At 40.1% G+C, this 57,731-nt stretch overlaps 2 protein-coding genes across 2 annotated transcripts in view; both read left to right on the top strand.

Moving 5' to 3' along the window:
* Positions 1 to 6,514: 6,514 nt before the first annotated feature.
* CHRND (cholinergic receptor nicotinic delta subunit) lies at positions 6,515 to 37,056 on the top strand. Its single transcript, XM_075200596.1, has 12 exons — positions 6,515 to 6,655; positions 7,987 to 8,132; positions 10,005 to 10,049; positions 20,843 to 20,952; positions 22,421 to 22,576; positions 25,261 to 25,376; positions 25,944 to 26,144; positions 27,517 to 27,628; positions 29,369 to 29,483; positions 30,346 to 30,556; positions 35,851 to 35,969; positions 36,791 to 37,056. The coding sequence occupies exons 1-12, from the start codon at positions 6,595 to 6,597 to the stop codon at positions 36,971 to 36,973; spliced, it is 1,575 nt and encodes a 524-aa protein (XP_075056697.1). The 5' UTR covers positions 6,515 to 6,594; the 3' UTR covers positions 36,974 to 37,056.
* Positions 37,057 to 50,556: 13,500 nt separating this feature from the next.
* The window catches only part of CHRNG (cholinergic receptor nicotinic gamma subunit), a 22,689-nt gene continuing 15,514 nt past the window's right edge, over positions 50,557 to 57,731 (top strand). The window contains exons 1-5 of the mRNA XM_075200595.1: positions 50,557 to 50,604; positions 52,910 to 53,049; positions 53,982 to 54,026; positions 54,143 to 54,252; positions 56,241 to 56,396. Of these exons, the coding sequence (XP_075056696.1) occupies positions 50,565 to 50,604; positions 52,910 to 53,049; positions 53,982 to 54,026; positions 54,143 to 54,252; positions 56,241 to 56,396 (491 nt within the window). The 5' untranslated portion in view covers positions 50,557 to 50,564. The remainder of the gene's footprint in view (positions 50,605 to 52,909; positions 53,050 to 53,981; positions 54,027 to 54,142; positions 54,253 to 56,240; positions 56,397 to 57,731) is intronic.

Raw genomic sequence — 57,731 nt, 5'->3', positions numbered from 1 at the left:
CCACCAAGGTTTTTTTGACAAGAGCTCTTATTTAGGAAGCCTTCGGTTCTCCCTAACCTTAATCTAACACAATTTACTTTTTTATCAGAGTTCACATTAAACCTCAATGTTCTCAATTATGTAGCGTCTTGACCAAACTGTCGCGTGAATTTGTAAGAACACAGAGACTAAAACTTATTAAGTGTAATTTAATATGGAAAATACATCCACAATGCTTAAGATAAAAATATAATGAAAGACATACAAATATAGTGCAATTGTTTCTTATAAAATAAAAAGGATAAAACACAGAATTGATACCTCACTTAGAATCAAGTTTCTGGTGCTGGGAGAAGCATAAAAAATGGAACCTCTTCAATCAAATGACTCCCTCAGAGAGAACCAAGACTTACAGTTCCACTGTAGTTTTAAAACCCAGCTACAGGACTTCCCCCCCAGCCCCCTTTCCTGTGACCCTATTCAGCTTGAATCTGTCATTAACATACAACCCAGTCTCTGCAGTCGGCATGTCTGGGGCCTCCCAAACATGTGTTAGATTTCATTGTCTTGCAAGAGATATCCTCAAAGGCTTTCACATCTGCATCCTGCCATAAATGGTATAAGGTGCTACCGTTATATACCAGCCCCCTCTGGGTAGCTTAACATACACAAAACCCATTGATCTAACAGCTTCGAAGAGAACCATGTCACACTAACTTATCAATGGATTCATTTGATACAACCTATTTACACTGCAGTTATGAATTATCCCTTATAAATAACTCCAAGCTCTCTATGTTCACGACACCTTCCCTTTTTAAGAGATGGCATGGGAATTGACTGACAGGTCATTGCCCAAGCCATCTCCCACAGATCCCACCTGGTTCAAATGGAATAGCTGATAGCTGGGTCTCAATAGGTTCTCTGGGGGGAGGGGTTAAGAAGGGCTTAACTATCTCAGACAGCTGGAACTTCTGGTCCTGCAATAGCTGTGGGCTAACCTCTGTATTCTTACCTACGCTCTCTGCATCTTTCACTGTGTGTGTCTTTGTGGGTGCTGCTTGAGAGAACGTCTCCCTCCCACAAAAACTCCTGTAAATGGGAACCCCTCAATCCTGGCACAGCGGAATACCTACGTCCACTCTGCCCTGCTTCCCAGTTACACAATTCCCCGTCTGTGGGATACACTATATGATTCTGATCTGAGGGTCTAAGGAACAGGACACTCCGCTCCCCCTTAGACTCATCTATCTGGGGGTGTAGTGTAACAGGGAGTTTGGGCCCCTCATCTATCTCCTCTAAGCCGTTAGATGGCTGGCTTAGTGAGTGTGGGCTAGCAACTGACTCCCCTGTCTCTATAGACAACTCAGAGAAATGGTCAGAACTCAGATGTAGATCTAAGTGGTGAACATTCGAACTACAGGTCCCAGCAGCAATGTAAGGATTGCTGTCCCTCGCTACTTCCCGTTGGTCAGGACTATGTGTCTCTCCTTCATGCTCAATCGCTCGGTGTGCAGCTGGTTCAGGCACAGAACACACATCTTCACTCTGCCCGCCCTCCCAGTTACCTGGTACAGCATCTTCTGAGCATATTACCTAGGTAGAAACATTGTCTTTCTCTAGCACAACAGAATTAATCACATGATCATCTGTCCCATTTCTAGTAAGCATAATATCTACACCAGTATTAATGCCAATATCTGCAACAACAATGTCCACTGTCCCTATCCCATGACAAGATGTCAGTGTGAAGACAGGTTTGGATTCTAACACAATACTGTTATTGGCATTATCCTCATTATTCGCATTAGGTACAATAATACATTCTCTTTCCTTGTCACCTCCTGGTGCCTGGGAAAAAACATGGTTACTCTCAGCAGGTTCTGGTACTGTAACATGGGCGGCATTAAAATCATTACACACTTCAGGTATAATATGGCATTTCCGTTCCCCCTGTCACATCCTGCTGCCTGGGAACAAACGTTGGTATTCTCAGCTGATTCTAACACAGTGACATTAGCATCATTACCTACATCAGATATAATAAGACATTCCCTGTCCCTGTCACATCCTGGTTTACACATTTCAGGTGAAATTGAACAGACCTTTTCCTTGTCACCTCCTGCTACCTGGGAACAAACTTTGGTACTTTCAGTTGATTCTGACACAGTAACAGGGGTGGCATTGACATCGTCATTACAGACATACTGAGACAACATTCCTCCTAAATCTGTCCCAAGTAACACATTTATAGGCATATGATCCGAGACCCCGGTATCCCTTATACCTCTTTCAGCACCCCAATCAAGGTAAAATTTGGCTACAGGTACAGTAAGGTGAATTCCACCCACCCCTTTCACAGAAATACATTTTCCTGGAATAAAGTCCTCTAACCCTACCAGTTCTGAATGTACTAACGTAACATCCGCACCAGTGTCTCTTTACCTTGTCACCCACAGTGACTGTTTGTAGGTTGTTCTTCCGGCCCCCTTCTGGTCCCGCAACACACAGGACAGCTGGTGAAGATTGCAGGTACCCCCCAGAGGAGGGTGAACTGGTCTTCTTCTCTGAACAAGCGGTACTAATGTGCCCCACCTGGTTGCACACAAAACACCTGCGGGTGTCTCCCACAACAGGCTTTGCCCCAACCCTCCCAAAAGATGAAGAAACAGTGGGTGATGGTGTTGAGGGGGGTTTCGTTGATCCTCCTGGCCGGCCCCCTTTCCAGGCCAACTGCCCTGGCACAAAAGTTCCTCTTTTAGCTGCAGGTGCCCGGGTGACAGTGTACTTGTCAGCCAGTCTAGCTGCTTCCGCAGATGATGTAGGGTCACGATCCACTACCCATTCCTTCACATCAGCTGGGCACAAAGTCAGAAACTGCTCCTGGATCATCAAATCTTGCAGAGCATCAAAGGTGGTGATCTGTAGCCCTCCAACCCATTGTTTGAAGGAAGCACACAGCTGGGCCACAAGTCCTGAATATGTGTCAGAGGCACTGCATTTTAAATCTCTGCATTTCTGCCTATGCGCCTCTGGGGTGATGTTAAAACGTTGCAACAGGGCACTTTTGATTGCCTCATAATTTTCGTCCATCTCAGGTGGAAGATCTGCAAAGGCTTCTAATGCTTTACCTCGCAAACCAGGGGTTAAGTTTTGTGCCCACTGATCTTTGGCCAATCCATACTGTCGGCAAGTCTTTTCAAATCCTCGCAAAAAAGCATCCAAATCCCCGTCTTTTTCCAATACAGGGAAATTCTCCGGACGGGGAATCACGTCTGTGTGGCTGGGAAATCCACATCATTTATCAGCCTGGTTGGCCTGGAGAACAGTTCTCTTTACCGTAGTATGCCAGGACTCATTGCACTCTCAATGGACACACTGAAAATGTAAAAAAATTGTCAACATGAACAAATAGCAAAAATAGAAGAGATCAGCAAGATCAATACAAATGTGGACGCAGGGTCAACAAAAAATTCCTTATTGCTGTGTTGTTCATTCAAGGAAGACCCAAAGGTCTATGCCTACGTCCTGCCACAATACAGTGGTAAATTGTGACCGGCGTAATATTAATAAATGCATCCGCTGTCTCAAAAGACAATGCCGGCAATGGGGCTGGCTATAGGGCTGTGCATTTAAATGAAATATAAGATATTTAATTTAATTATTATATCAAAAGTTACAAGACGGAAATTAGATCTAAAACATTATTTTCGTTTAAATCAGAAGATACCATTGTAATCGTCATCCCATTCCATGTTTTTATCTGTTGGTATCAAAATACACAGTAACTCTTTGTTATAATGTTTTCCATTTGAATCCTGTGTTTGTGAACCGTATACTTGCACAGATAATACAATGGGCTCTATGTAGCAAGGCAAATATTGAGAAACAGCAGCACATTCCCACTCCTTCCTCCATATTTGCCTTTGGGTGGTTTCTAACGTGACTGGAGGATTAGCCAGGGAAACGAGAGCGTGTATTGATATTAATTATTAGCATGCGGCTCCATACCCTTCTTCTTGCACCAAAATCCTTAGTCACCTCTGAGATTGAGGAAGTCAGCTCTGCTCTGTATTGGCCTTCACATCAGTGCAGATTTCAGGTGTTAGTGGTAACAGACACCAATGGAGAGCAAAAAATAGTCCAAAAAATAGAGCACTAGAGCTCTATGTATGTGAGAATATAGACCCAATGTGCCTAGATAAACAATGTGATGCAATTCAATAAAGATTTTTTATATTTATCTATAGCTGTCTATTTGTATCATTTTGCACCATAATGTGCCTCTTTCCTGACAGACCAATTGTAAATGGAATTTGCTGGCGCTATATAAATAAATGTTGTTGATGATGATGATGATTAGTGCATATGTGAAGTTATTGGTTGACCTGAAAGAGGAGGAGAGAGCAGCTGACCAGATGGAATGTAGTTGCCCAGCTTAGCACCTGAACGGCCAGATCTGCACAATTTCGCCATAGACATATGTGACCAAATTTAAAATCTAATTATCACTGTAAATGTGTAATATTATATTAGACTACACAGCAATAAAGCATACTTTTCTTTCATCTCATTAAGTCACTAAACAATCACTAATTGAGTGATTGTTTAGTGATTTATACACACACTAATTTGATTGGATAATCTGATATATTTTACTATTTGTTATTTAATATTTACTGTCCCACTAATGCCTTTAAACGTAATAGTTAGAGACAGAAAAAAAAATCACAAATGTAAGTGTAAAACCTACCATTGATCTATTCTACTATTCAACTACTCTACTACTATTCTACTCTGTACAACTTGGCCTCCGCCTTCGCTCCCTCCCTCTTCCCTCACACCCCATCCTCTCCCGAAAGTCAGCCCAGCTGGCACTTACGTAACTGCTTCCCAAAAGTTCTGGTTTCATTAATCGGTGGGTGTTGCAGCTGTTGTCTGTTGAGAGTGACGTGGTGAATGGAAAGTGTTGTCTCTTTAATATCATTCTTTCCTGATCTTTAACACTGAACAAATACTAAACCCTGTCAGTAGTCTATTTCAGCAATACCCTGCCTCTTTCAGCTCAGAATGCACAAACATACAGTACGACAATATATCGTTGTTAGTATTTTTCAAAGAAACGTGACTATAATAGAGGTATATAAATTCATTAAAAATTATATGAGTAAACATTTCCATGCCTTGCCAGAATTCAAAGATGTTTTCCACATTTGTTACACAAGCTCCTTCACCCAGGATAGATAATGTAATGGTGTAGTATAAAAATGTTGATGTAGATTATAATATCAAAGCCTAAAAAACTTTTTTAAGAACAAGACACTCCAATTCAACTCATGGCTATTCTCAACACCAATGCTAGTAGTATCCTAGCTACTAGAGAAGCAAATAACCTATGCCAAAGGCAGCCAGGTCCAGTAATATATAGGGATGACCTAGATAGGTTATCAATCGTTAATTATTGATCTTTAATCATCATCAGTTGTTATTTAAAAGGTTCAACAAAACATTTCAGTATTGGACAGTCAATAAAACAAGTCATTAAAAAATCATGAAAAAAGAACTTGACTGTTTAGTGGGGGAGCCACCTACTTGCTGTGGCCCAAGAAGTTACTGTACTGTGGCCCAATATGTCTTTCGGTAGCCCTCGGGTTATTCCTGAGCTTTTGGTATTATAATTTGTGTTTGGGAGCTTTCCATCTGGATCAGCTTGTTAGAGGACAATGGTCTGCCAGTAAGAAAGGCCAAGGCATGCCGGCCCTGTACAATTTGTGGTTATTCAGCCGTTGTGGTACTACATATAAAAATGAACAAAATGTACCTATCCTAGGTGACATCATTCTTAATTTGGTAGAATTAAACAATAATTTAACTGGATATAAGTAACTTTGGGTCTCTATATGGATAATAATTATGGGTGTTATTTGACAATTCTGTCTATATTACACAATGACAGGAGCTACAGTAGAAAGGACTCTGGTACACTGAGTGTGCTCACCTATCACAATTTGCCGTTGATGTATTGTTAGTATTGCGCAATATGTATCTATTGCTTCATTTTGTCCACTAGTAGCCAGTAAGCTGCCTACAACATGTCTGGGAATTTTGCTAGTTTCTATTGCATAACATAATATTATCACTAGCACATCATCATGACATATAATTTTGTCCACCCTATGAAACAAATGAAAATCATTGTACTGTTCCCTACTGTGCTGTCACATCTAACTTCACTATTGCAGATTATAGCAGCTGCTTTGTTTTCCTATAAACCCCCATCTGATCTTTCTATAAATCTATCCAGGACAACTGTCACCATTTATTCTACAGTGTTTCTAACTGTAGCCTATATATCTGAAGGGCTGCAGAAATGACCAAGTCTCCATTGTATAAAGAGTGACTTGTCCTTGTATCAGGCCTCTCTTCCCCTTTGATTCTTTTTTTCAATGTATTCCTGGCATGTTATTTATTTCCTAGTGTGCTGCACCTGCTTCTGTCTGTCCACATCGCTGGGTCACATTTCTGTTTCATAGTCTCTTCCTTAAAGTGAGCCCGGCGGTGGAGGGAGGGCAGCAACCAGTGAGAAGTTATACTGGCTGTGGAACAGCAGTGGGAATGGGAACTATAGCGTGGTTATGGGTCATTGTCACATTGAGCTTAGTTTTCTGCTGTTCAGGTAAGATCTTATTGTACATTACGTTGTCACCTGTCTACTCTCACTGCATGATCATTAGTCTTCTACCACAGTTCTGCCATCACTCAAACGTCATCTCTTATCATCACAAGTTCAGTGAATATAATGTATGTGTTAATAGTGATATAAAGATTCATTCTGAGCTTATTAGTGTTTGAAATATTTCTGTCATACCTCTTACAACCTTTCCTTCTTTGTATCTTTCATATATGGTTAACTCCTTATAAAATTCACCGATACTGAGTGATAAAGGGTTAATGGAAAGAACTCCATCTTGAAACTGTTGGTCAATGCAACCCTATAAAATAGATTGTTAACATTCATCCAGCTCATCTTAGAGGGATTAGTGAAATACACTGTAACTCTCAGAAGTGTTTGTTTGACTTATAAATTCAATATATGTGTGTTACCTGCCTGAGTTTTATATATTTGCTGTACTTGGGACATTGTATAGTATATGTGCTAATGTGAATTAGGTAGTCTGGTGCGATGTGGGCTCTGTAACAAAAATACAAAACACGAAGACGTACAGAGTTTTGCTATTTGTGGACATGGTTTTATTTTTATCTACATAGATCTGATAAAATGTTCACACAGAGAAACACTAGCAGAGAAAATAACCTTTTTGTTTAGTGCAAAATTATTGTATTCCCATTACCCAGAAACAAATGAGAATGCTGTAACTCAGCCTGATTCATTTAGACAAACACTACACATGAATTTACACTGTGTCTATTATTGGGTTCTCACAACACATCTTCTTTGAACACCAGAGTTACATACACTATACTACAGTAGTAGCTGTAGTAAAAAGAAACAAGGGAATCTAGCTTGTTTCCACTTCTCTAAGTTAAGGCTCTTTTATAGATCAAGCAAAAATGAAAACCTGGAGCACAAAGGCAGTTTTGTTATATGCTTCCTTTGGCACAAACAAACCCAGTTTCATGAGTAAGTGCATAGTTTTGTGGCCCAAGATGGTGTCGCATAGGTGGATAAGTCTGCACTATTTAGTGGATTAGGATGTTCCTTCAAATTAGGAGCAAAATTGTGCTTATTTTTGTACCTACCTTCAAAATAAATAAACCTACTTCTGTGGAAAAGTGCATTTCTAAACACACTTCAACTAATGTGCTAAAAAAACATGCAAAAGTTGCACATGTAAAAAGAGAATTTCAATGTACTACAATAAACTAGGTAGAGTCTTATTTTTACAGGCATGGTTCCAAGGATCGGGAAGTGCATGGTGAAATGCGCTTGACATACAAATAGGTGCTTTATGTAAACAAGCTTCAGTCTGTTTTTGCTTTTTCCAGGTTCTAATTCTGAGAGTGAAGAAGAACATCTATTAAGGTATCTGTTTGAGGAGAAAGACTACAGGAAGGATCTGCGCCCAGTTGAACATGCAGATGATACGCTAGATGTATATTTGTCACTGACCCTCTCCAATCTCATCTCACTTGTATGTCTATCTTTTATTATTATATCTTAGTCGAGAGACTTGTATAACATATTGGGAATTAGTATGACACGTCTGTTACAACATTTGGAAGGGTGTAAATGGTGTAGAGCAAAAACATTTTTAATCTCTATCTAATACATAATGTATGCATTATGCAGACACAGCTATATATTTGGCAATAATTAAAAATTCTGGTGACATTTCATGGAAATTGCATCTCTGTTGAATATAAGGGGTTAAAGTTTTAGCCCAACTTGATTTCCAGCTTGAAATCTACCACTTGTGTTCAGGCTCTCCGAGGTGTAAATTGTTCTGAAGTTGCTTTCAGAATTTATTACATATGACATTATGTCTGGTTAAACTTAGATTATTTAACCAACTTCGCATACAGTTTTAATAATGGCTGTCACTGCAACTTTGGTGCCCTCTAGTGGATAAGTGAAAATGTCCTCGATATTAAGAGAACGGCCAGGGTTTCCCAAACCCAGTCCTCAGGGCTACCTAATAGTGCAGGTTTTCCAGATCACATGTGACATAATTAGGACCACCCGTGGATCTGTTACAATGTGTCAGTCAGTAATGAATACACCTGTGCTCCAGCAAGGAGATATGGAAAACCTGCACTGTTAGGGAGCCCTGAGGATTGGGTTTGGGAAACCCTGCTTTAGGCAATGGAAATGGTAATCTATGTGTTATGTCTTCTTTCTGGTTTGGTGAAAACTAAAGTTTTTTAAGGTGCTAATAATAGACTTTGTGAATATAGTGATTATCATTAAAAAAATACATGCAAATAATTATGCAATTAACATTATGACCAGTTAAGAAACAATGAAGTTTCGTTATATATATCTCCCCACTGTCCTGCTTTAGACAGGACACTCCTGATTCTAGCAGACCACCTTGCCCGACTGCTGGAATGCTGTGAGCTGTGTCCTGCATGCTGCCACTCTGCACAGCAGAGCAGTGGTGAAGGTTTGGCCAAAAGTTCTCTGAATTGAGAGATGTCTAGCTCTTCAGAAGTGTTAGACACCTCCCACCCCGATGACATGTCCATGCCTCCATTGTTATTTAACCACCCCCCCTAATGGGACTTGACCCCTCCCCCTTATGAAGGGTGTGTGACTGTAAAAGAGCTATTAATAATGCTAACCTCTTCAGGAAAGAAGGTACTTGGCACCTGAATGACTGAAGCACATTTTCATATTTCCATACACTTACCATTTCTGCGTCTGTATTTTGAGTCGCACATATCTCAAGATACATGGAAATGTAATTCTTGTGTGTAGATGTGCCCGGAGAAAAAATGTGTCTGTCATCATCATTATCATCTTGCACACTTGCCTCATGTTGAAATTATTACCGCCCAATATTGGTCTTGGTCCACACTTGGACAAAATGTGTACGGTGCTGCGCACAACAAGGACATAGGAATGCTTTGTTGGGATCATGGCCGAGCCACATGGGTGCCACGTCCTCCAAGGTCTTGCCTAGTGCTTCTGAAGCACTAGACCATCCCCAAAGCAGACAGTATTTTCTCTGCATGCAAAAACAAAATAATAATAATAAAATAATAATAATATGCATTTGCACTCCCTCTATCTCAACATGGTTTGTCCAGGTCACATTTGCACCCATTAGCTGGATTTGCTCCTAACTTTAACTGAGGTCCTTAATGTTTAGGTAATCTTTATTTTTTGTACAGTTTGCATAGTTTAGTCAATAATCTCCTAATTTGGACAACTAGATAGTTTCCTGGAAACAGACAAATCACAATGAAATCCCTGATTTGTAATGTACAGTATATGTCATTCCATGTATTATACATTTTGCTGATGATAATTATTAACAATTTATTTTATACTATTATCACAGAAAGAAGCAGATGAAACTCTCACTACAAATGTCTGGGTTGAGCAAGTAAGTCACCAAGTTTATAAGGTTCATTTATGAAATTGCTCTCACTGTACCCTACATATGTTATGCATTTTTTGCCTTTTCTAGGGCTAAAGAGCAAATGGCTACTAAAAAACCCGAAAAATGCATGTAGGGTATAGTAAGGGGAACTGAGAGATTGAATCAGGGGGTGCATGTTAGCACCTAAAGACCAGCTGTACTGATTGTTTACTATAGAGAGTGAGCCAGATAGGATAATACAGTTAGAGCAAAGAGAACTAATCACTTGACAGTAAACTGACAATTAATGTAAACTGAGGGGGTGTAAGAGAAACAATCAATACAAGTTCACAGATTAAGCACAGTTAATTAATGAGACTTGAAATTAGTAGTGAACAAACAGCAGACAGTGAACTAATTAATTAGTGTGGATAGAGGGGTGTAAGAGTAATGACTTATATGAAAGTGTTAGAACATCCCAGTGTATCTATTTTCAGACTAACCAGTTGGGATTTATTGTAAGTTACAAATACAAGATATAGATGCATTCTAACAATTAGAGAAGTTTATGGTAAGAACGGGAGATTTGATTGAAGAGTGTAATAAATTTGTAATTGGGTAGAAGAGTAAATGTGAATGTGAGAATAAATATTAATAAATTGAATTTATATAATTACTAAACGAATTGTAACATACAACATATAAAGGAACAACTGATTAGCGTAAATACACAATAGGATTTGAGATTCAATAAATGCTATAATTAAAATTGAGTAATTATTTGAATTCACTGTGACGTGCCCCACAAGTATTTATCTGAAAGACCCATTGATTGCCGGGAATAAATAATAGGGCGATATGGGATTATGGGCAACATATGAGCAAACAAAGGAACACACTAAAAAAAAAAACCAGTCATGATTTGCTTAATGAGCTGCAACAAAATCTGACAGATGAAGCTGAAAATGTTTAATAGCAGAAATTAATTTTAACACATGATTATGTATATGGAGGAAGTACTGATTGATTAAAATATACACCAGCATCTGGTATTCTATACTGATAATGTTACAACTGTTTCATTATTAATTCACTGTGACACACCTTATAGTGCACATTGTTTGCTGGGAATATGTAATCCCCTTCGTACCAATTATATAGTGAGCTGCTAGAAATGTGGGTGATTTTCACACTGCAATAAGCATTTTCTTGTATGTGCGCTGTCAGTGGGTGTGTTCTCTGTGTCTGCTAAACTGGACAATTAAGCACACTGAATTGCGCACCTGCATTTTTTTGTTGTAAAGTACCTTTATTGTGTCTATTGCTAGGTTCAGAAATACTTATTTTGAAGATAATAATGAGCAAATATTTAAGTTGTTTAAGACGTATTACTACTGAGCTAGATAATTCAACTGACGTGTCAAATAAGTTTGAGAAGATAATAGTCTGAACTCTTATATCCCTTCCTATCCCCTCTAATCACTATAAGAAACTCAGAAATAAATTAGGAGAGCTTTCTATTAACTAAGGAAATGCTGATTTGATACTTTAATAGCTTCTTGATAGCATACTATCCTTCCATGCCCTAATTGGTTATTGTCCTCCATCTTGCTATTGTCTCCCTGCTTATTCTTACCTGTTATCCGCTGTCCTTATTATCTTACTGTTCTGCTATCATTCTTACCTGTCTTCATTGTCCTTATTATCTCACTGTACTGTTGTTCCATGCCCTCCACGCCCTAATTCGTTATTATCTTCCACCTTTTCATTGTCTTCCTGCCTTTGTTCTTACCTGTTTTTCACTGTCCCCACTATCTCACTGTTCTGTTACTCTCTCTCCCTACTATGCCTCACCGCTCTTACTCCATACCCATACTCTCCCCCCGCCCTACCTCTCCCGTTCCTCCCCGCCATCCCCCGCGCGCTGCTCATCTTGCTAACCTCATCCCCATTTCCCCCCTCTCCTCTCCCCCTTTCTTCTGTGCCCTCTGGAATGCCAGATCCGTCCGCAACAAGCTGACTGCTATCCACGACCTCTTTCTATCCAACTCCTTTAACCTTCTTGCCGTTACTGAAACCTGGCTCTCCGATTCTGATACTACTTCCCCCGCTGCCCTCTCCTATGGTGGCCTCTCCTTCACCCACTCCGCCAGGCCTGGTGCCCGCCCTGGCGGTGGAGTTGGCCTCCTCCTCTCCTCCACCTGTACTTTTCGTGTCATTCCCCCTGAACCCTCCCTCTCCTTCTCCTCTTTTGAAGCTCACTCCATCCGCCTCTTCTACCCCATCCATCTCCGCGTCACTGTCATCTACCGCCCCCCTGGCCCCACCTCCCTCTTCCTTGACAACTTTGCTAGCTGGCTTCCTCACTACCTCTCCTCCGATCTCCCCTCGATCATTCTCGGTGACTTTAATATCCCCATCGACAACCCCACCTACCCTGCTTCCAGCAAACTGCTCACCCTCTCTTCCTCCCTTGGTCTCACCCAATGGACCTCCTCCTCTACCCACTGCCTTGGTCACTCCCTTGATCTTGTCTTCTCCTACCTATGTAATCTCTCCGACTTCTCCATCTCTCCCTTTCCTCTATCCGACCACCATCTCCTCTCCTTCTCTCTCTCCTCTTCTCCTGCTCCCCTCCCCCTGTCCAAACCTACTCTGTCCATACGCAACCTCGATGCTCTTGACCCTGCCTCTCTGTCCTCCTCTCTCGATACCCTCCTTTCTCCCCTTTCCTCCCAGGCCTGCCCCAACCAGGCGGTCTCCCTCTACAATCACACCCTCACCTCCGCTCTGGACGCGGTTGCCCCTGCCCACTCCGTCCACCCCCGCTGCTCCAAACCCCAACCCTGGCACTCCAAATTTACCCGCTTCCTCCAAAAATGCTCCCGTTCTGCCGAACGTCACTGGAGAAAATCCCGCTCCCTGGCTGACTTCCTCCACTTTAAATTCATCCTTTCATCCTACAGCTCTGCCCTCTCACTCGCTAAACAATCTTTCTTTAAATCCCTCATCTCTTCCCAGTCCTCTAACCCCCGCCGCCTCTTTGCCACCTTTAGCACTCTCCTGGCCCCCTCCCCTCCCCCCACCCCCTCCTCCCTGACTGCCTCTGATTTCGCCTCCTTCTTCTCCTCTAAAATCGAGGCCATCCGACTTGAAATCTCCTCCTCCACTCTCTCTTCCACCCCTCCCACTCTTCTGTCCTCCCCCCCCAACCACCTTCCCCTCCACTCCTTCCGTCCCACCACCGGCGAGGAAGTCCACTCTCTCATTTTATCATCCCCCCCCACTACCTGCCCCCTGGATCCCATCCCCTCCCACCTTCTTCGCTCCCTTTCCCCCACCACCTGCTCCCACCTCGCTCACCTCTTTAATCTCTCCCTCTCCACTGGCATCTTCCCCTCCTCCTTCAAACATGCTCTCGTATCCCCCATTCTTAAGAAACCTAATCTCGACTCCACTTCTCTCTCGAACTATCGCCCCATATCTCTTCTCCCATTTGCCTCCAAAATTCTTGAGAGGCTCGTCTGCAGCCGTCTCACCTCCTACCTTTCTGAATACTCCCTCCTTGATCCTCTCCAGTCTGGTTTCCGCCCCCTCCACTCCACTGAAACTGCCCTGGCTAAAGTCACCAATGACCTCCTCTCTGCAAAAGCCAGGGGCCACTTCTCCCTTCTCATCCTCCTTGACCTCTCTGCAGCCTTTGACACCGTTGACCACCCCCTCCTCCTTCACACCCTCCAGTCTTTCGGCCTCTCCGGCCCAGTCCTGTCCTGGTTCACCTCTTACCTTACTCACCGTTCCTTCTCTGTCACCACCTCTGGGTCTCTCTCCCCCCCATCCACCCTTCCAGTCGGGGTCCCTCAGGGCTCTGTTCTGGGACCCTTACTCTTCTCTCTATACACCTCCTCCCTGGGTGAACTCATCAGCTCCTTCGGCTTCAGCTACCACCTTTACGCTGACGACACTCAACTATACCTCTCCTCTCCTGATCTCTCTCCCTCCCTCCTCTCTAGGGTGTCCGCCTGCCTCTCTGCCATCTTCTCCTGGATGTCCTCTCGATTCCTCAAACTTAACCTTGCCAAAACTGAGCTCATAGTTTTTCCTCCCTCTCATACCCCATCCCCTTCTGACCTCTCCATCACTGTCGACAACACCTCTATCTCCCCTGTCCCCCAACTTCGCTGCCTTGGTGTCATCCTCGACTCCTCTCTCTCCTTTGGCCCCCACATCCTCTCTCTTGCTAAATCCTGCCGCTTCCAGCTGCGCAACATCGCTCGCATCCGGCCCTTCCTCTCCCAAGATGCCACCAAATGCCTTATCCACTCTCTGATCATCTCCCGCCTGGACTACTGCAACCTCCTCCTCACTGGCCTCCCCCACTCTCATCTCGATCCCCTTCGATCCGTCCTTAACGCTGCAGCTAGGCTTATTTTCCTCTCTCGCCGCTCCTCTTTTGTCTCCCCCCTCTACCTAGCCCTTCACTGGCTCCCATTCCCCTTCAGAATCCTCTTTAAGCTCCTCACACTCACCTACAAGGCCCTCGCCAACTCCACTGCGCCCTACATCTCCACCCTCCTCTCTATTCATGCTCCATCCCGCCCTCTCCGTTCTGCCTCTGACCGTCGCCTCTCTTCCCCCCTTATAACCTCCTCCCACGCGCGTATCCAAGACTTCGCCCGCGCTGCCCCCCTCCACTGGAACAAGCTCCCTCCCTCCATCAGAACTTCCCCTAATCTATCCAGCTTCAAACGGGCCCTAAAAACCCACCTTTTTCTTAAAGCCTTTCTGTCTCCCACTTAACTTCCTACCTTATCTTCTGCCTCTGTCCCCCTACTCTCCCTCTCTCCCCTGCGTCTCTCTGTCTGTCCACCCCTCCCCTTAGATTGTACGCTCCTCTGAGCAGGGCCATCTCTCCTCCTGTTTCCACCACTTCTAACTCTGCTCTCCAGCTACTTAGCCCTCCTCCTCAAAGGTCCTCCACCCCACATCCACTTTCGCTCCCTCCTCCCCCCTGGGGGTCTCCCTGTCTTCCACGCCCCCCTTCTTGGGCCCCGTCATTTTCGGATCCTCCCTCCCCCTTCCCCGCCCTCTCTAGCTGTGCATTGAGCGTACTGAGTTGCTGTGTTTACTGTACTGTGCTGTCTCCCATTGTATTGTGATTTTGTTTGTCTCTGTACGGCGCTGCGGATGCCTTGTAGCGCCTTATAAATAAATATTAATAATAATAATAATAAAATACTAGAGTTATTGCAATGGGACTGAATTTCAGCATAATTTTTTATCTTCTAGATGAAATTGCTAGATGTAGGGTCCTTGAGTGTTAGATGTTTTGGAAACAAACTGTGTGTTGGCATAGAACAGATCCCATAGACAATAGTGATAAGAATTAACAGCAGATATCAATTGTTTTTACTGACATGAAATGCTGCTGCCAATGGAAGTTTGTGTCTGTTGCAGAACTCCTGATACTTTTATATGCTGTTTTGTAACCATGAGGCTGCAGAAACATGAATACAATGTGTGCAGATACCCCTGCAGATATCAGTTGTTGAATATACATGAAAGAGGTGACATCTCTTTGAAGCTTCTTGAGAAGGGTGCAGCCATGCTTTCTTACAATTGTTGTCATGTTCCTTCCTGTATTGCTTTGCAAGTTCATAACAATTGCTAAGCAGGAATTTGTCTTTATCAATGACTGATAGACTGTCAATAGAACACATACAAACCAAATGCAAAAATGTTGTGGATCAGTATTCTATATTTAGCCCGTTAACCTTCTCCTATTAAACTCAAGATATTATAAATAACATGCACTTCACAGGAGGAGCAGTATTAAGTAGCATGGTGGTAGCACTGGATTTAGAGAACTTGTATTTTGTGAGCCAGACCTTTGTCAGTATGACAGCTTAGATTAATCCATCTATATAGTAACATAGTAACATAGTTGATGAGGTTGAAAAAAGACACCAGTCCATCAAGTTCAACCTATTTTGGATCTCCTCCGATCCTGCACTTATATTTGAAATTAATCCAGAGTAAGCAACCGCCCATCTGTTTCAATTTTGAAAATCCCCCCAGACTCAATATTGCAATCCAATTTTACCCTATATCCACTACTATCCTTTATTTTAAATTAACGGTCGTATCCCTGGATACACCTTTCCGCTAAAAATTTGTCTAACCCTTTCTTAAACATATCTATTGAATCTGCCATCACAACCTTCCCTGGCAATGAATTCCATATCTTGACTGCCCTTACTGTAAAGAACCCCTTCCTTTGCTGGTTGTGAAATTTCCTCTCCTCTAACCTTAGGGGATGACCACATGTCCTGTGTATGGTCCTTGGGGTAAAAAGTTCCCATGAAAGCTCTCTGTATTGACCCCTAATGTATTTGTACATAGTAATCATATCTCCCCTTAGACGCCTCTTTTCTAAAGTAAACATGCCTAAACTGGCTAACCTTTCCTCATAACTTAATGACTCCATACCCTTTATCAATTTTGTCGCCCTTCTCTGAACCCTTTCTAGTTCCAAATTATCTTTTTTATAGAGTGGTGCCCAGAACTGTACTGCATATTCAAGATGAGGTCTTACCAATGATTTATACAGTGGCAAAATTACACTGTCTTCCCTTGCATCTATGCCCCTTTTTATGCATGCCAATACTTTGTTTGCCCTTGCAGCTGCTGCTTGACATTGAGCACTATTGCTAAGTCTACTGTCTACGAGCACTCCCAAATCCTTTTCCCTTATAGATTCTCCCAAATTAATTCCATTTAATTTATAGATTGCGTTCTTGTTTTTGATCCCTGAATGCATAACCTTACATTTATCTGTGTTAAACCTCATATTCCATTTAACCGCCCAATCCTCCAGTTTATTTAAGTCCCTCTGTAGAGAAGCTACATCTTGCTCTGATTTTATTACCTTACAGAGTTTAGTGTCATCTGCAAAAATAGAAACTTTACTCTCTAAACCATCACCAAGGTCATTAATAAATATATTAAAAAGGAGTGGTCCCAGCACGGAACCTTGAGGTACTCCACTTAAGACCTTTGACCAATTAGAAAATGTTCCATTTATCACAACTCTCTGTTCCCTATTCTCTAACCAGTTTTCGATCCAAGTACAAATTTTGATTTCTAGACCCAGTTCCCTTATTTTGTAAACCAACCTCTTGTGTGGCACTGTATCAAAGGCCTTTGCAAAATCTAAGTAGACCACATCTACTGTCCTGCCCTGGTCTAAGTTCCCACTAACTTCCTCGTAGAAACTAATTAGATTAGTTTGACATGACCTATCCCTCACAAATCCATGTTGATTCCCACTAATAATTTTATTGCGTACCAAGTAATCCTGAATACTGTCCCTTAAAATACCTTCCAGTAGTTTCCCCACTATTGATGTCTGGCTTACAGGTCTATAATTCTCTGGTTGTGATCTCGTCCCCTTTTTAAACAACGGCACCACATCTGCTATTCGCCAATCCCTTGGTACTGAGCCTGATGAGATTGAATCTCTGAAAATTAAAAATAGCGGTCTAGCTATTTCCGAGTTTAACTCCATAAGGACCCTTGGGTGTATGCCATCTGGACCTGGAGCTTTATTTATCTTAATATTCTTCAGTCGCCTTTGGACTTCTTCCTCTGACAACCAAGTATTAATTAATGGCATGGTTTCATTTCCATTTTTATGTATTACTCCTGCCATTTGTTCCTCTCTGGTAAATACTGAAGAAAAGAACGTGTTTAATATCTCTGCTTTTTTCTTAGTATCATTTATCAATTCACCTATCTTACTTCTTAGGGGTCCTATATTATCTTTTTTAATCCTTTTGCCATTTATATACTTAAAAAACTTTTTGGGGTTTGTCTTACTTTCTTTTGCAACGTGCCTTTCATTTTCTAATTTAGCCAATCTAATTTCCTTTTTGCATCTTTTATTACATTCCTTGTACCTATGGAAGGACTCCTCTGACCCTTCAGACTTAAACAATTTAAATGCACGCTTCTTCCTTTGCATTTCTTCCCTTACCTTTTTATTTAGCCACATTGGTTTAGACTTAATTCTTTTACATTTATTTCCCATAGGAATGAACTTATACGTGTATGTTTCCAACAACGTTTTAAAGACAGCCCACATTTCTTCCGTATTTTTTCCTTCAAAGGCTTTGTCCCAGTCTATGCTCTTTATAGACTCCTTTAGCATATTAAAATTTGCCTTTTTAAAGTTTAAAGTCCTAGTTGATCCCTTATACTGTTGTTTCTGGAAACTAATTTCAAATGAGACCATATTATGATCACTGTTTCCCAAGTGCTCCTTTACTTGAATATTTGATATTACGTCTACATTGTTTGTTATTACTAGGTCCAGTATAGTCCGGTTCCTAGTTGGTTCCTCAACTAATTGGGACATGTAATGGTCTTTTAGCGTGCTCAGAAACCTATTTCCCCTAGCTGTACCGCAGGTCTCAGTACTCCAATCAATGTCCGGATAATTAAAATCCCCCATAATTAAAATTTGACCTAGTTGTGTAGCCTTTTCAATTTGCTGTAGAAGTTGGGCTTCCTCAATCGTACTAATATCTGGCGGTTTATAGCATATCCCTATCAGAAACTTCTCTGAACTTTTTCCTCCGCTGGATATTTCCACCCACAATGCCTCTATATTATCACCAATATTCTCGAATATAACTTCCTGAATACTTGGTTTTAATTCTGGCTTAATATAAAGACATACTCCTCCTCCCCTTTTATTTACCCTATCCCTCCTGAAGAGAGAATAGCCTTCCAAGTTGACTGCCCAGTCATGTGTATCATCCCACCAGGTCTCAGTAATACCTATAATATCATACTGCTCATTCATTGCAACTAGTTCTAACTCCCCCATTTTACCTGTCAGGCTTCTTGCATTTGCAAGCATACACTTAAGTCTATTGCCTCCCTTAGGTATTTCTTTTTGCTTTAAAAAGGGCCGCTCCTTATCGGCTATGCTTCCCTTTCCCCCCTCTCCACCCCCTTTACTCTTGTTAAATTCCTCCTTACTACTCTCAATGTCTATCCCATAAATACTTGCTTGCCCCTCCCCCCCGGAGCCTAGTTTAAAATCTCCTCCAACCTTCTAACCATCCTCTCCCCTAGCACTGCAGCCCCCTCCTCATTCAGGTGCAATCCATCACGACAATGAAGATGGCAACTGACCGAGAAATCAGCCCAGTGCTCTAAGAATCCAAAACCCTCCTTCCTACACCAATCTTTTAGTCACACATTAACCTCCCTAATCTCCCGCTGCCTCCCTGGACTAGCGCGTGGCACAGGTAGTATTTCCAAAAATACTACCTTGGATGTCCTTGCCTTAAGTTTGCGACCTATGTCCCCGAAATCATTCTTTAGGACACCCCTTCTTCCTCTAACTCGGTCATTGGTGCCAACATGCACCAAAACCGCTGGGTCATTCCCAGCCCCTCCCAACAATCTGTCCATCCGATCCGCAATATGCCGAGCCCGAGCACCTGGGAGACAACACACTGTTCGGCATGCACGGTCCCGGTAACAGATTGCCCTATCTACCTTCCTAATGATTGAATCCCCTACCACCACAATCTGCCTGGGTCCCTGAGTAACTTTGGTCCCTTCTGTGCTGGAGAGACCATTCCCCTGGTTGCTAGAGGAAGCAGTGTCATCCAACTCTACCAATTCTGAACTGCCTTCCACAGTATCTTCATCCAATCTGGCAAATCTGCTGGGATTGCCTAGCTCAGAACTGGCCTGCCTCTTCCTCCCTCTGCTACCCATAGTAACTGTTACCCAGCTGCCTACCTGTGCATCCTCCTCTGTCTCTGCTCCACCCTGCTCAGCTAACGCATCAACGGTGAGCTGTAAACTCTGCTCCAGGTTGGCAATGTCACTCAATGTTGCAATGGTCTGCTTTAGATCAGTTACCTGGGCTTCCAAAGAGACCAATTGCTCACATTTCTCACAGAGGTATAAACCTTGGAACACTTGCTCCAAGTGTGCATACATATGACAAGATATGCATTGAGTGAGATCATCAAGCCTGCTACTACTCATCTTATTATGGCTAACCTAACTTCTTATAGCCTACAGTGAACTTTAGTACTAGCCTTTCCTAGCCACTTACCAGATTAAACCCCTTTCTGGATTCAACTCCTTACTGGAACCAACTCCACACTTTAAACAAAAACAGCACTTGAAATCAAAAAAGCAGTGAAATCACAAGCTCAATGAAATCGCTTGCTACCTCCTGTTAAATAGAGCTTGCACTAACCAGCTGTATCAACTATGCAATTAAACCACACCCACTAGCTCTAACAGAGAGAAGGGAAAAAAAAAAAAAGACACTTTATAAACACACAGAAAAACGAATCCCATTCAATAAACACACAGAATAATTCCCCAAACTATATCACTCTCTCAGCACAGCACAGCAATCCTTACTGGAACCAACTCCACACTTTAAACAAAAACAGCACTTGAAATCAAAAAAGCAGTGAAATCACAAGCTCAATGAAATCGCTTGCTACCTCCTAAACTATATTTAGTTGTACAATATTACAGAGATTGCATCTGTTACATACCCTAAATAATAAAGCTATAAATAATTATTTTCTGTAGCAGACCTTTCCTTTATTGTGCGGAGCTTGCAATCAGTATTGGTAGCAGGTATGTCAATGGTTTCCTGCTGTCAAACTTGCAATAGTGAGTGCACCAGTTAATCTACACATTGAATCACCAAATATAGGTATTTCTTTTAGTCTAATGTCTAACACTGTCTCACCTGCACATTCTCTTTACAGGGATGGTTTGATACAAGACTTTCATGGAATATGACAGAGTTCTATGGCATTGATATACTCAGAGTATCCCCGGACATGGTGTGGCAACCAAAACTTATCCTGGAGAACAAGTGAGAGGGGTTAACAGCAAAAAGCTTTCAAATTACTTTCTATTACCCAACGAGTTATGAATCTGAAAATATGAATATGATTAGGTGATGCTCCCATGCATGTAACATTCAACGCAGGAGATCTTCTCTCCTGCTGCAACTGGCATTGATCAGGGATGTTAAAGATCCTCTTCAAATAACTCTCATGACGCACACACTGCACAATCAAAGGACAATATAACATGTCAAATCAGTTCTCAGAAGCATTTGTGTGAACACTGTCTATCCATCCACCCCAGATCTGATCAATTGTTTTAGGTCAACTGTTGCAAGTGAAAGTTGTTTTGTAGAACTTGATATAGACATTAACAGGTTAAGGCTTTGAGAATTAATAAGTACATTATATTTTTTGAGATGGTTTGGGGAAAGCTCTCCTTGTGTGTGGGAGGGGGAGAGGGGTTAGGATGCAGCCCTGTCTCCCTAAAGGAGGTTGTCTGTATCCTTCAACTGCTAAGGAAACATAAATAGTACATGGGGTTAAGGCCCTTCTGTGCTATAATTGTTCACTTATTGGTACATTTTGGATTTGCTCACTCTAGTGTGGTAAAGTAGATATGATCTTTCCACTATACCACCTTCCCTATTCCCGTTCCAACGTCCTTTCCTTTTGTGCCTTAACCGTACGTACTTTTTACATTATATTTTTTCACACATAGACAATAGATTTCCTAGTAAAAACAAATTGGGATGGAAGTGTCTTTGTATAGAGGGACATATTCATCCTGTAGACCTAACAGGTACATCTCTGGGGTGTGACTAACAGGAAACAAGAAGGTGGGGCTGAGAAATATAGAGGACCAACTTCCAGAAACTGGACACACAAAGTCACCATTTCTCTTATATCTTTGGTGTGGTTATAATATAGATTGACTGGGCACTGAAGTAGGCATTTGATTTTTGAATTTCTGTACTTAGTACATATGTTATGTTTCCCTTAACTTATCTCATATTACAGTTAAACACTGCAGTGAAATGATTGATAGATACACTCTGCTTGATTTATTAATAGAAACATTTTAGAAAAGAATAAGAGTCACACTATATCCATGCATTGGGAGCGCTCCTGTTACCATCTTGTGTAGAATTTGTGTAGACAGACACATTTTAGACAAAATAAGGACCAATTACAATCCACAAAAAGTGCTTCTCTCTGTAGTCATACTTGTCTCCCATTCCATGGTGCATGACAAATTCAAGGTATTTAGAAACACCCCCATAAAATAAATTTGCATCTAGCTTATGACAATCTTAATAATTACTTTGTTACACTTTTGAGTGTTTGAAGATGTTTATTACATTTGTGCACAGAAAAGTATTTTACAGCAGAGCTACAACTGGAAGATGAAAATGCAAGTGGCAGTAAACAAATGTAATGAAGGTCCAGTATTATATATTACGTCTCACTATTATTACATTTCTTGTTTTATAGCAATGATGGCAACTTTGAGGTGGCGTATTACTGCAATGTCCTTATATCAAGTAACGGTTACATTTACTGGCTGCCTCCTGCCATATTCCAGACTTCTTGCTCCATCAACGTCAACTACTTTCCCTTTGACTGGCAGAATTGCTCTCTCAAATTTAGGTAATTACTTTACTCAGCCATTCTATAGTGGCACCAAATGTTTTACTTTTATTTTGAAGAAACTAACCTGATGTCTGGAAGCTGTACAGGACGCATGACCTGTACCGCCTAAAAATACATTTTGAGCGTATCATCATCATCTATTTATTTATAAAGTGCCAATAATTCTGCAGCATTGTGCAGAGAACTCACTCACATCAGTCCCTGCCCCATTGGAGCTTGCAGTCTAAATCTCCTAACATGCACACACACACACACACACACACACACACACACACACACACACACACACACACACACACACCAAGAGAGACTAAGGGCAATTTAATAGCAGACAATTAACCTAATAGTATGTATTTGGAGTTTGGGAGGAAACCTGAGCATATCCACACAAACACGAGGAGAACATACAAACTCCACACAGATAAGGCCATGGTTAGGAATCAAACTCATCAGTACTGTGAGGCAGAAATGATAATGCTAAGCCACCAAGGCTTTCCACTCTTCTGTGAAGCTGACTTAAAGAAAACATACTTATAAGATGGGCTTTGTCATGATCCTTTCTCAATGTGATTCTGGACCCTTGGGTCTAGCTGGAGCAGGACTGAAATGGAGCCTAGAGGCCTTGATGATCTCTCTGCTCATCTAGATCCTCAGAGTAGCACAAGCAGTATTGGAGTCTAAGGACCGGAGTCTGTGCCTGAGTACTATCATCATCATCATCATCATTTATTTATGTAGCGCCAACATATTCCGTAGCGCTTTACAATTGGGAGTACTAGAATCCGGCGTAATAACCGAATGGAACTGTTCATGGTAACTCAGTCCCGGCCCCTGTAGCCAGGCCCACAAGACTGGAACCCACTAATAAGAACTCAGACAAGAAGCACACGGAAACTCAGAAAAGAATGAACTGGAAATGGAGTCAGGGACTAGGAACTCAGAACCGTGACACAGAATGGCCGACACAGGACTGCGTGGCAGCCACAGACCTGGAACCCACAGACAGACACACAGAACTGATAATAAGCCCTAGAGACTCAGATCCAGCCATAGCAACTGAACAGGTGATAAAGGTAAAGCCACTGGTGCTGCAGAATAGATACTGGATGGTGCCAAGTTCTTACTGAGGTAAACACTCTTGCTGAATGCAGGATATTGCAGGAAGATGAGCAGCTTGGAAGTGCAAAGTACTTGCAGAATGATGAACTTTGGGTAAAGCAAAATGCTTGAAAGAAGATATGCACTTTAGAAACCATAGGAACTATTCTAGACTAAATTGCAAGCATTTTCAGCATTTTCAACAAATAACAAAAAATATGTTGACAATTTGCAACTGTATAGCATGGTTGACAAACACAGCAAGATGTTTTATATTGTTCTTGATCAAAGAAGAAACTTTCAAAAACCTTGGTGCCACCTGAAGTTCTGGAGGCTCTTGTGTGACATCGAAACAATGTTTCCAAATTATCAGTATATGGTTGAAAAAAATGTGAGGTACACATTTGGCCACCTGTTGCTAACCTTCTGCAGGTAGATGCTGGTATGAAACTGTGATGGGTACACAGGAAGTAATGTAAAAAAAAAGATAAACATTGTCCCACTATGCTTATTCTCTAGACATAAAACAGATATTATTATTATTATTATTATTATTATCATTTATTTGTTAGGCGCCACAAGGTGTCCGCAGCGCCGTACATAGTACAAACAGTAAACCATACAGGGTTAAACAGTACAGAACAGTAAACACAAAGTACCAATGCTTCAGAAACTCCGGGACAGACAAATGGAGTAAGGACGGAGCAGAAGAACAGGTGTAGAGACACGAGGGAAGAAGTTCCCTGCTCAAACGAGCTTACATCCTAAGGGAGGGTGGACGAAACAGACACGAGAGGGGGCGGTAGGGGAGAGAGGGAAGAGCGAGCAGAGTAGGTGAGGGGTTAGGTGGATGATTGGTAGGTTTTAAGGAACAGGTGAGTTTTAAGTGCTCGTTTGAAGGAGCACAGATTGGGAGCGAGACGGATGGAGCGAGGGAGGTCATTCCAGTGTAGGGGGGCAGCTCGGGAGAAGTCTTGGATTCTGGAGTGGGAAGTGGTAATAAGAGTGGAAAAGGTTTTCACACACACCGATCTTTGTGAAATACTATTTAAGACATAATATTTTGAGGTTAGAGTGTCATTCTTTATGGCATGGACATAAATGAAAGCCCATATTCTAGTGAGTTCAGTTATATATGAAATAACAGAGGTGTCAATTCCTAATTCTGTCCATCATGCTCCCTGAGAAGCAGCCATTACTTATTAGCCGTTACACTTTACAGCACAGCTTACATGATTGGCTAGTAAGTGACATAATTACTTTGTACAGGCTGCATATTGGAGGATTCATATATGTCACAGCAAACATAACTGATTTGCATTGCTCTGGATTACAATAGTTTTGACCCGTTTTACAGCTTTAAAGTAGTAGGGTATGGCTTTATTTATCTGTAAATGCCTCTTTCCTTTTTTAAAGAGCTGCAGTATAATATAGTAAGGATGAGAGTGAGCAATATATTTTACAATAATGTATGTGTTTAAATGGCCTTATTTTTTTTTTGGGATAAGCTCAATATCCTTTATATTGTTTCTATGTATTGATGACATGCACATTTAGTCATATTATTTTGTGTGTGGTTACAGCTCCTTGACTTATAATGCTAAAGAGATCAACTTGCTTCTGAAGGAAGAGCAGGACGAGGAAACTAAGAGACAATACTCCGTAGAATGGATTGTCATTGATCGGGCAGCTTTCACAGGTACTGTGACCACCAAGCTGTATTATATCCTGTTACAGAACAGGCAAAGGCTTATTGCTATTATAACCAGTTCCTGTTAGGTCACTACATCTTTAAATAAAATTAATGATGAAGTGAAAAGTAAATCAATGATTTGATGCATTAGATGTCCTGCTTAAATATATGTATATGTCATAAGTATAGTGTTTCATTAAGAAACACTATACACTGTAATCTAACTATGATTTACACATACTATAATTTTTAATATAATGTTTTATTTTATTTATTAATGGAAAACAGAGAGGGGGTTTTGAGTGGTGGAATCAGGGTAAAAATCAAGAGTATTGCAATTGGGAAACTCCAATTTTGTACCGACGACATAATTAAATTATTGTTAATTAATGTACCAGTTACTCTTTCCTCACATTAGGAGATCACAAAACAAATGTTATCTCATTCTGTAGAATGATTAAGTAATCTGCACCTTTCTTATGAATGGACCTGTAAGACATGATCTAGTAAAGTTGGTGCTTGAGATCTTGGTGTAGGCTCTGATAGTTTGATGTTTTTTGCTTTGTTTTACAGATAATGGAGAGTGGGAGATTGTTCACATTCCAGCTAAAAAGAATATTGACAGGAGTGTGTCTCGAGACAGCACCAAGTACCAGGACATCACATTCTACCTCATTATTAAAAGGAAACCCCTATTCTACATTATAAACATCTTGGCTCCTTGTGTTCTTATAGCACTGATGGCAAACCTCGTCTTCTATCTGCCAGCTGACAGTGAGTGCCACCCTAACTACATCTAGGAGCCCGGCATAGCACAAAACAGCAGATGACCAGTACAGGGGGATCCATGGGGAAAGGGAGTGTCTGTGCCAGAATTAAATGGAACCATTTTTTTTGCACTACTGGATAATGTGTCACAATCACATTAGTTGATTAGTAAGAATTGAAGTGTAACATGACATTAGCATTAATAAGAGAAGTGCTAGTGCTGGCAGCTTCTCCATCAGAAATGTAATTACTAAAGTCAGTGGGAATTTATTAACAATTAAAGAGCAAATGTGCTGTAGTCTATAGCAAGTAATCATCAATTGTCTTTGTATTAGTACAGGTTAAACAGTAAAAACAAACCTCTGATTGCTTGCTATGAGTTACCGCTTATTTGAACTTTACATTATCCCCATTATCTTTCCCTGTGTATCCTTGTCATGCATCTTGGTCATTACCCATCCTGTAGCCTAATACTGACTATATCTTCACAACTGCACTTTCTCCTCTGCAGATATAGCTGTTTACTCAACATGGCTGTAATACCGGCACATACCTAGTGGATTAACATATCATTCTTTCTATTTTCAGTCTCTTCTAGCCCTTGGCTTTCTTAATTTGTCGGGTATCCAGAAGAAACTCCTCTTCGCTTCCTCTGTGTGTCATATCGTAACCTCTCCCTCAGTCCGCTCACCTCTGCATTCTTGACACTCTTTTCACACAGGGCACATTTAGGCCTGTTCTGATAAAACTGTCTACTAGTAATGGTCAACATGATATATTTCAAGGATCACACAAGTAGCCTTTGTTTCCACAAGGAGACTGCACATTATCTTTGCAGAGAAGCATCAGATTCCACTATAGGATCAAAGCAGCATTCTGAAGTGGTCATCCAGCCCCCCACAGTTGGGTTCCCTACACCTAAGTAGTCATGTTGGTGACCAGACCTGCTACATACCTGTGCTAATGCTTTGTACTTTGTTACATCACAATCATTAGGAAGAGAATGCAAAAAGGGGTAAATTGCTCTGTTCATGAGGGTGACAGGTGACTACTTGGCCACCTTTTACCCACAACTGCTCTAAATCTTCACATGCCGCACACTACTAAACTCAGTTTATTACTGATTTATTTAATTACATTTCCATTGATTATTGAATATATTATATCCAATTAGTTATTTTATAATTGATTTGCTATATAACCAATACATATACAAGTCCATATAAATGGAAATACCTTCTTATCAGGAATGCTGCCCTAACAATTGTATATTATAAATTATGATCTTCTTGCTTGTAGGTTTAAGTTGCCATGTCTTTGCTCGTTGTACCTCATAAAACATAAGAGTAGTTAATGCATAACACCATATGTTCTGCAGGTGGGGAGAAGATGACCTTGGCCATTTCTGTCCTACTAGCTCAGTCTGTCTTCTTGCTTCTGATCTCACAACGCCTTCCAGAGACCTCCTTTGCTATCCCACTCATCAGCAAGTAAGTCAGTCTTGTGAAGTGTTGCCTAGAACTCGGTAGTATTAATGCACAGCTCACTACGTCACTGAGGGTTATTTAGAAACATTGCTGGTTGCTGAAAATCTGCACTAAAAAGATAGCATGCACCCAAAAGACCAAATAACATAATTAATAAAGTTAATAAACACAAAAGGATTTAAAATAAAAAATGTAAAAGCTATAAATCAAAATCCGTAAAAAAAAAAACAATCAACTACACATCCCAGATAAACAAAGGAAAAAATGTCAATGTCACATCGAGGCAATGTAAAACATAAAAAAAAAAATCGATTGCCACTTCATCATCATCATCATCAGTTATTTATATAGCGCCAACATATTCCGTAGCGCTTTACAATTGGGGACAAACGTAATAAACTAATAAACAAACTGGGTAAAACAGACAAAGAGGTGAGAAGGCCCTGCTCGCAAGCTTACAATCTATGGGACAATGGGAGATTGACACATGAGGTTAAGTATACATTTTGCATCTTGGCCCAGCCAGACTGCAAAGGTAGGGTGATTCATAAGCTTAGTGACATTTACATGTAAATTAGTATGAATGTGTAATAGTGATGATATTAATTCATACTAAAGAGTTCCCATATATAAAATAATCACTGGATATGACTTCTTCTACATTTTTCTATTTTGAAATGGTAAATAAATTACAATACGATTGTACAATTCTGTAGATTTAGATTGAATTGTACATAAATCTTTGCTGCTTTGGGAGTCATGCAGTCAAATTCTATCAGAAATAAATAATTGAATTGCATAGAATTACAGTAAGATAAATTGGAAAATGTTTCTTACTACTATGTAGTGTTTATGCTGTAGTCACAATTATATACAAATCTTCTGTACAGTCTGTAGATCTGTACAATCAAAATATTTGTATGGGGTACCTATGACATTTCAGATGTGAACCTATTAACTTGCGATTGCATTGTGAAAAAAATATTTCCAGTGTGTGGTGACATTAAAAAACAATTGATGCCATCACCGATTACCAAAAACATAAATATTTTCATGTAGGAGTACCATTTGACAATGAAAGCACATTTCTAATTGGCTTTTTGGGAGGGATGATTTGTACCTTTAAATAATGTTAAGAAATAACATGAATCAGATTATCAATCAAATAATTAAAAATGCATAGAAGTCAATATAGTGTCAGCTGGTGTGATAATGAGTTTATTAGTTACAGTTGCGTATTACAAAGACAATATAAAAATATTTATTGGATGTCATAGTAATAGTCATTTGCAGGACATTAGTGACATTATTTAGCCACTTTTCAAAAATTACTGGAAAAAATTATGAATTTTTTTTCGGATCCACTTGTGACTCTAAATTCACAATGATCATATCCTTTAAAAGTAACTATCGTTATTTAAATTTAGACACACTAGTCTGTGACTGAATGTGTAATTAAAGTTATATTATGCGATATACTGATTCCACTCACAATCATTGTAATGTCAAAAATAAGAAATAATACTCGAATATAAGGCAAAGTCAGCTGTCATTTTGCATCAGATTTCCAATATTGAGACTTCTGTACTGATATTAGAAATTAATTTAGTGATGGAATAGTATTGTACTGTATGTACTACTGGAATAAGAGAATATAGTGTAATATTACTAACATATATTGTATAGCATAGTTAAATGAGGATAACTTTAGAGGAACTGAGTATTTTCCTTGTTCTTCCTCAGATACCTGATGTTTATCATGGTGCTGGTGACGATAGTGGTTGTGAGCTGTGTTGTCGTGTTGAACATGCACTTCAGGACTCCCAGCACACACATCATGTCAGATCGTTTGAAAGAGGTACGTCCAGGGAACCAGGATTTTGACTGAGATTGACTAATATGCTATTATCTTAGTGAACATTATGGGCCTGATTCATACAATCTGCAAAATCACTGTTTATGTCCATAACCGGACCATACACCACAGAACGCAGCCACGTTCAATTTATCTTCAAACGCAAGGGACACTTACTACAGCCTATGGTTTCAGGGGCAGGCAAGGGCATTTGTCCATAGTCAATGTACAGTAGGGGTGTGCCAATCTAGAGTGCAGGCAACAGCATCCATTTCAAGCTTTTGGCATCTCTCAGGTACTTGTTTTTCAGCTGTAACTACTGCTCCAGCGACAGGTCTAGTCTTAGTGCCCATGACTAGTGATGACAGCACAGTATGCATGCTATAACATGTGTTTGCAATCAGAAGCAACAGTAAAATTATATTTTATGTACAGTAGACAGTAAGAACATACTAATAAATGTATTTCATGGAGAAAAACACTTCTTTTTATTTTATAATGTTTTATTAATGCCTATTTTATTAGCAGGTAACATTAGTTGAATATTTTTTTTCCCCGTGCATTCTTTAGTGAGTTTTTATTCCACGTAGGTATTGGACATATCCTGCAGTGTCTAGTAGGGCAGAGCAGACCTACACCTGTATCCATCACCACACGTATCTTCACATACGCTCTTTGTTGAATTCCGGCATGTGTATACCTGATTTACATGTGTTTTAAGACAAGCATTGTGCTCAGTATGAGTGCTTTAATGAATCAGGCCCTATATATGCATCTGTACATTGCTTTTATTTTTGGCACCATTTATTAATCATAATTATATTATCCTGACTCACAAACAACATTATTTCCATGTTGTTACTAGCTGTTTCTGAACAAACTTCCCCGTATACTACATATGTCGCAACCTGCAGAACCTGATCCTGAACCATGGAGTGGGGTGCTTCAGCGCCGCAGCAGTTCAGTGGGGTACATCGCTAAAGCAGAAGAATATTTCAGTGTTAAATCTCGAAGTGAACTTATGTTTGAGAAGCAATCAGAGCGCCATGGTCTGACTAGTCGAGCTACACCTGCAAGTAAGAGACACATGAGTACCTGGCTGTACATGTGATACATGAGTGCTGAATGTGACACACGGATATTCTTAAATAAACCTAGCACATATCAATAGCAAATAGCTTTACACATTAACAGCTATACAGTACACATTCTATTAAGATAGTACTGTTGTGAGGGTGTCACTTTAAACCATGCAAATGGTTATTAGCAAAGGGTTAGCAGTTTAAATGGATTATTAGCTAAATTAAACCGAATCTCTATTTTACGCGGTCTTCTCATGACATTATAATCAATGACATTATACACCTGATGTAATGGAAATATAGCCACGTGAAGACATTTAGAACATCAAATGAACAAAGGTACTTTTTATTATAAAAGAAGAACTAATTAATTCATTAGAGAACAATCTGAAATAGTTTTTTAGTTTAAATAGTTCCTCCCCATGAGGCGACAGTGTCTGGGTAATATACCTTTACAAAAAAACATTCTTAAATATTAGCCTACATTGTGAAATAAAAAGACATACACAGTACATGATAAGATTACCTTTCACGCAATACAAATAATTATCATTAAAAAAACAGATATATAAAGGAAAAAAGGATCCCTACCTCTTACATAGTAAGGTCTCTTGGTAGTATATTTAGTAGCTGTAATCCCATCTGTTCCCTTGTGAATCAACGTGAAGCTCCTGTATAACTGTCTATGTTTATATTCACACATATCTCACGATTCTTTTAATATAAGAACGTTTTCATTCTAGTACCCTTACCGTTTATTTAACCCTCACACTGCTCTTCAAATGGGTAGCACAAGACTAGTTTACTACTCACATTGAATGAAAGGATTCCCCTAGTGATGAAGGGCACCAATCCTGAAATGTTGTACCTACTCCTCGTACTCCAAAGCTTTTTCAATAAAATAGGATGCATCCTTAGCAATATGCTTTCATTAACTGTCAATGAATTTCAATGTTTCCAGTTTAAGTCTCTAGTAGAGTGGTCACATGCTGACCATCAAGCTCCACACTATTGCTGTTTAAATGTAGTAGGGTGCTGACCACTAGTTCTTTAGCTGCCCTTAGGCTTGTCTGGGTAACCTAGTAGTGAATAATAGGAATTGTCATCCAACCTGTCCCGGCACATTGTGTGTTCTCTCTCTAGTTCATTCTCTCTCTCTCTCTTTCATTATCTCATTTGTTCTCTGTCTCTCTCCTCTATCTCCTCTCTCTTCACTCCCTCCTCCATCTTTTCTCTTTCTTCCATTGTACACATTCGAGAAACAGTATTTTTGATTAGCTGATTCTTCCCCTTGTTCCCCACAAGTCCTCTCTGCACCTCTAACCAGCTTTAGATGGATGAGACAAGAGCTCTCAGATGCTCAAATGGTGGCCCAAAGGCATCTGGTCTTTACTAGACAGGGGCATAAGCAAAACAGTGAACTCTACCTTTGGAAACCTCCAGCTCAGGAAGTGATGTGCGATTTGCCAGAGATAAACACACTGGGCCTGATGTAGAGCTGGACGCTTTTGGGCCACAAACATTAGCAGGAAAAGACGCACACATGATAAAGTGCATTTACGTGTATATGCCTAGTCTGATGAAGATGCGTCCAGCTGTACATTACTAGTATACACACCAGGGGGTAAATGTATCAAGCTGAGAGTTTTCTGGCGGGTTTGAAAAACCAATCAGATTCTAGCTATCATTTATTTAATACATTCTACAAAATGACAGCTAGAATCTGATTGGTTGCTATAGGCAACATCTCCACTTTTCAAACCCGCCGGAAAACTCTCAGCTTGATACATTTACCCCCATGTTTACATTAGAAACAAGTGTAGTCTATAGAAGTAAACAAGAAAAAACAAATCATTTTTGAAATGACTATTACAATGGTACAAAATAAACAGTGACCTATATAGCTGCAGCTCTCTTGGACCGTTCCTGGAACCCGATCAATATAATGAAAGGAATAAAAAGCACAAAAGAGGGCGCTAAGCTAAATAAATTACATAATTTAATAAATAAAAAAATGACATTGAAAAACAATAAAGCAAATAATACTAGATAGCAGAAGTGAAGGTCAAAGCCCGGGTAATATAAGATCTTATGAGAAACCTGCAGGTTGTTATAAATGTAAGAGAACAAACTGATCTTGATTGTCACTGCTGTTGAATTTGAAAGAACACTCCTATATTTCAATGTCCGTATAGCACAACTATGTGTGCATTCAATTATCGGCTAAAAGAAAAGTCAGGTGTATGACCAATGTTTTGGACTCTGAAGCATACAACTCCCATTCAACGCGACTCCCATTCAGTACGGCTCATTGGAGAACCAATTGCATATATCAGGAGAGAATGAATAGATTTTGTTAATGAAGCTCCAATTGTGTCCAGACAATATCGTAACCGACAACAGAAAATGAAGGAGTGTCCACGGTCTTAATCTCCCAATCATTCACAGTAGCTCTTAGCCAAAAAACAATAGTAGCCCTGGGGTTATCTTGCACTAGTGCCTTTCAATCAGACTGACGCGTTTCTCGGCTCAGAAACGTCCTTTTCATCAAAGGCAGAGATGATACTTAGATCAGGTACATTGGATGTTGCTATTTAACATTATTTTCTTAATTCAACCTAAGGCAATTGGGAAATTAATGGACAAAATAGCAGTAGAGTAATATACAATATATGTTGTGAAGGTATGATTAGTTAACCACTGGAGAAAATCTGATTTAGAAGCAATGTCAGGATTTTTGGGCTTTACATTTTAAAAAAAATTCTAAACCAGTTATAAAACATAACTAGGGTGTTGCTAGGACTCATTCTTTTTAAATTTGTGAATATTATTTTAGACTATTAGGTGGTCCATATTGCATAGAGACAATAATATATGTAATACAGATATTTTCTTAATATTATTATATATTATTATACATTATTGTTTACATGGCACCACCTATTATGTAGCACTTTACAGAGAAAATTTCAATCATTACCCTCAGCTGCTGTTTTGGATTGTGGGAGAAAACCAGAGCACCAGGAGGAAATAGGGAAGAACATATCACCACTCTACACATATAGTGCACTGATCAGAATCAAATGTTGATCACTGTAACACATCTGGTATATTTTCTTACATAGACATGATAAGGAATTATCTGTCAGGCACAAAAGTAATGTTATAGATCTATGTACCAAAGCAGCAGCAGCTCTGCTTATCTTCTCTGTAATATATCTCTCAAGAGTCCTGATTTTGGCTGGACTGTGCCAGTTTGCAGACCCCAAAAAGGGTAGAACTTATTAGAAAGTGGATGTGGACATGAGCAAATATGGGGGCAAATATAGGGCATGATTTGATGAATGGGGGCTCTGTGTGGGTGGATCGGCTGATTAAGGGTGTGGCTTATTTTGTCCCTATTTTCCAATTTTAAATGTTGCAAGGTATGATATACCCATGCATACACAGGTCTTAGAGGCAAGTATGCACTGAAATATCTTACATTTCTGTCATTCTATTTTACCTTTTCCCTGGCATCTCCTAGTATGTATTAATTTCATGGTCATTCAAAGGGGTTATTATTATTATTATTATTATTATTATTATTATTTATTTATAAGGCGCCACAAGGTTTCATTAGCGCCGAACACAGTACAAACAATGGACAGTACAGGGAATAACAGTACAGAACAATAAACAACTAGTACCAAAACTTCAGATGCTCCAGACAAAGCAGATGTAATGGAGTAGGAGCAGAAGAGAACGTAGAGAGACAGGAGGGAGAAGGGCCCTGCTCATAAGAGCTTACATCCTAAAGGGAGGGGAAACAGACGCCGGCACAAAGGGAGTCAGAGGGGGGGAGGAAGCGTGCACCCCAACAGAGGAGGAACAAGGGGATGGGAGCGAGCATAGAGAGAGGGTTAGGTGGAAGGCTGGTAGGCTTTAAGGAAGAGATGGGTTTTGAGTGCCCGTTTGAAGGAGCACAAGTTAGGGGACAAACGGATGGAGCGTGGGAGGTCATTCCAGTGGAGGGGGGCAGCTCGGGAGAAGTCTTGAATTCTAGAGTGGGATGAGGTGATCAGAGTGGACGAGAGGCGACGGTCATTGGCTGAACGCAGGGACCGGGCGGGAGTGTGGATGGAGAGAAGGTTGGAGATATAGGGGGCAGTAGAGTGGGAGAGGGCCTTGTAGGTGAGGGTAAGAAGTTTGAAAAGGATACGGTAGGGTTGTATCATGTAATAACAAAATCACCTATTGTAATGTTTGTAATGTAATGTTTAGGCCAGTTAGTCACATTTTAATGTACCTTCCCAACACCATGGGGTCTTGTGTGTACATAATATACATCATTTGTTGTTTTTGTACTTTATCAGGAATGTGTGCTTAGGCTGTGTACAAACTACAGAAAATTGGAAGAAAAAAAAAAGTCCCCATCAGCATGCTGATTCATGTGTATGCACTATACATGTTTTACACCATTTACCTTCAGACCTGGGCTCTTCATCTGTTATAACCATCGGCTAAAAAGATTGTGACTCTGCACACTCCATAGAGATCTATAGACACTGCCGGTCATGAGTGCATACACACTGCAGAATTGGAACGACATTGTTCCATTGTTGAACGAGATTTTTAGTTCAGTTTAAAAAGCAAATGAAACGATACAATGTGCATTGAAATGGTAATCGTTCATCGTTGGAGTGTACACATCAATGCGATATCGGACAGAATGGTCGTTTATCGTGTGATTGGCCCAATGATCGGCTGAAAACCCTGTAGTGTGTACCCAGCCTTACTCTCTCTTTTTCATGCTCTACCTGTCAGTAAAATCATTAGCATACTGAAATTATGTAAAACCTGCTATTGAGGAAAGACTGCAGGCTGACAGGCAGTGATTCCGAATAGACAGCTCTCTGGCACTTGAGTGTGACATGTACGCGACTTAGATGAATGTTAATTTAAAGCGGCAATGTCTGGACCCCGCAGGCTAAGTGTTGGAATTGTGGTCATCAGTAATACAATTACCACCGACTAAAACTACAATGGCCCTGAACACTGTATAGTTTAGATTTACATTATGATACAAAGCAACTACCTTACTCCTAGTTTTTTAAAAATGAATAAAGACTTAGTACTAGTATTTTGTAATAAACCACAATATCTCCCTTGAGTTTATTGGAATGTACAGCAAGGCCCTCACTCCACTCTATAATTGGATCATTTATTATTTTTGTCCAGTTTCTCTTTCACGTTCCTTTCTCTATTATTCCCTCATCCTTACCCTTTGATTTTCTTTTCCCTTGCAGGAGTGAATCCATTGAGCACAAACAACTCACAGGACCAGCTGTATGGTGAAATAAAGCCAGCCATCGACGGGGCTAACTTCATTGTCAAGCACATGACAGAAAAGAATAAGTATAATGAGGTAAGCATGGATTTATTTCTTATTTTTTATATTTTTCTTTCCTTAGCCTTTCACTAAGAATTCACTTCCATGTCTTCTCTTGGGGCATGCTCCTAGTATTCCACATTTCCACATGGTTTTATGGGTATGCACATAGATTAGGATGTCAAAAGCAATGCAATTTAAACATGGCACAAGTGTGACACCTGAAAAAAGTCCTGACGTTTCCACGATGCCACAAGATATTTTAGACATTTATGGTGCGACCAGTGTTTTTGTAGGACAAAAAGGAAATGAATAATGTGGGTGTTCCAAAAGTGGTTGAAGCCAGGATTTTGAAATTACATTTTTTCCTGTGCCCATGTCTGTTTATATGGCAGACAAAACCCAGAATGTGGGCACACAAAACAAACGCATAGACACTATTAACTAAAAAAGTGTAATGAAGACTAAGTTGCATCACAAATACGGGCTGAGGATTTCTGGATCGTAAATTCAGTATATCATTGTATCATACCATTGCAACTGTCTTTGGAAAACAAGATCATTCTATGATAAGAGCATCAATGTGACCTGCAACCACAGTAGTTCCTCCACAGATTTGTATCCTGAGTGATGCTGTTAAATACATGGAGGAGGCCTGTATATTGGTCATTAATGGGGAACCTCACCATATTCTATGTTTTAAATGATGTACATTAATTATTGTGATTGAGGCTATACTATATGTTGTCTGACTACCTGCCATAAGGGTAACAGTATATTGCTTTTAAGTGCAGTGCTTAATAACTAAAGTTCTGTCCTCCTCAGTTTCTTATTCTTCCTTATCACTGTCTCTGTAGGAGAAAGATAACTGGTACCGCGTTGCTCGGACGGTTGACCGATTGTGCCTCTTTATTGTGACACCCGTTATGCTCATTGGAACCCTTTGGATATTCCTAGGAGGGGCTTATAACCTACCTCCACCCTATCCATTTGCTGGTGACCCCTATGATTACAGGGAAGGACACAAGAGATTGCTGTAGCTCGCCTACCTGGTCCAATTGAAGATATGCTTAGTGCCAGCTGGAGAATAAACTTAGAGCAGGGGCCAAAGTGAAGAACATCATACATTCTTGTGTCTTTTATATGTTTGCCTGCATGCAGTGTCTCATTAGGAAATTGTGTTTCGTCTTGAAGATCTGCAACTGTATTTACGAAAAAAATCCTTTATTATATTCACAAATAACATCACAGTCTGCAAACATGGGTGGCAAGTGTTTCACATGTTTTTTCCCACACTGTGAAGAATAAATAGTCTAAAGTACTTTAATTTGAGTATTTTGCACTTACTTCTGAAAATATCTGTCTGGTTATTATCGTATATGTATATAACACCACTATATTACAAGTGCTGTACAGAGGACAATGGGTCTATTTATCATTGACGGTACTGCCCACTTGCCAAGAATGATAAATAGACCCCATAATAGATTGCTGATCCCAATGATGCAGAAAGTTGTACTGCTGCTGTACAAGAACACTTACTTGCAGTGCAATCCTCTGTGAAAAACCCACCATGCAATTAAACTTTATTTAGTTGCGAAAGGGACTGGCTACATTGAAGAAACGGAGTTGACTTACTGCGTACGCACTTATTTTTCGTCAACTCTGGCATAAGAAGGGGAGGAGAATGCAGCCTGCAAAGAGAATCCTCTCCAGCGGGACCATAAGTAACGCCATCCTGAGATGCTTTCATTAAACTATCCACTGCTTAATGAATCAATTCAGATCTCCGTTCCCCTAGACGTCTATGGGGATAGTGCTAAGCAGCTGAAGGTTGCTTAAGGCCAGATAACTCTCTGATTTCTCTGGTGTTAAACCTTTGTTAAGTAGGACACAAAGTGGCGAAAAAGCCTTTTATTCCTTCACTTTTGTTGAATTTTAGTAAATTAGTTAATTTTTTAAAGGGGTTGCATCATAAATAGACCCTATTATATAATTCACATTAGTCTCTGCCCCTTTGGAGCTTACAGTATAAATTCTATACCACACACACATACACATAATGGTACCTACGAGTCGGTTTTTGGACTGTGGGAGGAAAGCGGAGCACCTGGAGGAAGCCCATGCAAACACAGGGAGAACGTACAAACTCCATCCTATTAATGTACTTTTAACTTTAAACATACCTGTAGAAAATTCTATATATGGTTCTACATATTTCAGAGGAATATTAGTTATTTTTGATAAATATGACACTTTTTTGCCACATGTGTGGACTGCAGTTTCAGTGTGATCCTAAATGGCTTCTTATGTGGTATGATATTGTTGGCAGTATTGAGCTCACAAGAGCTATCCTATGACAGTGGAGACATCTAAGTAATCAAATATCCTATAAATATGACATGTTTTATTGGAGCAGTTACACAAATACAGTGGACATATTGATTTTTTATGCCATTTTCTATACTTCATTGACACTCAGATATTGAGCAAAACTGCACGTTAGTCTATGGTGCAGTAAACATATTATAGCACAGAATATGGCGCAGTACGCATATTATAGCACAGAATATGGCGCAGTACGCATATTATAACACCGAATATGGCGCAGTACGCATATTATAACACCGAATATGGCGCAGTACGCATATTATAACACCGAATATGGCGCAGTACGCATATTATAACACCGAATATGGCACAGTACGCATATTATAACACCGAATATGGCGCAGTACGCATATTATAACACAGAATATGACGCAGTACGCATATTATAACAGAATATGGCGCAGTACGCTTATTACAACACAGAATATGGCTCAGTACGCAAATTACAACACAGAATATGGCGCAGTACGCATATTATAACACAGAATATGGCGCAGTATGCATATTATAACACAGAATATGGCGCAGTACGCATATTATAACAGAATATTGCGCAGTACGCATATTATAACACAGAATATGGCGCAGTACGCATATTATAACACAGAATATGGCGCAGTACGCATATTATAACACAGAATATGGCGCAGTACGCATATTATAGCACAGAATATGGCGCAGTACGCTTATTACAACACAGAATATGGCGCAGTACGCATGTTACAACACAGAATATGGCGAAATACGCATATAACAACACAGAATATGGCGAAGTACGCATATTATAACACAGAATATGGCGCAGTACGCATATTATAACACAGAATATGGCGCAGTACGCATATAACACAGAATATGGCGCAGTACGCATATTATAACACAGAATATGGCGCAGTACGCATATTATAACACAGAATATGGCGCAGTACGCATATTATAACACAGAATATGGCGCAGTACGCTTATTATAACACAGAATATGGCGCAGTACACTTATTATAACACCGAATATGGCGCAGTACGCTTATTATAACACCAAATATGGCGCAGTACGCTTATTACAACACCGAATATGGCGCAGTACGCTTATTACAACACAGAATATGGCGCAGTACGCAAATTACAACACAGAATATGGCGCAGTACGCATATTATAACACAGAATATGGCGCAGTACGCATAGTATAACACAGAATATGGCGCAGTACGCATATTATAACACAGAATATGGCGCAGTACGCATATTACAACACAGAATATGGCGCAGTACGCATATTACAACACAGAATATGGCGCAGTACGCATTTTATAAAGCAGAATTTGCCATCTTAGCTAGCAGCAATCTGTTCTTTATTTTGGTCTTTTTGCACCATTGAGTCTATGGAGAAGCACAAACAATATATTGGAATACATCTTCATCAATTCCAGGGCCATCTTAACTACTTCATGGGCCCCCAGGCAATGCCGTGTACCGGGCCCCTAAAAAAAAAAAAAAAGATATATATATATAAATATATATATAGAGGCCCCCTTAACTTACCTTAAGTCCGATCCTCTTCCTTTTTCCGCTCCGCTGAGTCTCTTCTGCCCTCTTCCGTGCTGTGGTTGCAGTGAATGCTGGGCGTGACATCACACCCAGCGTTCACTACGAGCACAGCACGGAAGAGGGGACCAGGGAGGGAGCCGGATCTCCGCTGACGTGACCGCAAGGTGAGTATTTTCATTTTTTTTTTTCAGAATTTTTTTTTTTTACAGACCTGCCTCGGACGGGCCCCCCTTGCCTGCAGGGCCCCCGGGCACCTGCCCGTCGTGCCCAATGGAAGAGACGGCCCTGATCAATTCCTGTATAAATGAAAACTAGAGAGAGAAAGGCATTTAGGGAAATGATAGGAAAACAAATGCATTAAAGGAAAACAATAAATGAAAAACACATTTGAAAACAATAATGATGAACACATTTGTATCTGAAATCTCATAAAATATTTCATTGTACCAAGCCAAATTTCAGTAGCTTAGAATTATGTGAGCTTTATCAGTATGATCAGAGGAAGAAGCTGCCCCCTATTACATTCCACTTCCAAGAAGTTATAGAAACCATATAATAATGATCGCTCTCTGATCTGTATATGATAACTCATCGTGCTCACCTGTAAATCATAAAATGTCCAATAGTTATATTTGTATGAATAGTCTTTACCCATCAAAATGTTTCTGTCCTAGTCTGTCTTATAGTTGTTTTAATCATTATTCCTTAACCAAACATTATTTATATATATCATATTTGACATCATCATAATTTATTTACATAGCGCCAACACATTCCGAAACACTTTACAATTGGGATCAAACACAGTAATAAAACAATACTGGGTAATATAGACGGCCCTGCTCTCGAGCTTACAGTCTATGAGGACATATATACAATTCTACAGTAAGTTGATTAAACCAAATAAATTGTGCATTGAAATGTGTACATCAGGTCTAATGTAAGAACAAGAATGAATATAACTGCCAGAAATGATCAAGTAGAACTAAGTAAAAATGATCAGGTAGAATACATATTTCTGTAATTTTTATTGGAAATGATAAACTGCATTTGGTTCAGCACTACACAATGAATATCACTGTAGTATTAATTAACGTGTGAACTGCATTTAGACGTGCAATTGTACTGTAAACCTCCTTTCCAAAACAAAACAAGAGGCAGGTTTTCAGAGATAACCACCATTGGTGATATATTAACCGTCAGATCTTGTGATGTAATCGGCAGGATAACGCTGTAATTGAAGTGTTCCATCCAACACCACCTTGTGTAAAGAGCTCTAAATGACTGCATAGTCAACCACTCAGTGCTCTTGGCATAAAACGTGCAGAAGTATCAGAGTGCTTGAATTTCAAACACTTTCCGATCAGTTGGAAAGGATAACACCAGAACCCCGTGGTTCTGCTAGTTGGAGGAGGGAATTGTTACTGTATAATTTTAGTTCTAGAAGGAGATTTCATTTAAATTAACTAATTCGAAAGTTACCACCATATGCTTAGACATTGGCACTACAATTAATTACTGACCAAATTCAGGCAATTTCTCACGAACAAGCTCCCAGCTGCCGTGACTTTGGGTGTTTGCTGTATGAGGTTACACACGATTCCAGCCCGCAGTCTCTCTCTCTATCACCTATCAGAGGAGGGTGTAGTGTTCTTCTTTTCTGGACAGGTGGTACTGATGTGATCCACCTGGTTGCACACAAACCATCAGCGGGTGTCTCCCAAAACAAGCTTTGCCCCAACCCTCCCAAAAGATGAAGAAACAGTGGGTGATGGCATAGAGGGGGGTGACATTGATCCTCCTGGCCGTCCCCCTTTCCAGGCAGACTGCCCTGGCGCAAAAGTCCCTTTTTAGCTGCAGGTGCCCGGGTGACACTATACTTGTCAGCCAGTCTAGCTGCTTCTGAAGATGATTCGGGGTCCCGATCCACTACCCATTCCTTCACATCAGCTGGGAACAAAGTGAGAAACTGCTCCTGGATCATCAAATCTTTCAGAGCATCACAGGTGGTGATCTTTAACACACCAATCCACTGTTTGAAAGAAGCAAACAGTTGAGCCACAATTCTTGAATTCAGAGACACTACATTTTAAATCCCGGAGCTGTTGTCTGTGCGCCTCTGGCGTGATATTAAAACGCTGCAATAGGGCACTTTTGATTGTCTCATAGTCTCCGTCCATCTCAGGTGGGAGATCTGCAAAGGCCTCTAATGTTTTCCCTTGCAAAGCAGGGGTTAAATACTGCACCCACTGATCTTTGGCCAGTCCATACTGACTGCACTTCTTTTCAATCATCGCAAACACGCATCCAAATCTCTATCTTTTTTCAATACAGGGAAATTCTCTGGACGAGGTCTGCTGATACCAGCCTCTCTGGCTTCTGGCTGGCGTTGGAGTTTGGCAAGCTCCAGCTGGTATCTCCTCTCTGCCCCTCCCCGTTCTGCCTGGCGCACTGCCTGGCGCTCCGCAACCTGCCGCTCAGCAGCTTCTTTCTCCTGGAACTGCCGTATAAGCTGCATTTTAGTTGTAGTGTTCGCGGGGCCAAAAATTGTAGGGCAGTTTGCAAATAAACGTTCATAGCAGTGTCCACACATGAACTATTAGAATCATCCGAAATTAACAGTCCACGGTTTTGAGTAATATCCACAGTCAGCTCCACTTCTGAATCTTGGCTGTGCCCTTCCTGGGACACATCTCCAACTTGGTGCTGATCTCTCTGCACAAGAGTTTCAATCAATTGCTCCTTGCTTTTGCCACTAGTGGAAATTCCTCCATCCTCACATTGTGAAATCAGCGCCTCCTTTGTCATGCATTTATATGCTGCATGCCATCTCCTCAGTTACATTGCAAAATAAAAGATAGGAAAGAAAAAACAGAGAGAATGGAAGGGAACTGCTTTGCATGTATGTCTTCAAAAATAATAATAAGCCCTGAGTTTTGTCCTTGTTAAACTAATGTATTCCTCACAAGATTACAATCAGTTTATAAATGCAAGGGTTAATTGCTTAAACCATGCACTTAATACTCTAATAAATTAAATAATCCCACCACAATGCCACCAATTTGTCACGAACACGCTCCCAGCTGCCGTAACTTTGGGTGTTTAATGTATGAGTTTGCACACGATTCCAGCACGCAGTCTCTCTCAACTTATCACACAGGTTATAGACCTACTGAATCACCTCCAGACAGTGCTCACACCCCCACACACTTCAGCTTTGCCACCACCTATTAAATACAGGCAATAGGACCCCAATATACTGTCCCACACTGGCACACAAGGCTTCTAGCTACCACAGGCTAACAAGACCCCCGCCAGAAAACATAGGGTTAACTTCACACCTCCAGACTGTTACACAAATGTAAATGCATGCACAAACAAAGCTTATTAATCAAATGTATCAGCAAATCAAACACCGGCATTCAAAGGGTTAACTTGGTCGAGCTATATTCTTCTTAACAGGCTAATGGATTCCGTAGAGCATCAAGGACACCACATATTAAATTATAGATTTAATATACAAAAGTAGAGGGCATTCAGATATAAAAAAAAACAATTAGTAAATTGACATAACATACACAAGCAAAACAGTTTAAAATAAAAAGGGTTACATTCAGAGTATCACTTACATGAGTTGTACAATCTGTGCCAAGGGAAATTGGCTGGGAAGATGGACAGCATATCAATGTGGATTGATTTTCCCAAAAGACTGACAATTTGTTGTAACTGGTCTCAGTTTTTTAAAGACACCTTTACACCTTCCCACCTCCTCAGGGTTGTGGTCTTTGATACTTTTTTCAATCAACATTTTCATATTGTCTGATTTACTACCCAATTCTACTATGTGACCTATCTTTTCTGTGAAGCATCTCACAGACCCAATTGTATTATTAATAAATCCCCTATGAATTTGTCCATCTTTTGATACCAAACACGCCTAAATAAAGTGTATTCGTAGGGCTTACACTCATTTCCTTAACTTCTCTGTGGGGCAATGCGCTTAATTTGACATATGAGCTGCCCTCATGCTATTGAGGTATATGTGGTTCATCACTACTTTTATTGATTGTGGCATATTTTAAAACTTAATTATTTTTGTCTATATCACATATAGCCAAGTCAGCACATGGGCTCTTTGAGCCAGACACCATGCTGAGTGGTTCCTAAAAGTCTATTCAGGTGTCAAAACGCCATCCCAGGCCAGGATATATCTCACAGCAGGGGCTCTTTGAAGCTGACACAGGTGACACTCCTATCTTCTCACACTGCAACGTGCAGAGCCATCAAATACACATACAACAAACTTTCTGTCTTCGCATTTTACACTTTAGTTGTTCAACATATCAGTGGATTCAATTAATATAACATATTTACACTGCAGTTGGGATTTATGCCTTATTCCCCACAATTATGTGATGGGTTAACCTTATAAATAACTATAAGTTCTCTATGTTCACAACACAATTGATTTAATTTTGCCTTTAAAACAAGCCTTACCCCCATTCTGTTTCTTTTGGAATCTCTAATGGCACCTGCCAAGGCTGCCCCTTCTCGTTACTCATATCTGCCCTTGTATGGGAATCCCTGCCACCAGAACAATCACATAACAGGCATTTAGGTAGGACAGTGTGAACATAAAATAGCTTTGTACGCTGACAACATTTTATTATCTATTTACAAACCAATGATTGCAATCCTTAATGTTTTCAGCAAACGTCAATTTTTACTCCTGTCAGGCCCGGTGCTCCCATTAGGCAAGGTTAAGCAGTTGCCTAGGGCGCCGGGCTCTGGAGGGCGCCTCAGAAATAAAATTACTATAAAACTGTGCGGCGACCGTTGACCATACCTTCCACGGCCACCGCACAGCGTTCAGATAAATCCACGGGGAGGGGGGAAGGGGCTATTGATCAACACTGCCACCTCTCTGCTCCGTCTCCTCCCCTCCACTCACTGACTGTCGGGCGTGACATCATCATCATGGCCCAACAGTGTCAGTGAGTGGAGGGGAAGAGACGGAGCAGAGAAGCGGCAGTGTTGAGGCAAGGTAAGGAAAGACATGGGGAGGAGAGCGGGCGCAGATTTTGACAGTGCCAGGTGCCTATTTTTAAAGTGTGCCTGCGGCGGGGGGGGGGCCCATTTGTAAAGTGTGCCTGCGGCGGGTGGGGGGGGGGTGCCGATTTTTAAAGTGTGCCTGCGGCTGGGGAGGGGGGGGGATCGGGTGGGTTGCGCCGATTTTGACAGAGTGCCTAGGGCGCCATGGACCATAGCACTGGCCCTGACTTCTGTCTAACTTCAAAATTAACCCTGACAAAGCATGTAGAGTAAAACATTCGTGCAGTAATGCACCTAGATTGATGACTTATGTGTAACAAACAATAGTTTAAGTTTGGTTAACTTACCTGATAGAGAAATCCTTCCTCTCAGCAAACAGACAGGGTGTGTCTTTTAGTACAAACAGAGCCAGTGATGGGGCGTTTCCTTTTAAAGAGAGAGTGGGTGTGTCACCTGTCCATCAAACTAAGGCTGGGGGAGGAGTATCAGGTATAAAAGCTTGTTTGCATCATTTGTACACTGAGACCAACGCTGGGTAAGCTGGCTGGTCTTGAGAGAAAGCTGGTCTATGTATAGCTAGCGTTTAGGGTCTCCATAACTGCTGCGAAAGTATACAGTGTCAAAACATTTACCATCCTGACAATAAAGCTACATAAAAAGGAAGAAGTTGTTCACGTGTGCTTCTGCAGTAGCGGGCTCTTGCCACAATATATATATATCACAAAATATCACATATCAGAAACCAAATTTTTTTTTAAAATTTAATTACTCTCCACAGCAGCTATTAAATCAGATTTACTAGCATGGAACCTTTGTCTTCCTCCAGTGAATGGTTTCAACGTTCAGTACTAGCCAACCTTTTGGGTATTCCAAACCATAAGAAATACTTTTATGCTGCGCAGTTGGTACAATGTATTCAATGGCACTCTCCGCCTGGGTCCGAAGTCTGGGTAGACATTGACTTAGTACCCAGACACACTGTAATAGATTTTATGACCTAGCTCCCTCTCCATCTCCAATTCTTCAGCTCTGGGCCTCACCAGTAATGCATTTCCACACTAAATTAAAGCCAACATTAGATTTCTCAATTGCTTAACCAAGATAAGAAAATTTCCAACATTTGCAAATCTCCAAGAGACCTATCATTTCCCTTCTTCAACTGTTCACCAATATTTACAAATAACATTTTCTTCAACAGCCAAAATGTATGCTAGGCCACTAACTCCCTTTGACTGACATTATTTGTGCAATCACTCATTCAGAAGCATCATATCTTCCCATTATCATTTGATGTTAATATCTAATACAAATCAAAATGACCCTTGTGAGTCCAGTTGGGATAAAGACAGCATATGCAGTTATAAAATCTTCAATTACAAGAAAATGCATATGAACATGTATATGGTTGGTAGCCAGTCCCAACTAGATTGCATGCGATATATCAGAGCGTTTCTACTCTTTGTTGGAAAGGCTGCCAGGAACCAGGCTAAGTTCTCCATGTATGGTGGTCCTGCCCGATTATACACAAACTTTGGACTGAAGTTCAAAACTTATTTGTAAGCCATCGATGTTCTGTTCCGACCGAAACACATTTTGCTCTCTCTACCTTGTCCTCATCTCCCTGAACATATAAATAAATTAATTATCCGTATATTAAGTGCAGCTCCCTGCCTGGTAGCTGGATCAGGGAAAAACCAGAATCCACCAACCATAGTAGCCCTTAGAAACAAAATCTGGAATATACACGACATGGAGCTTATGCCTAACATACTGAGAAACTCCTCGCAATAAAAGTTGGGCAATCCCGACTCAATTTAATAAATCACCACCACCACTATTCTAATTTAAAGCCGCACTGTGGGGAAGCTCATCCATCACCTAGAATAGTTTAATTTACAATATGGTAGCATGGGGCAGCACGGTGGTTAAGTGGTTAGCACTTCTGCCTTACAGCACTGGGTCATGAGTTCAATTCCCCACCATGGCCTTATCTGTGAGGAGTTTGTATGTTCTCCCCGTGTTTGCGTGGGTTTCCTCCGGGTGCTCCGGTTTCCTCCCACACTCCAAAAACGTACTGGTAGGTTAATTGGCTGCTAATAAAATTGACCTTAGTCTGTGTGTGTGTGTTAGGGAATTTAGACTGTAAGCCCCAATGGGGCAGGGACTGATGTGAGTGAGTTCTCTGTACAGTGCTGCGGAATGTGTGACGCTGTATAAATAAATGGTGATGATGATGATGGTCCAAGAGGAAATCTCCACCATCTTCCCTTTTCCCAATCCCCGGTTTTCTGTCTTCCTTCTCCCTTATATTTCCTCCCTTTTCCCCCTTAATTAAACTAAAACAAAACAGGAATCAAACAGTTTCTTCCTTTTTGATTATTGTACATTTACAAAACATTTTACTTGTACTTTGATTGTATTTATTTGATGCAGTTAATAAACAGTTGTTTAATAAAAGAAACAAAAACCATAAAGCTGTGAAACCTGTTCAGGAAGGTTACCGAGAGATCCTGCCATCCAGTGGAAGGCACATGGTATATGGATATGTGACAGGCCTGCAAATTATCTATTGAGTCACTGCTTGTCATAGGTGAAATACCAGCAAAGCTTTCACAATGCATCCTTCCCACAGTGGAGACTGAGGGGATTCCAGCTGATAACTGGAAGCTCTCTCCAAGTGTATTGGAAAGTCTAATTTCGGCAGGACTAAGTGACACATATTATTCTATAACCAACAGATGGCTTGAGAAGACAAACACGTCTCACATCAGCTGTCTGCTAAGGCATTACATGTGCCAACAACTTAACCCATCCCATGCTAAGGGCAGAATGGCTGTTTGCATACTGAAGATCATATGTCAGTGTCATTTTATTGAATTCACTGTCTGAGAATCTAGAGCTATTCCTACTGCCTATTAAAGATATTAGGGTATTATATGGGCCTTCTGACATGACATACACATAAGAAAATATTGTAAGAATAATTTTATTTTAAAATCCCAAAAAACCTACAGATATAGGGCCTGATTCATCAAGGCATATATTCTGAGTCTAACCGGCGTTCAGTATTATATGCACGTATTTAGGTTTTGCATACTCCCGAATTCATCAAGGCACGAATCACAAGATACGCTTGCTATTGAATTCAGGTGTAGGTCTACTGTGCTCTACTACACAGGACGCTCTAATACCTATGTGGATTATAAATTTGCAAACGAACCACAAAAATATAACAAAATATTGAATTAATGTCAACTCTTAATAATAAAGGCATTAATGATAAAACAGTTACAAAAAGGTGTAATTTTTTTTTTTTTATATGAAATACATTAGAATGTTGTTAATGTCTACTGAACATAAAATACATTTTTACAGTTGCTCGTAATTGCAAACACATGTTATAGCATGCATAGTAGACTGTTAACAATACTGATCAGGACTTAGACTAGCTCCTTAGCTGGAGAAAGAAATACAGCAGAAAAACAAGTAACTTTGAGACGTTAAGAGCTGGATTCGGATGTGGCTGTGTGCGCTTGAGTTTGGCACGCCCCTACTACGGCAAAGCACCCCTTCCCCGTCAAGTTCATTCCCCAAAATCGTAGGCTGTAGTAAGTGTCCTTAGCGGATGCAGTGAACAGGGCTGCACTCACGGGCGTATCTCCCTGTTCTGGGCATGGATGATACGCACAAAATCGTCAGATACATACCTTGATGAACCAGACCCATAGAGTGTAGTTTTGTAGTATTTGCTTTTCACAATCTGGCAAAATGTCCTGATTCAAAACTACAGCTGGCAAGGCACTGGCCAATGCTGTCCAAACACCGACCAACATCATAAGTTTCACATCTGGGGGTCTAACAGATCTGGTCACTTGGTGCTCAGGTGTTTGGATCACATAGTGGACTTTTTGTGCTTATTGTGTGATGGGCAGATGGCATATGACCGAGAATGACTCGATTAAAACTGGTCTGATTATTTTCAACATCATAGGAAACATGATTGCTTTAAGGCTACACATACACCAATACAGTGGTAAATTGCACTGCTAATATCAGTGCATATCCAGCCAGCTCATGCAAACCTTTAGATTAATATATGGGACAAACATCCTTCCCTATTGAATAAATTATCATTGAGAAGGGATCAGCAGGGTGTTTAGATCTCCTTTCTCAAGAATAAGCAGTGACTGTATTGGTTTTAATACAGTTAAAAGCCAAAGTGATAACTAACTACTAGTTACATTTTTTTTATATCACAATGACATCACTTTGGTGCTCATTAAAAAAGCCTTTGCTATTATTGTTTTTAAAACTTCCTGTGATGAATGTCATGGGTTATTTTTTTCTTTCACTGACATTCTGTTGTACTGCTTTATTTTGGTTTAAAGTGTGGAGACAGTACAAATTAATATGCAAAAAAAAAACATTCTTCAATATAGAATACAGAATATTCCCCGGCGCTCCACCACAGTAAAAAAAAAATAAAAAAAAAATTATTAGTAATTTTGTGATATTATTTTTTCCACATATATTATTCCTCTGATATACACCATTACAATTTAGTGGATTTATGTTCAGGATCTGCACAATATTGTGTCCATTGACTCTGACCAGAGCAATAATATCTTCCGATATATCATGTATACTGTGGTGAAGCGCCAGGGAATTTTATTCTGTATTCTATATCCTTTGAGTGGTAGAGAAACCACTCAGATCCCTCTAGGCAGCACCCCATACATACAGTATCACTCACATTTCTAGACAGACAGCGCCTGGTATTTGTCAGACATTCTTTAATATAGCCATAATTGATACATTCTCTTCATAAAAACTGTTACTTTCTACAGTTCCAGTCTGCTATTCAGATTTGTTTTCCTTAGCCATTGTGATATTTGTTCAATAAAACTATTTGTGCAAGAGTGAATGGGATCATTTCTAAATGAGACACTTGCGTCACATATGGCATTCGCTGCAAAACAAAGACTTTGCCAGGTCTTACCTCAGCTGCTCCATTTTATACTGACAATATTGTATATATACAATATATTTCATACTATAGGGGTATATTCAATTGTTGGCGTTACAGCCAAAAGTAACGTGCCCCGAGCACTATTACCGTCATTAGGGTAATAGTGCGCGTAAATACTGTTATTACGGTAGTTTGCTCGCTGGATTTCAGCTCGCGGCTCAGGGAGCTGCGAGCTGAAATCCAGCTTAGTATTACCGTAATAACGGTAATAGTTTTTCCGTGGCGGAAACCGCGGACAATTGAATATGCCCCTAAGACTTACTAAGCCAACTTATTATTTACTAGTCATATCCTGACCTGATTTTTTTTAAAGGTAAATATGGCTAATTCATTTTTTGCTTCAATTTCCCATACATTAGCCAGTGATATTTACTGCATTGCCCAATACTTGCCATACAATGCAGCCCTCTGCTGTCAGCACAAGCTCCTGATCACTACCACTCAGTGATGTAGAACATTGTTATTTCTCTTTGTCTTCTTTGGTATCAACAGCTGACTATTTGTAGGACAGCTGGAGATAGTGTCCCAGAGGTCTGGTCAGTCCCTAAAATAACCATTCCAGACATTGCAGGAAGGTTTAATCAACTCCACACAGTGGGCATGAGTTACAAGCATGAACAACGTGGCTGTGTTACTCTCTCTCTGCTTCACAGGTAGGGGCCTCCCCTGTATTTTGACTATTCTGCTATGTCTGTCTCTTATTTAAAAAAATAAAGAAAAAAATGACAGTATGCTGTTCTAATATAAAGCTAAAATCAGTAACATACATTTGTTAGTTTAATTACTATGTTAAAATATTCACAATGATCGTATTATTTATATTTAGAATAATATATGCATGATGGCAACTATATTGCATATAGCTTAGACTTACTAACTTCAGGTTGATGTCCCATTATGGAAAGTAGTACAAGCAAATGACAGAATCTCTGAACATGCATCCACTTAATGGGATTGGCTGCATATGTTAAGCTCTGATTTAGAATACATGATGTTTATCCTACAAGATAATTGTTGTCCAGTATAAAATTGCTGGGTGTGAACATAGTATTCATGTATCACTGTGTACGTTCATAAGAAAGAAATCTGTGTTGTGTTGTAATGTAAACATCACCAGGCTTCTCTTTAAAGAGGGAGAAGTAAAAACAAGTGTTATATTGTGGTTCGCAAACACTAAACAATCTGAATTTTATTTCATGTAGCTTGTAATAGTTGTAAAGCTTTATAAAAGTTTATTTTAAAACTTTACAACTTTATCTTTATTAAAATATGAACTGATATTATCTATAGGAAAATAGTGTTGCTAAGGAAAAGTTGCTAAATTTGTAAAGTGTATTGAATTAAAAAAAACACGTTAGGAGCAGTCTCAGTCTTAGGGGGGAATTCAGTTCCCTCCAGATTAGCGCCACGATAACTCCATTACGGTTATTGCGGTAAAATCGACCCGCTTTCTGCTCGCAGCTCAGGGAACTTCGATCAAAAAGTCAGCGTTGAAATTACCGCAATAACGGCATTTAAGTGCACTATTACCAGGATAACTGTAATAGTGCGCAGGCCGCATTACTTTTAACAGTAACGCGCCCAATTGAATTCCTCCCTTATAATATTTATCAGAATAGTATGCTGTAACATGTCCTCAAGGTAAGAATCAGTGGTGGCCAGTTATAGTGATAGTGAGATCATTAGTAATCTCAGATTAAAGCTGTTAGTTATGTTCTTGAATCGTGGCACTGTTAGATAGTTATACATTTTTTTATTGATGTTTTACAAATTTATTCCAAATTATACTGGACCAACTGTGAACCACACATTGTATAGCACAGATTTGGGAGATGTGGGTAGTGCTCATTTACTGTTAGATTATATGATAATTTTTGATAATATTACACACAATAGCCTCCTGTTCATGAATTGATTTGTTATATTGAACTAACTATTCCTCGCAGACTATGCCACATTCTAATGCTATACTGAAATATTATTACTCTGTATAGGTATCTTAATTCAATGATAGAAATACCTTAGGTTGTAGTGAATAAGCCATCTTGCACGGATAGCAAATCACCAAATGGTTCAATGAGTAGCACACTAACTATTCCTCGCAGATCTGAGGCACACTGTAATCCTACCCTGATGTCAAACTGATAGAATATTATCATTATTATATATCTTCAAGATATGGGAGCTAACCAAAACAATTATATTCATAGATACAGATCTAATGCGGCAGTACCCTTTGTTTGCTTAAGTATCTCAAAAGAGGGTAAAGTAAAATGATCAATATATTTTTAACAGTACTAAAGGAACAAGTGCTTGCTAAAAACTGGTGTGGATATGTGAAGTGCTAATTTATAAAGTTATGTCATATTTGGCAAACCATTTTGTTTACAACCTTCAAATGTTTTGGCTGATATACATGTGAAAGAGATAATAGTTTGTTCACTTTTTTTAAAAGACAAAGGATTGAAGCTGAAAAGTGAATTGTTTCAGTGAAAGACATTACTGAAGCTGGGAAAACCAGAAAAAAAGCAAATAAATGGCTGCTGCCTATTGTTTTTCTCATATACACAGGCATCATCAAGCAAGGGGGGAACAGTGTATTACTGGGCCCCTTGGCAAAATATGGGTATGAACTAGACTCCCAGATCCCCCACTCAGAGCGGGAGCCTTAGGGCTTGCACTAGCTGTTGCTTTCGCAAAGGACAAATGCAGGACTAAGAAGGGGCATGTTTGTTAATATAATTTAGACACAGGGCTACAAATGATGGAATACCCTTATTCAGAACCCCCAACCAATCACGAGCGGACTAGATATTAAATCCCATATCTGTATGTCAAATTAAAAGCTGTTTTCACCAAAGTGGTCAATGTACACAGAAAATGTACTTTAGGAATGCGCCAGTCAGATCCTGTGACACTTACTAGGGTCAATTATGCCATCATCTTTCTGATTCTCAGCTGTCCTGTCTCACAATAGCGAGGAGAAGCTAATGAATGATCTGATGAAGAACTACAACAAGAACTTGCGTCCAGCAAAGAAAGATGGTGACATTATAAGTGTCAGCATAAAACTTACTCTTACCAATCTCATCTCCCTGGTATGTGTTTACATTTGTCTGTCTGCCATATCTCATATTCTAGTGACCATCTGTCGTATAAGTCCTAACTATAATGTGTGAAGGGGCTTTTATTTCATAATCATGCCTCTAGCTGTTCTAATTTCGTTATTTGTCCTTCCCAACCTTCAGAATGTTTATGTCCACTTTTTGCTCATTTAAAAGTTTGCATATGTGCCCAATGATAGCTGATTAGAAAAGGGCACAAATATGACAGCTATAGAATTAGTTGATTGGATGCCATTTAAATATCATAGCCTATTTTAAATGTCCATGTGTCGTACAAATATATAACATTATAAAATAATTTACCAACACAAAGTTATTTGTAAAATAGTACTATAGTTGATAAGAATAAATAGCTACCAATGTTTCAACAAAGACATATAGGCTCATTTACTCCTTTCACTAAAGTATAGTAACCAATAAGACACTTGCCTTCATCATATAATATGTACTGCACAGATAAAAGCTAATTGCCGATTGGGGCTGTGGTTCAGTGTAGTTTTTGCACTAATTGCAATGTTATAAAATGCCCTAAAATGTTCCCATGTATCCCATACCTAACCACTGTTCCAGAATGTCTGGGAGACTCCAGACATTTCATCACAGGAAGCGGGGCCAAAATGATGGGATATGCACTGTCCCCGCCACACTTGATTTATGCTGTATTATATGGGATTTACATTTTTTACAAAGTTGGGATATATGATCATTGTATATTTTTAGACGATATGTGAATTGACAATATACAAATTTAAATGAGAAACCCCAGATTTGGCGAAATTATCATACTAATTATAATATGTCCAGTTTCACATTCAGAGACACTTGACTATTGACTGGCTGAGCCATGAAGGTTTCTGTCTTTTCAGATTACAGATATGTAAATTATTCTCTTATGTCACCTGCAGAATGAGAAAAAAGAGGCCTTGACCACCAATGTCTGGGTTGAAATGGTATGTATATTAAATAAAATGAAAATACAACTTGTCCATATAGGTGTTGCTTTAATCTTTGCATCTTCCTGATTTCTAACTTGAATTATGACCTCCTATGTTTGCTGTTATTTCAGCAATGGAAAGATTATCGCCTAAATTGGAATCCTGATGAATACAGTGGAATTAAAATTGCGCGTATCCCCTCCACCATGGTGTGGCTCCCAGATGTCGGCCTAGAAAACAAGTCAGTAAAATTCCAGATAATATTGAACTGAGGTTCTAAAACTAGTTGACTTCAGGTCTGGATTTACATTTGCTTCCCCAGCCTCCTCCCTTGATGTAGCACTATATAACCCCAACCCCACCACATCCTGTCTGTGTAAAAGTAGGTGGATGAAAGTTAGTAGGTTTTATCAGCTACCCAAAAACTGAAGTTTCCAGTTTGGGGAAAAAAAACAAATGATATAAACCTAATATAACTCAAAACATTAGGCATCAGAGTCCAAAGGTTGACATATGGATCCAGAACTTACGGTTCTCAAAAAGGGCCCGATTCATATTCAGCCACATGTCTCTTGTGTGAAATAACTTTACTTGTGTAAATGTCAACTGATAGTGATGACTGACACGGCATAGTCTTTGATTTAAATATTACACTTATGTCTGTAAGTCACTATCACATAACAACAGTATGCAGCTAAGATACAAAATAAAAATGCATTGTATGTATAGTGTACATTGAAATAGTCTTTATTTATGCAATTAATATAATAAAAAAAATTTTTTTTAAAAGAAATATTTCTAGAAATAATTATATAGTTAATGTCATGGTTATAGACACCGTAGGGGGTACCGGCTGGTATTCACGCAACAGAACAGGGAGGCGCATAGTCTAACGCAACCCCGGTCTTCACCAGGAAGTCCCGCAAGGAGGTATGGTCTTCGCTGCGTGGGATGCGCAGGTCACGGTCAATGAAGTTGAAGACAGGAATAGTCAGACGATCCGGGTCAAGCCAAACGGTAGCCCATTACACAGGAAGAATTAGAAGAAGTGTCAGGGACAAGCAGTAGGTCAATATCACACGGACTGTGCAGTACCAAATCGGGATCCAGGAGAATGAGCCAAGGAACAAGCCAGAAGTCAGCCAAACACAAAGGAGCATTCAAACAGGAAGTGCTGGAGCTGCTGTGAACCAATACTCTGGCATCCTAATGGTGCCAGAGTGTTACTTAAATAGAGGGAAGAAGAAGCTGATTCAGTGGTCAGAACCAGCTGATTGCAGACAGAAAGCCCAGGCAGCGCGTTCCATTGCCTAGCAACAGGACACGATCATCTCTGCGCATGCACGCACTGTGAGTGCCCCTAAGCCGGAATTGCATCCTGTTGCTAGTCAATGGGATGCACCGAGCAGCAAAGAACAGATGACCGTCCCCTGCACTTAGGAGGAGTGCGGAACAGCGCCTAACAGTATAACTTAATTGTTATTTTAATTTTTGGTAAAAAAAAATTATGCATTCTGATGTACACATTTACTGTGCATCTGCATCTGTGTGTACTGCAGTCTGTTCTGCATATCTACATACGGCCAGTAGTGTCTAGGCAGAGCGTACTTCCACCTAGAATTAAATAGAAACTTATCGCGAGAGACACTTCGATTTGAATACGACTAGAACTACGCTCAAGTCTCATGCTCTTTTTATATACGCAACTTATGTGCAAGTTGCATTGGGACATGAATAAAGCCCAGTGTGAGTGAATACTTAAATCAAACCCCATAGCAAACCATAGATCAAATGAATTTTAACAAGAGTCTAGGAACATGCATTGTGCCACATAGATCTGTGATTTATGTTGTTAAAAGATGGTATTATTATCTACACTATTATTAATAATAATATGAATATATATTATAAATATATTATAGCTACATTTTAATAATAACTTATTATATTCATATATCCTACACTAAATATCACCACTTATGTTACTGCCCAGCACATTTATGGTACAAGAAAAAAGAAACCTAGAAGCTGGTTTTCTGCACTAATGGACAATAAGTCATAATAATGTGACCAATCTAATTGTTTACATATACTCGTATCTGATATGAACAAAGCAGTCTGTACTTTAAGGAATGGCTTAGTTATTACCTCCGTCATATATCAAAGTACTCGTGTTAACGTAATGTAAGAGCTATATCATTTAATCGTTGTTTTCTCTCCATCCTGCAGTATTGATGGCACCTTTAACATTGCCCTATACACAAACACTTTGGTGTCTTCTGATGGTTCCGTTTACTGGCTGCCTCCTGCCATCTATCAAAGCAATTGCCCTATTGTGGTCACATATTTTCCTTTTGATTGGCAGAACTGCTCCATGGTATTCCAGTAAGTTTGGTGTTAACTATATGTGACTTGATATGTATGTGGTTTAAAAAAATACTTTTAATAATGGAAATCTTCTTTGTATGCTCACCCTGTTTTATGAGAGGTCTGCTGGTCCTGATCGTCACAAATCTTAGGTTGCTGTTCAAGTTGTATACAGTTTTTAATTGTTAACATATGGAAATCACCTTTAATTTATAAACATCTGAAAGAGAAAATCAGACAAAATGACCATAAGACACACTTTTCATTAACTTGTCCTATATTTACTATTACAAAGTTAATCATTCACGTGCCTTGCTTACAGCAGACCCGAGAAGCCTCTGCTCCTGAATTACAGCAGGATGCAAGTCCAATTATGTTAACAGAAAAATATGGCTTACATAAAGTTTTTCACACTACGCAATTTTGCGAGGTGATAATAATGATGGCTGCATTTTTGCTCTGAGCGATTTTACACAATAGAATTAAAGTTGCACATATTTTAAGATGTAGGTGTCTCAAAATACAGCTGCAGAAACATCAGAGTACAGATGTATTTTGCCCAGGGCCCAATTAAGGGTTCCAGCCGCCCTAGGCTATCACCGTCGCAGCGCCCCCCCCCCCCCCCAATATAAGCATATAGGAATACTCCTGAATATGTATATTCAGGAGAATTCTCCAGCATTCAAATTTAGACAGTGCATTCTCTCTTACCTGTTCTTGCTCTTCTCTGTTCCCTGTTATTGCAGCTTTGTTGTCTTCTAGCTGGCTTCTGGAAAGTTGGGGTCCTGTTTTGAAAATATGCAGCAATTGTATTATAATGCTAAATGTTAACAAAACACAACAGTCCATTATGGCCAGATAAAACTACCCCATAGCACAGGCATATGTAGGCAATAAAATATATGAAAATTGTTGTCAAAGAGCTATAATCAAATATAAACCTCTACCAGCCCCATCTGACTAAAATTTAGCATTCTCATAACCGTCACACAACACAAAGATTATGCCCCCCCAAAGCTGCTATATTTTTTTAAATAGTCCCCTCAACCATTTAATCAGCCCCGTTCAGCCTCATCACATGTCCCCTTTTAGCATTGTCACCTGACCCCATTAGCCTCTTCACCTGCCCCTTCAGCATTGTCAACTGCCACTTTTGTCTCTTCACCTGCCCCCTTTTAGCATTGTCACCTGACCCCATTAGCATTGTCACCTGCCCCATTAGCATTGTTATCTGCCCCATTAGCATTGTCACCTGCCCCATTAGCATTGTCACCTCCTCCATTAGCCTCTTCACCTGCCCCTTTAGCATTGTTATCTGCCCCATTAGCATTGTCACCTGCCCCATTAGCCTCT

Source organism: Mixophyes fleayi, chromosome 3, assembly GCF_038048845.1.
Source record: "Mixophyes fleayi isolate aMixFle1 chromosome 3, aMixFle1.hap1, whole genome shotgun sequence".
NCBI lineage: Eukaryota > Metazoa > Chordata > Amphibia > Anura > Limnodynastidae > Mixophyes > Mixophyes fleayi.
Note: the sequence above shows the minus strand (reverse complement) of the source record. Positions and strands in the feature narration are given on the sequence as shown.

What these genes read in the sequence shown, in the direction of transcription:
- CHRND (XM_075200596.1), top strand. Translation starts at nt 6,595, where the DNA reads ATGGGAACTATAGCGTGGTTATGGGTCATTGTCACATTGAGCTTAGTT. An exon ending in AATTGCTCTCTCAAATTTAG is followed by an intron (nt 22,577 to 25,260) that starts GTAATTACTTTA and finishes GTGTGGTTACAG; the next exon opens with CTCCTTGACTTATAATGCTA. An exon ending in TAGTCGAGCTACACCTGCAA is followed by an intron (nt 30,557 to 35,850) that starts GTAAGAGACACA and finishes TTTCCCTTGCAG; the next exon opens with GAGTGAATCCATTGAGCACA.